Source organism: Poecilia formosa, unplaced genomic scaffold (assembly GCF_000485575.1).
Source record: "Poecilia formosa unplaced genomic scaffold, Poecilia_formosa-5.1.2 Scaffold291, whole genome shotgun sequence".
Taxonomy (NCBI): domain Eukaryota; kingdom Metazoa; phylum Chordata; class Actinopteri; order Cyprinodontiformes; family Poeciliidae; genus Poecilia; species Poecilia formosa.
In genome coordinates this window covers 670,592-741,687 of record NW_006800230.1, presented here as the reverse complement: position 1 = coordinate 741,687, position 71,096 = coordinate 670,592, and the positions used below count along the sequence as shown (strand labels likewise).

General features: G+C 39.7%; 4 protein-coding genes across 7 annotated transcripts in view; 3 read left to right on the top strand and 1 right to left on the bottom strand.

The window, feature by feature from the left end:
- Nucleotides 1-18,402, top strand: part of zfyve16 (zinc finger, FYVE domain containing 16) — a 29,726-nt gene extending 11,324 nt beyond the window's left edge. Inside the window, exons 5-18 of the mRNA XM_007571977.2 lie at nt 3,737-3,913; nt 4,038-4,168; nt 4,670-4,886; nt 5,224-5,346; nt 5,441-5,596; nt 5,676-5,900; nt 6,614-6,696; nt 7,526-7,630; nt 8,504-8,654; nt 8,767-8,847; nt 8,932-9,094; nt 12,698-12,803; nt 12,903-13,079; nt 13,950-18,402. Coding sequence (XP_007572039.1) covers nt 3,737-3,913; nt 4,038-4,168; nt 4,670-4,886; nt 5,224-5,346; nt 5,441-5,596; nt 5,676-5,900; nt 6,614-6,696; nt 7,526-7,630; nt 8,504-8,654; nt 8,767-8,847; nt 8,932-9,094; nt 12,698-12,803; nt 12,903-13,079; nt 13,950-14,111 — 2,057 coding nt within the window. The 3' untranslated portion in view covers nt 14,112-18,402. The remainder of the gene's footprint in view (nt 1-3,736; nt 3,914-4,037; nt 4,169-4,669; nt 4,887-5,223; nt 5,347-5,440; nt 5,597-5,675; nt 5,901-6,613; nt 6,697-7,525; nt 7,631-8,503; nt 8,655-8,766; nt 8,848-8,931; nt 9,095-12,697; nt 12,804-12,902; nt 13,080-13,949) is intronic.
- Nucleotides 18,403-19,801: 1,399 nt separating this feature from the next.
- sec14l7 (SEC14-like lipid binding 7) lies at nt 19,802-31,105 on the top strand. Of its 4 annotated transcripts, none has more exons than XM_007571975.2 (12): nt 19,808-19,942; nt 21,612-21,687; nt 25,754-25,797; nt 26,510-26,572; nt 26,669-26,857; nt 27,916-28,011; nt 28,094-28,154; nt 28,252-28,335; nt 28,958-29,064; nt 29,130-29,269; nt 29,649-29,818; nt 30,020-31,105. In XM_007571975.2, the coding sequence occupies exons 1-12, from the start codon at nt 19,889-19,891 to the stop codon at nt 30,148-30,150; spliced, it is 1,215 nt and encodes a 404-aa protein (XP_007572037.1). In that variant the 5' UTR covers nt 19,808-19,888; the 3' UTR covers nt 30,151-31,105. The 4 variants fall into 4 exon arrangements, with proteins under 4 accessions (XP_016537217.1, XP_007572037.1, XP_016537218.1 ...); XM_016681732.1 differs by lacking the exon at nt 19,808-19,942 and adding an exon at nt 19,949-20,036; XM_007571976.2 differs by lacking the exon at nt 19,808-19,942 and adding an exon at nt 20,131-20,206.
- Nucleotides 31,106-32,134: 1,029 nt separating this feature from the next.
- On the top strand, nt 32,135-60,157 carry LOC103151774 (metal transporter CNNM4). Its single transcript, XM_016681727.1, has 9 exons — nt 32,135-33,647; nt 39,063-39,206; nt 39,422-39,556; nt 40,463-40,632; nt 43,650-43,746; nt 47,130-47,219; nt 50,322-50,497; nt 51,743-52,287; nt 52,318-60,157. The coding sequence occupies exons 1-8, from the start codon at nt 32,150-32,152 to the stop codon at nt 52,277-52,279; spliced, it is 2,847 nt and encodes a 948-aa protein (XP_016537213.1). The 5' UTR covers nt 32,135-32,149; the 3' UTR covers nt 52,280-52,287; nt 52,318-60,157.
- A 2,279-nt stretch (nt 60,158-62,436) lies between these two features.
- On the bottom strand, nt 62,437-64,979 carry LOC103151754 (sialidase-4-like). Its single transcript, XM_007571970.2, has 2 exons — nt 64,415-64,979; nt 62,437-63,789 (listed from the first exon to the last, which is right to left on the bottom strand). The coding sequence occupies exons 1-2, from the start codon at nt 64,637-64,639 to the stop codon at nt 62,845-62,847; spliced, it is 1,170 nt and encodes a 389-aa protein (XP_007572032.1). The 5' UTR covers nt 64,640-64,979; the 3' UTR covers nt 62,437-62,844.
- Nucleotides 64,980-71,096: the final 6,117 nt, after the last annotated feature.

Here is a 71,096-nt window from a genome sequence, read left to right as displayed (position 1 = left end):
TTTCTTCACATAACCTTCTCAAAAAACTGGATTTTAAAAGCTAATATTTAAAGTGCAAATAACATTTTCAAGAACCGTATTTTGTGAACTATAAGTCGCTCTGGAGAAGGCCTGTCGCGATAAACGATAGGTTTAATTTATCGTGCGATTAATTGATCTATCGACCTCATTTTAATTATCGGCTTTATCGTCTCTTCTTGCCTTTTTTTCTTTCTATTGACAACACTGAATGAAAAAAGGCTCAAAAAAGCTCTCCACTGACCCTCCCTTCCTCATTTCCTTAGTGTAATGTCCAGCGCACACTACCTGAGACCACACATTAGCCGACAGGAATCCTAGGTATAACGGTTCGATCGGGTTCGTCGTGCCATGTGGTGTCCAGCCACATGGACACAAAATAATGGCTACAAGTCCAGCTAACTAATTTTAAAACCAGACATTAATCAATGCTTTACTAGAATCTACCTGTGATGCATTTGGCTAGAGTCTGTGTAAAATCCTGACTGAATGAAAATCATTGTAACCTATTTATGTCACGTTAACGAAGAACAGCTGAAAAGTTACCAGGTTTATCAACTGCGGTAGCAATTTGGCTCCAACTCCTCCCCTTGTCATTTCTATATTCTTTGCACGAAATGTTGAATAAATATTAATGTTGTTTCCACATATTATCTCCAATGTCTGCTGGACTTTAGACAATTAATTGCTCTGCAAAATTTGTTATCGTGACAGGCCTACTCTGGAGTATAAGACACAAATAAAAGTATGCGTCAGGGACAGAAAATAACTCATGTAAGACACAGAACCATCCAGACTATGAAAAAAAGTGACTTATAGTCCAGAAAATACAGTTTCTTCTTAAAATGGCAAATCAAATCATGTCAAAGTGTAAAAGAAGCATAACTTTGGTCACCCAAGTTAACGCAAACTGTTTACACAGTACAGGCAAATCCTGCAGAACAGGAAACCGACACTTTCAAAGGTCTAAAAATCAGCCACTGTCCCCTGGACTGACTGACAGACTCTCCCACCAGGTCACTACTGCAACATTGTCGCTACATTTAGTGGCTTTTCAAACAACAACAAAAAAGTCATTATTGGCCAAAATTGGTTAGGCATTTTAAAGATTTGTGATCTGCCAGAAAATTGCAGTCAGTGCACCCCTAGGTATTAAATATTTCATTTGTAATACAAAGTAATTCAAATGTTTCCTTCTAAATATTGAAGCAATTCTATAAAGAAATGTTTGTATGTGTAAAACTATAATAAAGTCGATGCTTGGCTGAAGTATAAAGGAATCCTTTTGTGTTTCATGCCTGCAGCAGGACAGGAGGGAGGTGATGGATGGAGGAAGGAGAATTAGAGCAGGACTCTGTTTTTGTCCTTCATTTTTATGGGTGTGTGTGTTCTTGTGACTGGTCCTGGACCAGCTTAACGCAGCAGACATGTGATGCTCACACGCTGCCTGAATAAAAAAAAAAATAAAAAAACCCAACAAGGTTGATCCACTTTCACGGCTTGTATTTGCTGCTGTGGTGCAGTGGGTTGTGGTCTCCTCTCCTCCCTTCTTACGTCAACATGTAAAGGCTTGCTGCGCGCACACACGCTCTCACAGCAGCCTGCGGCTAACAGCCTATTAATGCTAACAGCACACTCCTGGAAATCGACTTTTGTGAAAAGCTGTGCTGGCTGTGTCTGAGGTCAGCCTGAGGAATAGGCTGGGGATGATTTGGGCTGATTGAGTTTTAACAGACGAGACGATGAGGAGGTAAGATGTGGATCACTCAGAACTTTGTTCTGCTTTTTTGCTTTAGATATGTGCAAAAGCCTTTTTGGAGTATGTGTGAGGATGGACCCTGTATCACTGATGACTATTAACTAGTGTTATAAATACCCTGCATGTCAAAGTAGAAGTATTTATTTCTTGTGTATTTTCATTTATGTATATATATGTGTGTGTGTATATATATATATGTATGTATGTAAAATAGTCGTATCAGTTGTAAATCACATGCTTCAAAAGCCATTTCCATTTCAAATGTGTGCAAAACCTTGAAGATGCTCCTCTAATGACGAAAAAAAAATCTAAATTTTGTGATTGTGGTGCTTTGGTTATATGCGATAAGTCTTTAGAAAACATGCTTGCGCCATCATCCCCCTTTCACTTCCTGTCATCTTATTCTTCATAGTTTCCGCCAGTAGCTGTTTATCATGCAACTCGTGTAATGCAAAAAAAATTGTTTCCATTGCAGTTTTGCAAATTACACAAATTTCAATAACCAAATCCTTCTAGTGCCAAAACGTTTCATTGAACTATTGAACAGTTGCTATTGTGTGGCTGTTTTTGATTTTCTTATCTCGCCTGTTGTCAATTACACATTATCGATGAAACTTTGAGGCTTAATCAATATTATGTAGCTAAATGCTTTGTCAACGTTTTTCTCCTAGCATAACCAAAAGGCACTGAGAAAACATCTTAGAGTTTTCCTAAAACTATCAGTTTATCATTCATCAGCATCAGGCACACAGTTGGATCAAACACCTGTTTTCCAGATGAATTGTGTCTCTGTAAGAATGTGGTGCGCTCCATGATCTGGCCAAAGTGACAACTTAATGTTTGGGGATCTTCCAAACTAAAATAAAGCTTTAAATTCATCACATATCCGTCATGCAGACTGATCTCTGTCCTGCTTGTCCGCTAATTGATCTGATGGTTTTTAACCTGAAAAGCTATGACAACGTGGAAAAAGATAAGTCAGGAATAGAGGGGTTTGTTGTAATGCCTGTGGTCAAATCAATGTCCAGCAATTGTATCACAAATGTTTTCCTTTTGTAACCATAGCGACAGACTAAATCTGAAGTGAGTTTGATAAATTCGCAGAATTGTCTGGAGTGGAAGGTTTAAATATTTATGTTACACATTCAGTGTTTCCTCAGAAGGTAAAGCTTTCTGAGGTCAGTTTTTCCTAGAATCTGCTCCTGTTCTACATGGTGTTTAAGGTTAATGGGTCAGTGCTGCAGCCTAGATATTCATTACTGCTCTGAGGTTTTACCTTAACCTTCACTTTACCTACCGCTGTATTACATCAAGATTTTATTTCACTTCCAGTAAACAGACATTTTCTCTTGATTGTTCGTTCGCCACTCCGAATGAACGCATTATGTTTTAGTCTTTGGAAAATGCAGGAAGTGCTTATGTTTGCCTGAAGTGGGTCATCACCTTAAAAAATAAATTTTATTCCTTTTTTGGATTTTCTTATTTATTCTTTGTACATTTGCACCATGTTTGGAGGCTATCAGCACCTCCTCTAAACCCAACTTGGCATATGTCTTTATTAGAGATGCACTCATAATTTCCTTAATTTTGTGAGATCGGTGACCGGCCGATACTTACATGTGAAACCAATCTCATCCACTGATCTTTTCTACCTCAGCAAATGTCTAAAAATCAGCCACTGTCCTCTTCTGTTCTGCCGTGAGAGAGGTTCGACTGTTAGCCCCGCCCACCAGGTCATGTCTGCACATTTGCACTTAACAACAGTCACTCCACTGTTATCAGTTCAGCATTTTTCTTGCTATATTTTGCAACATTTCAGTCAAAACAAACATCAGTATCGGCCAAAATCAGAATCGGCAGGTCAGGCTTCTTAAAGGTCTGTAATCGGCAATCAACCTGAAAACTGCTATCGGTGCAACCCTAATAAAATGCTTTTCTAACAACCTATTTGTGTTTCAGCCCAGGCCCTGGAGCGGATGATGAGTCCCACGGGCCCGAGCCCAAACCCCAATGTCCCGTCTGAGTACTGCAGCACCATTCCCCCTCTGCAGCAGGCTCGCGCGGCAGGAACGCTGAACTCCCCCCCACCCACCGTCATGGTCCCCGTCTCTGTTCTCAAACACCCCAACAATGACGGTACCCATGATGATGCGTGTTTAATGGCTCCTCTTTGATTCTGTTTATAGTCTGTAGTTTGATTTCTGTCTTGTTTCTCTGAAATGTTCACATTGAAGAAATTCCTGTTTCTCTGTCATATCAGCTTGTCCACGTGAGCAAAAACGCGTTTGGTTCGCTGATGGTATCTTGCCCAACGGGGAGGTGGCCGACACGGCCAGGCTGTCAGTGACGAGCTGCAGGAGCTCACAGGAGTTCAGTCCAGACCCGGAAACCGTAAGACAAACATCCATAAAGCTTCACCCCAATTCCTCTCACTCAAACAGTGTTAACTAAGAGCGGGAGATATGAAAAAAATATAATATTGCAAATTTTTGTCTGCAGAAGTCATGATTTTTTTTTTTTTTATGAATCCAAGCTGCTTAAGGCAATTAGAATATTCTGGAGGCTGAGGAGTCAAGTTGCTTTCCTCTGCATGTAGTGAGAACAAAACATGAAGATCCAAAATGCAGCAAAATTAAACACTTTATTCTCTTTAAGGGAAATATATCCTCTTAACTTTCACTAACTTCTGTTTGCATCTGTGTTTGTCGATCCTTTATGTTACATTTGATGGCAAAAAGAAGAAAAGTTTTTAAAACTATGGCAAAATGGTACATTTTTGGTGTTAATTTAATTTAGGTTTTTAACCAAATGTTTTGAACTTTGGCTTGTTAAAATGTTATTTTAAAAAGAAAACATATTGTTGTAGCCTGAGATGATAATCTCTTATTTCAGTCTGGCTCAGCTGGGTTGGACCCTGGAGGTGGGGCCCCATCCGTCCCTGAAGCCCCTGTAGTCGTGCCGGTGGAGCGAGCTCTGGTGTCTGGACCCTGGGATTACGGGTTGCTTTCTGGAATTGGTTCTTCAGTGATGAGGGTTCCCAGTCTGCTACCAGACAGTCAGGATGAGCTGCCTCCTCTGCTCATCACCACCGGAGAAGATGACGGAGAAGGTGTGTGAGTCTGCATGACATTTATGTGACAAATTTAAAGACTTTGAAATTTGAAATAAGACTCTTATTGTGAAAGTTTGCTCTATAGCTTTATAACATGGAAGCATAAACCCTGGTGTTATGAGATAAGCAGACCCTGAGATAAGTTTGATCAGCCTTTAGCAGGTCTAACGACCAGCTGGAGCAGATCTCTACTGCATGCTGCCTCACAGTTTGATTGAGCATTTTCAAGGCAAACCAACTAGTTTGATTAAATCGGACTAAACAGGACTGAACGCGCCCTCTGTCTGGACCTTCTGGAACCGTCAGCTCACACCGTTCTGTGTTTGGTGCTTAGATGTTTTGGTGGAGGAGAGTCCAGCTCCCTGTCAGATCCGACACCTGTTGGAGGAAGGAGGTCCGCGTCCGCTGACCTTCGTTCTGAATGCCAACCTCCTTGTAAATGTCAAACTGGTTACCTGTGAGTAGAATTTTTTGCTTCCGGTATGAATGTTACTCATTATGAAACGGACCGCCTTCCTCCTGCCTTCTTACTCCTTGCTGTTCCCAAACAGACGGCGGCAGGCAGTGCTGGTGTGTCGGCTCTAATGGACTGCTGGCTCTGGGACAGAAAGAGTTGGTGTTTCTGTTGGAATGTTTGTCAGGAGAAAAAACGCTTCCAAGAGACCTCTTCTCACTTTATCTCAGCGTTTACCAGGATGCCCAGAGAGGTAACCGGTTCACACGGGGCCTTACTAGAACATTCAGAAAGCATCTCCAAAAAGCTACAAACCTCGTTGTCTGTTGCAGGGAAGTTTGTGGAGGAGCTGGATAACATTACGTTCACAAGCAGCTTCCTGGACAGCAAAGATCATGCAGGAATGCTGTTCTTCTCCCCCAGCTGTCAGTCTCTGGACGGCCTCACGCTTCCTCCACAGCCATTCCTGTTTGGCCTGCTTGTCCAGAAGCTGGAGGTTCCCTGGGCCAAAGTGTTCCCGCTCAGGCTGCTGCTACGGCTCGGAGCCGAATACGACAGTGTGTGATTTGCTTCTGCTGTTTTTTGTTTTTGTTTTTTTGTTTTTTGTACAACACAGCTAGAATCATGTCCGCTGTTCACTAGGGAAGCACAGATTCCCTTTTTTTCCATACAAATAACTGCGGTTTAATAATTAGCCGATACATAAAAGCAGTGCTGAATTGGCTTAAAACATTTATTATTTTACATAAATGTACACATTTATTTGGTAATTCTGCACCAGTACAGCACACCTAACTACACCAATAACTTCACAATCTTAGTCAAACATGCTAAAGTAACGCATTGTTTTTTCAGTCGGTGCAGTCAGGACTACAACAGCCAATGTGAAATAATTAAGGTATTTACCTTCTGCAACAAACCGGCTTTCAGATGGTTCAGAAAATGCACTTATGGATTCTAAATATAATGTCAAATAAATAAAACATGACATTTCTCAGAGCACAAAGCATAGAATTTGGCTGAATAGATCTTCCCTTTTAGATTGGACACATTGTCGCCGTTGCACAATCTGGACTTTTTTTCAATATCTGGACCAATCCAGATATTTATATCAGATTGGTTAATATCTCTACTGTCCACACACACACACTCAGCTGACTGATGTGCTGTTTCACATCACGTCTTACATTTGGGAAATTGTCCTATTATTGTTCAATAAATGTAATAATTAATAATAATTAACCCTAATTTGATGTGTGTGTGTTTCCAGTGTATCCAACGATGCTCGTAAGTGTTCGTTTTCGGGACTCTGTGTATCGAGAGACGGGACACACCATTATGAATTTACTGGCTGTAAGTACCACAGCAGCAGGTGGTTCCCACCATGGACAGCTGTCAATATTAAATCAATCAGGTTATGTTTGTGATCCAACTGAAGAAGTTAAAAACCTTTAATATTTTAGCGTAATTATTAGTTTCTTACCCAGATCACGCTGCATAATTTCAAGTGTTTTAACTGTGAACCAGAAGGTTTTTTTTTCTTTTTCTTGTTTTTTACCCCAGAAAGACAAATCTTTATTAAAAACTTTATTTTTCAGAACATTTTTTTTAATCTTAGGTTATTTCTCATGTACTTTGAACCTTTGCTATGTTGTGAGTTTAAGTTCGGACATCACTGATACAAAACTGTGAATTTTCAATTAGTTTGAAATATTTTGCACCCCCTAATCTCCGCCTGTAATGAGGCTGTTTTCTGGGGTAGAGTTCTGCTCTGGAGCTGTTCCTGCAGCAGAAACTATAAGATTTTAAAAACAAAAGTTAAATTTCCTGTAGTCAAAATGCACTAGTTTTCACTTTGTAGCTGTGGATGTTATGAAACCCGAATGTGAAGTTCTGAATCTGCATCCCTCTGAGAGGCTTTTAGTCAATTTTGACTTTTCAGATTTTGTTAAGTGTCATTTTTTGGCTCATTTTTCTATAGAAAAGAAGCTGCATATTAATTATTCATAATTAGATATAGGGTGTCAACATTCTTAGGCCACACCTTCTTCATTACACAACACATAACCTGTTATCCAGTTATGATTTTTCAGCTAGAACTTAGAAAATATGTCTAAAAATGATGACAGGCTCCGTGTATGTAAGAACAGATAGTCATAAAGTGTTAATGGTCTTCGTCCAGGACCTGAGGAACTACCAGTACAGCCTGCCAGTGGTGGAAGGCCTGAGGATCCACATGGAGATGGGACACAGCTACATTGAGATCCCCAAGGGTAGCTTTAGCGAGGTAAGCTTTACATTTCCAATTACAGCATGGTATCAACGTTGTCTGATATCTTTTGATTTTTAGTTCTGTAAAAGTTGAGGCTCCCTCCTTACCTGACTTTTCTAAGTCATTACATCTGAAATAATTTTTCAGTAATCTTTTAAGGTTTTAGTCCAGCATACTCAAAACCTTTGAGTATGCATTGTGGACAGTACATTTGGCAGAATGGTTGACTCATGCAACTGACACCATGATGACTTCATTGCACGAGTATGACTGTGATAAGATCTTTATTTTACTTTAAAGAGAAAGCTAAAGGTGAATCAGAGTTTGCTTTTTATGGTCAATTGCGCATTCACACTTTCCCAAACAAACCAGACTTTCCAGGCAAACAAACTAGAGTTCAAAGCAGAATAAACAGGACTGGTGTGAATCAACCAGTCTTTCTAGAAGTGAACTCTGGTGGAGTTCGAATGCATATGTGAACCGGAGACCGCTTCAAAATCAGGAAACGGACTATAGCGCAAGGGGGATTCTGGATAAACACAACCAAAAGAAATGTGCATTTTTATCGCTGAGGGAGAAATGACTCGCGGTCTTTTACCAAAGACAAAAGAAAAATCCTGGCAGAACTAAAATCTGGCCCCACTCCATTTTTGTTTACATTTCATGAAGAAAGAAGTTGCGGCGTCTTCTGAAGACGGAGGTTTTCATGTTGTTTCCTCAAGTGGTTCTGGGTGCAGCACCGCCACAGGCGAGGGGTGGAACAGGTTCCTCAAAGGTTTTAGCTTGTTTGAAGATGTTGTTGATGTGTGAACACGTCCTTAAACAAAACGATATCTGAAAGTGTGCAGCAGTTTACCACAGACAGAAATGGTTTTCTGTGCTCTACAGATGCAGAAGGTGGTGAATTCCTCCAACGAGCATGTCATCAGCATCGGAGCGAGCTTCAGCCAGGAGGCCGACTCTCACCTGGTGTGTTTCCAGAACGAAGAGGGAAACTATCAGACTCAAGCCAACAGCAAGCCAGGGAAGACTCGCACAGGTCTGGCTGCTGCAAACTCATTACTCTTTGTTGGAAAACTGTCAGTGCTACAGCAGCTTGTAAAGCCCCGTACGTTTGTCTGCTGAGGTGACTCCATTGTTTCTTTCTACAGTGACTGGAGCCAGCTTTGTGGTGTTTAATGGAGCGCTGAAAGCCTCGTCGGGTTTTATTGCCAAGTCCAGCATCGTCGAAGGTAAAAGTTACTCACAGTCAGACTTTAGATCTAGTGTATATGCCAGCGTGTGAATAATAGGTAAGATATAAATTTGTTTTTCAGATGGGTTGATGGTTCAGATCCCACCGGAGACCATGGAGTCTTTGCGCTCCGCCCTGAGGGAACAGACAGACTTCCACATCCCCTGTGGGAAGAACGACGGCGGAGAGGTCCGAGAGAACGTCACGGTCCGCTGGGTCGACTGGACATCTCCCGTCAACTCTGGGTAACTTTACTTATAAGCCTGTCCCAACAGGCAATTAATCAATTAATAACATTATTAATTAAAATGAGCTCCATAATTTACAATCTGATGATTCCAATTTTTTGAAAGGCAAATTTGTCCACAGAGTCATCTTAATCCATTGTAATTATGGTTTTGGTGTGTGTGTTTGTTTTTTAATTGTTTTTGGTTGTAGTATTTTATTTTAGATATATAAAATATTTTCCAGTTCCTGTACAAAGTGCTCTTTACAGAAAAGGTAATTGGTATTTAAGAAAGTGAACTTTCATTATAATGAATGAGCAACAGTAATTAAGCCAAAAGTCTATAAAATATATATTTTACATATAATACAAAAACACCTTTGTCTGGGAATATGTTTCACCCAAAACTCCTAGAGTGACAGTTTTAGCTTCTCCTGATCAAATTTACTAAAGAAATGCTACATCACTGGGTTTTACCCAATAAAATATGTATTATTTGTCTTATTTGCATTTTTAATGCATTTCTAATATGGCATTTAAAAAAGTTGTTTCATTTAATTTTCCTTTTATGGATCAATTAAGTATTTTTGAATTTGAAAAAGGTTTAAGTGGTTAAATGAAAAGTCTGTAGGCCGCGGCAAATCTTTTATCCGATTAATCGATTAATTGTCAGAATATTCATTAGTTGCAGCCCTAAACCTGATGGTTTGTTCCTCAGAAGTTAGGATTTGTGGAAGCTTCCACAAAAGCACCAATGTCATTCTAGATCTGTGGTTCAGATGAAATTTCACAAAACTGACTTAATTGCGTATCTGATTTAATTACTGCGACATAAATTTAGCCAGTGGCTTTTATTTATTTAGTACACAGCAAATTCAGAAGTGTCAGATTTCCAGTGTAAGTGTTGTATGTTAAAAATACAGTGTTAATTCAACAACATGAGTGTTAGTTTCCCTAACACTCACTAAAGAGTTCCAAAGAATTAAACAAAAAGAAATCCAGTCCAGTGTTGATTTCTAAATTAACTCCAACAGTCTAACTCAACACTCAGTCTGGTGTTAATTTAGAAATCATCAGACAGTTCCTCCCACAATTGTAACATATTTGTGACTTCACATCAGGGAAGGAGCAAAAGATAAGGTAGGGGTTACACATACCCGCGGCCTGGACCTACAGGGGGCCCACATGGGAGGAAGAATATGCCTTCAGGGATCCAAATTTTCTTTAGAACATCTGATGAGAACTGTAAAGGACAGCCCTCTCCTGTTGAAAACTGTGTACTATACCCCAGTAGATTATATAGCAGGGTGCCCCACTGGTAAGGTTTTTGCTAAAAACCTTACCAGGTTTTTAGCAAAAAAACCTGGTAAGGTTTTTAACCTTACCAGGCTAAAAACCTGGTAAGGTTTTTAGCAACCATTTAGTGACATAGTGGGTGTAAAATATTTAATAAAATGTTGTGCCACATGACTGGCTTTATTTTCACTCTTATATTTAACTTTATGACACACAAACTACAAATGAATCGTCCTTATTGTCTCCAGGTGCATTCTGGGTAAAGCTTGTCACCAACGTCATCATCAGTCATTTGGCAACAAATGGCAAACTAGCTAGAGCATTTCTACGGACTACGTTAACATGTTTTGATTGTGTTGTTTCATCATTAGTGCCTGATGTTTCTGGTTTGTTGTACTTCATGTCAGATGGACTTCAAAATGACATAGTCGCTTTCTATGGTGAAACTTGTTAGCTCCTCTGTTGCAGGCATGTCCATGTTGTAAAGTTAAATTATCATGAGCTTTATTATTTGGGCCCCGTCATTAGCCCTGCCCCCCGGCCAACGCCATCTTGTTCCACTACTGCGTCACATGTTTGCCTGAGGAGCGGAGGCAGCAGTACGGTGTCTTGTCTGGAGCTTATTATAAGAGGGTAAGTTTTATGTTAAAATGATCATGTTTTTGACTATTTTTTATGGAGGCATTCATTTTCCGTTTACACAAGAGTATCGATTCATATACATAGTTCGCTTAACGTACGTTTATTTGTTTGGATATCACGGTATATACGACTATGTATTATCTTAACCGAACATTGAAACTGTCAGGAAAATCTGGAGGCCATTTGAGTTAACATTATTTAGCTGCGAGGTCGTTTTCTTCAAGTTTTTGGCTGTAGACTGCAAAATGGGTCTATAGCCAATGGTCTGCCTGTGCTGGACCATTGGCTGTAGACTGCAAAGCGGGGTCTATGCCACAGGTGTCAAATTCCAGTCCTGGAGGGCCACTGTCCTGCAACATTTAGATATGCCGCTGCTGCACCACCTGAATAGAATAATTAGGTGATTAGCAGGACTCTGGAGAACGTATCTACACAATGAGGAGGCAATTGAGCCATTTGACTCTGGTATTTTGTACCTGTGGCACATCTAAAAACTGCCAAAATGTTTTTTCTTTGTTAGTGTGCCATGTTGGTGACTGAAGCCTGTTATGACTCCAACACATTTCTTCAGACAGGTTGGCACGACTTTTAATGCTGTCCAAATTTTTTTTCTATAAGCTGACTAATTTCTTTAGTAATTATTTCTGACTTTTTTATGCTTTAGCTTGTAAACCAGGTGGGCAGAGTAATTTGAATGAATATGACGGTGACACACACAGATGAGTCTGATTAGTTTTGCTCACACTACTTTTTAAAATATTTATTTATTATCCTAATGTTTCTGCTATATTTCCTGTTTTTCCTTCCAGGCTGGCAGTCTTCCTCCTTCATGTTGGTGAAAACAAGAGCAGCACCAAAGACACTTCACCATCAGTGATCACAAGACCACCCATGGCTGTTTCCAATGAACTTTCAAAGCACACTTCACCTTCCGTGCAAAGTGACATGAATGAATGACCTTTGTTGTATATTGCTGTCAGTGCTGTTTGATGTTTTGAAATAAAAGTAGATTACATACTGCAACTGGTGCTGGTGTTTTNTGCAAAGTACCATGAATGAATGACCTTTGTTGTATATTGCTGTCAGTGCTGTTTGATGTTTTGAAATAAAAGTAGATGACATACTGCAACTGGTGCTGGTGTTTTTATTGCATCTAATGTGGCATCTAATGTCTTTTAAAATTAATTTGGGGATTATTGATGGCCAATAGTTTCTGGGAAAAAAAAGGTTTTAATTGTTCTAGTGGCTTTTATTTGGTCATAAATTGACAAAAAAAATGTGGGTAATGAGAGAAGGGGAAGATTGGGAAGCGAACCCACGACAGCCACATTGAAAACTAGAGCCTCCATTTGTAACCCCTGCGCCACCACAGCACACCCTGCTAGTAGTATTTCAAAACTGATTTCTATGTTAATATATACTTTACACCGTTCTGTGTTAGATTAACACATTCATAGTGTTAACTTTTGACTATACAGTAGTGTTGGGTAGATTAACACTGAAGTGTGTTTGATTTCAACTACTGTGAGTGTTGATTCAGCTCTATCACAAATAACACTTTCAAAAGTGTAACTTCTACACCATCTAGAGTGGACCAATATAGACACTTTCAAAGTGTTGAATTTAACTCTGTAGGAGTTGATGGAACACCTCCAAATTTACTGTGTCATTTTGTGTTGACCAGTAAAACCAGTGGGGTTGATGGGAGGCCTCTGGATGGCGTCCCCAGTGTCAGAATGCAGCAGGATGCAGAGTTTGAGTCCGACAGCCGCTCCATTAGATGCACTGAGGTGAGTTTTTTTTCTTTTTTGTTTTTGCATTTTACTGAGCAGACTGTTTCTTCTGCTGCTGAACTTCTGAAGATGTGTGACATGAGCGGATCTCTGCAGGTCTTCTACCAGCTGAAGGCTCCAGACTGCAGCCTGGCGTCCGTGCTGTCGTCCTGCGGCATGTTTCAGAAGGAGATCGCCATGGCGACTTGCAGCGCTCTGGCTCCTCACCTTTCAGTTCTGACTGCAGGCGGCATCAACTCGCTCTGGCTCCGCATCTCCACTCAGGCTGACATGGTAAAAACTGAACCGCAGCGTTTGGAGGGCTTAGCTAAAATGTTTGACATGAGGAAAATGTCTAAAGATCAAAAACATTGATTTACATTGGAGTTATTTTAATGGCTACAGGTAGTTGGTAGCATTGTTACCCAGCAGCAAGAATCATTGTTGGTCTAGTTTCTAGGGAAATATCTTAGTCCACTTCAAATAAGACAAAACTAACTTACAAGTAACTTTTCAGGCAGATATAGGAACTTGTTTTAAGTAAATAATTTCTTAATATTGATAATAAAACTAATTCTATTTCACTTATTGAATGTATTACATATCATAGTGCTTTTTCCATTAGGAAGAAATTACTAACTTCACAGAAGCTCTTATATCTTTCTGAAAAGTTTCGTTTAAGTTAGTTTTGTCTTATTTCGAGTGTTCTAAGACATGTGTGTTAGCCAAAAATACTATTTAAGATTTTGTGTTTTTTGCATGGTGGGTTCAAACCCCGATACTGTTGGTTTATTATAGGTTTAGGTAATAAAACTCCATCTATTTTGTAATTTTGTGAAGTTAAACAAATGTTTGCAGTTTTTTTTGTCTGGTTTGAGTTTTTTTCTCCTCATGTCGCAGAACACTGGCGCCCCCTTTAGGAAGGCACTTTAAAATCCCTGTCGTACCACAAAATTGACATAATTGTGATGTGGAAAATAAAAAAAAAAAAACGGTCTTTTAAATTTCTTTACAAATAAAAACTATGCCTCCCTAAAGCCCTAATCTGTAGTTGCACTACAAACTATTGCATTACCTGTTTCATGTTTATGTTCTCAAATGCATGCCACACCTTTAAGATTGATGGTAATGTTTTTGCGTGACTGTGTTCGTTTGCCCACCCAGGTGGAGTACCAGGCGGGGTCTGGAGGCCGGCTCCTCCCCCAACGCTACATGAACGAGATGGACAGCGCTCTGATTCCCGTCATTCACGGAGGGAGTGCCAGCGTACCGCAGACTGCCATGGACATGGAGTTGGTCTTCTACATCACACACACTTTCCAGTGAACAAAAACGGAACACCACCCACTCAAAGTATTAAAAAAGAAAATAAACAAACAAAAAAATGTAGACCCCTCAAGAGGATGGATGTATTTTTAGTGGGATGCAAACTTTATAAAAAAAATGGATTTCTGTCGTCACCAAAGCTGCTACGGCAAACACTAAACACAGAAAACAAGAAACATGGCAGCAAACCGCTCCGATAAGCTCTGCCTTCCTGGCTCTCTGGGAGCTCCTCTGTGAATGTCACTACTTCTCAAAAAAAAAAAAAAAAAATCATCTGGATGTATTCATCATTTAAAACGGGCTAACTGAATGAACTGACAGCAGAGAAGCCACAAGGTGCTGATGTTCTTGTGAAGGCATTCTGGAAGGATGAAGAATCTGCTAAAACACAGAAACACAGCTTCTTTGTGTCCACATCAGGACTTTTTTGTCTTGTAGGTCGATTTTTTTCATTTGAAATATTTATTTTTCAGATTTTCTGTTCACACACTTGCTTAGGGTCACTGTTTATTGCCCTCAGCGCAACAGAGAATAATACATTAACATAGTTTGGATTAAAATCTCACTCAATCAAGGCAAAAAAAAAAAAAGCGCCCGTTTCCCAGCAACATACTCGGAGAAACAAATCCAGGAAGAAATGCTACAATTTAATGCAAGTCGCATTTTACCAGCTCAGGTTCAGTTATACTTATGGAGACTTTTTCCTTTTAGTCTATTTATAAACAAATGAGTTTATTCATTTGTTTGGAAACACAAACCATGTATTTTTTTTTTTTAGTAAAAACATGGAATGTTGAGTAGAAAAATTACAGCGCCCCCTGGGAGACATGGGGAATTTTTTTTCTTTTGCGTTCCCTCACTATCACGTATGTTAGTCAGCTCATGCGCTATTTAAAATCCTGAAAGGTTTTCTGGTACAAAATAATTTTGTAAGATTTTTCCAGGCATGTTCATGTCTTTTCAGGTTTCATACCTTTTTCTTGTGAATGCAGGCGCACTACAAACTGATCAAATCCATCCAAACTATTTTGTGTATTTTTGAGTTATTCTCACAGGGTTATATTTGCCATTTGACAGTTTTTTTTTGTTTTTTTTTGGTATAACTGTCTTTCTGTTTGCAGTCATCTCTCCACTGAGACATATTACACCAGCAAACACAAGCATCAAATTTTCTGCACCAAAGAGTTAAGAATGAACACGCTTTCACTGAGACCCTTTGAAGGTAGTTTTAGGTTTTAAGTTGACATTTTTCATTGTTACTGCATACAGAATAGACCAGGATGTTTTCATAAATTTACTTCAAGGTGAGTACCTTGAAGGAACGCAAAAGAAAAAACGACTCCATGTTCCCTAAGACTTTTGGTTTTCTACAAACCAAAAGTCCAACCTGACTGGATATTATGGGAGAATAATGGGATTCAAGTAGCTTGAGACATCAGATTAAACTTATATATTCATCTTTTATTATTTTTATTCTTCTAAAATAGGAGTGTCGAGTCTCAGCAACATTCCTCGTATAAACCGCTTCCACTGGCTTGAATATTTGAAGAAAGCTGACTGTAGTTGTTTATGCCATCTCTCCATTTTATTGTTTTTTTTTATTCTTATAGTGAAAAATGAAATCTTCAAAAGCAGAACATTTGATTAATCAATAAGTAGCTGAGATTTGAAGGAGGCAAAGCTGAGTTTATTGGAACCGTCTTCTCAACATCTTCACTCTGTGTGAATGTTTTATCGTTGAGTCGACACCAAAGATCTTGAATGTATCTGTTTAACGCCCCTCCTGTCAACCCCATAGCAACCAATCACATATAGACCTGCACCGATCAGAATCTTGTAGCCAGTTTCAGATCCCTGGGATTCGGAAAGCTTTTGTCGACTTCAGCTGATTCCACTTTCTCATTTAGGACTTTAAGGAAGATTTACAGAATGGTCATTAATTATTTATGTTATCAGCCAAGATGATGTGGCACCGCCGTGTGAGTAAAACTATTTGAGAAAATGGACAAAGCATGGGTTTTAAGCGGTTTGCACTATGTTGGATCAGCAAGTAGCCTGGCTAGCAGTAATAATCAGCTGGTCCTGGAAATGAAATAATGTCTTTATACCAAATTTGATTTCCAATGTTAATTGATTTAAAAAAAAAATAAATTATGATTGACAGAAAAAAGAAAAAAAAATAACCATTGGAGCATTGGTGAAAAATAAATCTACATTTTTCAAAAATTCCAGAACAAAAAAATTCAGTTAATCCATAAAATGGCTTCATTACCAGCTCTGGCAGGTCTGTGTGTCTTCTTTAGAGAATATAAATTTTATTTTAGGAGAATCATAAAAGATGAGCAACATTTCCAGACCCAGTGTTCCTCATAACAGACGGCGGCTGAATATGATAAAACCATAAATCTTTGCTGTAATTCGCTCAGCTGTTACCTTTCTAAAACAAAGCGTTCTCTTTGTCACAACCTGAACCATCTACAGACGTTTCTTTGTCATTTCTAAACGTTTTTGACGTCTCTGTACTTCTTGACACCACACCACAGGAACAACTTCCACACTGAAGAGTGTTGCTGCTACTCTGTAGCGCTTAGGCTTCGGTAAGGCGCGTTGACTGTTTGGAAAAAGAGCCGACTTTAGCGTTTCAGACCAACATCAATTTCTCTGTTCGCCTCCAGTCATATCGTCACCTTCCTAAAATAATGATGGCTATAGTGTTTTTTTTTCCTTTGCCAAAAGATGATTTGGAAAGAAAAAATATATACATTCATTTTTGGCACAAAAAAAAAAACAACACTCCGGCCGTTATTTTAAGCAGATGACAATATGGAAACTAATCATCTATGCATCCTTAGCTGAGCTGTCATAACTCATTAACTATGCATCTAATTTAAAGATTTTTTTCTTCAATATCTGCTGAGATGGAATATTGGGTGGAGCCTAATCAGGTCAATTGAAGCTGACCAATCAGAGGAGAGCATCCAGTAAGACCCTGATGGCAGAGAGTAGCTTTGTGCGCTCATCAGTATTCTAGCTTCTATTTTTCTAGTTTAGGATAAAAATCAGTGTTTGACTTCTTCTCATCCATATGTATTAAAAAATGTGCAGAGATTATATATGTATAGAAGGAGAAAAAAATAATAATTTTTTTTAATATTGCAGAGATATTTTTGGTATAACTGATAAAAAAAAAAAATCCAGCATATTTAAGACGTTTGGAGCTAATGTGAGGTTAAAAAAAAAAAAAAAAAAAAATGCAAATCTAGTTCAACGTGAATGTTTTAAATCTGCAGCCTTGACCCTCCCTCTGCAGATTGGACTTTAACCATCAGTAAACAGAGCCAGGGGAGTTAGTGTGTGCATGACTTGGGCTATTTGCTGTTTTGTGTCAGTAGGTGATTAATAAAAGAGAGGGGGGGAGATGAAGAATATATAGTTTTAATTGATAAAAATCAGCGTTTAACTGACCGGTAAAGCTTTGCATGTTTTTTTTTTCTAGTTAGGTTTTCTTCAAATGATTCAGAGTTGAATTTTTCGCCCCCACAAGGTTCGATTTTCAGCTAATGACAGGTGGACGTGTGAAAGGAACTGCTGGATGGACACTAAACTTCACTTATTTTAACTTTAACATCTAAGATTTTAGATCTCTTAGCTACATAAATGCAAAATAAAGAATGAAGAAAAAAAAAGAACTCAAGTAGTGTTGATGCATCCGGATCTGGTCCAACGAAATGTCCGCCCGCAGGCAGAATAAGTGCTGACAGCAGCAGAAAATGTAATAAACATAATTTCTTCAGAATTTAGACTTGTTGTTCTGCTCTTAAGTAATCAAAATCTATGCTTTCATTTACTTAAAAGTCAAGTTATTTTTTTGGATTTGTTTGTACGTCAAGATTTCATACAGTTTCTTCCATTAGCGTGGACAGTCTTTTTTTTTTTTTTTTTTTTTTTTTTTTAATCTTGGGTGATGCATGACGTGAATTATCCGACGTCAAACCTTTGGAGTTTGATTTGTATTGATCCTTTCCAAAGTACATATCCGTTTCAGCGCTGAACTCCGGGTCAGAGATGTCCGTTTCCCTCTCCTGTCCAGCAAGGGGAGATGGGAAATACTGTCATGATGAATTATTTCTTCCTCTGTTGATTGGAACAACTGAGTTATGTCAGGATGAGAAGGACCTTCTAGGCTCTCTGATTGTGATTTCTTGTAAATCATCTATTTATTCATGACACCAGCTTTATTTTGGTGGGTCTAAATAGCTTGTGTATTTAAATAATAAAATTACTTTTGTGAAAAAAAAAATGTCTGTGATGTGCTTTTCTTTTCTTCTTTAAAGTAAACCTGACTGGTGGGGATAAATGCAGACTCATTTTGTTTTAGGGATTTTAAAATCTCTTTTGGTTATTTCTGCATTCATTCATTTTCACCGATGCTGGGTTATTTGTCCTTTTTTAATTGGAAGTAATCATTTCCTGTACCTTTTCCATACAGAGTGTTCCAGCTGTAAATATTGAGAGAGCAGCATAAATGAGTGCAAAATTATGAAGTGGAAAGGAAAAAAAAAGACTGGTTTTCAAACAATTCAGTTCAAATTCCGACCTTTACTTTGACACAGCCATATAAAGCCCTGGTTAACCAGCTCCCTCCAGAATTCACTGATCTGCTGAAAATGAGTTGTAGTCCTCAAAAATCTGACTTTCATGGACAAGGAGCGAAAGGAGAGCCAGAAGAAATCCTCTTTGCAGTTTAATGCCAGACTTTAAAGCTGCAGCATGTAACTTTCATTTTAAAAAATTAGCTTTTTGTTGTTTTGTTTTGTTATGAAAGCTCCGTACTGCAGCTGTAAAGTCGACCCAGCACTTATCAGATCAGAACCAAACTGAACTTTTTGGCCTTCATGTCACATTTTGTGCAGTGGAAAAATGACATTACTCTGATGTGGTGGGGGCAGCATCATGCTGTCCTTCAGAAGAAAGAAAAACTGGTCAAGTTGGATGGAGGTAAATTCAGAGCACTGCACTGCTTCATGTTTGTCTCTCAAATTCAAATGAAATACATTTAGATTTGGTTGCAGTGAGATAAGATGAGGTTATAAGTTCTTTCGCCAGGTTCTGCAGTGATCGCTGTAAACTGGTGACCCGATGAAATCTGCTGGGTTTCCTTTTTAAACTGCTTTGTATAATTAATTGAGCATATTGCACCGTTTGATAACTAGGATCAACTGGATGGTATGTGTGATTGAATTAAACTTTTTTTTTTTTTTGCAAAGTGCCTTTAAATGGCATTTGCTATGTAAATAAACTGAACATTCCTAAAAAATAAATCGGATAAGAACCATATTTTATGCGAAACTTTTTCTTTTCTTTTTTTATTGATTATGTAAGTAACAGCAGATTTCAAACACTTGTTACCCAACTGTATTTATGTAATCTGTTGACTTGGATCGATGGTGTCATGCATAACCAGTGTATGCTCTTCTTGTTATGCATGACACCAGAAGAAAATCACTACTTATAAGAGATCATTTAATCAAAATTAGCCTAATATTTTATAAAAGAATCAAATAACTCAAGTTTATTTATTTTGTTTGTTTTTTTAGCTCTCCTGAAGGTTTCAGCAGGTAACCAGTGGGAGCGGGGTGAAAGTCCACCTTCCTTTGTGAGCACATGTGAGAGAAAGTGAGTGGAGGCGTGGCATTTTCACCCGTCTACCTGTCTTTACCTCCTTCAGTTCTCATTCGCAGGCAGCAGCAGCATCGGAGAGACGCTTCAGCCGAGACATGAGCGGACGAGCCGGAGACCTGAGCCCTAAGCAGGCCCAGACCCTCACCGAGGTCAGAGATGATTCCCCAATCTGGAATATCTGCTGGAAATTCTGGGAGGTTTTTTGGAAATGACTTTGAAATGACACGAGGCTGATATCTTTTGGTTTGCATTGATCCAACTTCAGATGCTCTCCCAGTGAAAACTTTGAATATGTTATGTGCTAATGCTCTGTGTTAAAACTTACAAACCCACAACCACATGTAGTTTCTTGAAACTACATTTGTTTTTCTGAATAATTTTTATCACAGGTTGCGGAAAGTTCCTCCTTATGGGTCAGAGTTGTTTGTTCTCCAATAACATTTAAATAACCATGTATTACAATAAATGGTTAATAAATTATTATAATGGTCAATAAGGACCATTTGCTTTTATTTGAACTTAAAAACTAAAAGCAGATGAGCTTGGATTTGAAAACGTGTGTATTTAGGTTTATCCACATAATTTTAGTGAAGCAAAAATGCATTTAGTTTGACAAATGACTTTTTTTAACAATGAGCCAAAATAGCAACTTTTATGGTGCAAATTGTAACCATGTAGCTACAAACAAAGAACTAATATGGACAGGAGGGCTGTTAAAAAGTCCATAAAATGTTTTAGATCATCAGAGAAGGACAACCTGATGATCTGAAACATCTTCATGCATTTCCTGATTTTTGAGGAAATACAAAAATCAGCTTTGAAATGACGGTTTCATTTGAGGGGAAAAGCTTTCCAAACCATCCTGCTTGAAAACTGATCAGTCCCTATAGCCATTAACCTGCTGCTCCACTGCTGGTATCACAAACATCAAGTGTTTGAAGTAATAATGAGTCAATTTACATCCCTGAGGGGATTTTTGATCCAGTCTTCTTTGCAGAATTGTTGTAATTCAGACATATTGGAGAGTTTTAGAGTCTGTTTAAGGTCAAACTACAGCATCTACCTCAGATTGAAGCCCACACTTTGACTGGGCCACTCTGACACTTTCATTTAGGTATTTTTTCATTTTATTTTCTTCCTATTCAAAAGTGGACTTGAGTGGACAAATATAAATACTGTTTTTGAAGAAAATTCACATTTAAAACAGGCTTCTTTAGGATACTACTTTATTAAAGAAGTGAGATTTTTATCACTAAACTAAGCATAATAACTGCATTTAGTCATATTTTTGGATTTACCGATAGTTTTGTTTTAAATTGTTAGTTTTAATGTTTGTTTTGGTACCACTTGGTGCAAGATGTATTACTGTAAGCTCTACAATTTATTTATTTATTTTTTTTTAGTCTCTGTAGCACTTTGAGATTTCTTTGAAATATAAGGTGCGTTACAAATAAAATTTATTATTATTATTATTATTATTTAGCAACGCTCTCGTGAACAAAGTGGAAAAAAGAGTAAAAATAACATTTACGATAACACTGCCAGTTTTGTCTTTTGTTTAATGTGATTAATTGAATTTTATTGAGAAGATCAAATCTAAATTCTTCTAGGAAATTCTTCATGATAACTGATAAACGATAAACAATAAATGCCCACTGCTAGATTGCATGCCAAACAATGCTTTGAGGGTTTTTTTGCATGTTTATCCCAGTTTCTGCGGACAGAACTACTCCAGCAGCCCACAAAGGTTTACTTAAGCTGCTTTTTCTTCTTTTTAACTCTTTGTGACTAAGAACTGCGCCTTGGCTTTTCTTTCAGTTTCGGGAGAGGATTCAAGATGTTCTCCCCAGCCTGCCGGCTCAGCATGACCACTACCTCCTCCGCTGGCTTCGAGGTGAGTCTCAGACATCCAGGTTCACCTGTTCAGTGCTTTCTGGACACTGATTATAGATTTAGGGAACACAGTTTGACCTGTTGGTCTCCGTTTGCAGCCGATCAAGGATAAGTCGACCTATGTTGCTCTGTGATTGAACTGATTGATAATAAAATAAGGTGCAGTTCAGTCTTGTTAATACAGTTTTAAATGTATTTATATAGTTTCAGCAGCATTTTGGAATCAAATTGCTGCCAGTGTTGTGCTGCAGTTGAAGGTTTTACAGTAAAAATTAACACAGGCTCATGAGGTACATAGACTTGATAGATTTAGTTCTTTTTCAGCCATACTGGTCACTCAAAGGTCAGTATGAGGGACACTCAGAAATATTCAGAACTACTGCACTGCTCAGTGGCCAAAAAGCAGCAGCTTTAAGACCAACATGATTGGTGCTTCACTAATATCTGAAAAATAGATTCAAGGATTGACTTTAATATTTTGGGTACACTTTGTTGCCAACGGTTGTCAACGTAGTACGCTTACTCTCATATCCGCCGCTTATTGTGTTTGACCTCTTCGCAACGCAGCTCACGCCTTCTGAAAGGAAAGCAGTTTCCTCTGACTCAAACCAAACAAAGGCAGAGGCCTACAGCCAAACCTGTTCCTAAAGTGACACCGTATCCAATTTCTCTAGAGGTCTGGGGGAAAAATACCAGAGCTAGAGGCTACAGTATTTACACCTGCGGGCTGAAGGAGATTGTTGGTCTTCTTTTCCTTTTCACACCAATATTCACTGTTTGAGTATTTCAGACAGTGGTATTTTTTACAGTTATTTTCACACAAGATTTTCAATCCGTAAGTATCTATTTCTGCATTGTGCCTTACATAAAGTCGTATTGAAAATAATTTATTTCACTAGCTTAGTTCACTAAAATATTACTTAGTTTATTTAGGTACAGACTGATGTTTTTAACCCTTTATTTCTATTAATTATGATGATTTCCCACTTCCAACCGATGACAACCCAACATTTAAGATTAGAATATTACATCGCACTAATGAAAATATACATGAATGTGTGCTTAATGAAATGTAAGTTTAATGCCTGCTTTACATGTTATTTTCTACAGGTACTTTTAATCAGAAGAAATTTTAATTTATTAAATATGATCGTATATTTGCACAGTTTTGGCCTTAGTGGGAAAAAAATACCTCTACTCGCCCCACCCCCTCCATCAGTTGGAGGGTCAGTGGATTGCAGAGAGTGATGCAATAATTGGATTAAATGAACAAAATGAGTCCTTATTCAATTATTATTATACATTAGTTTTATACATTATTTTTTAGCAACCTTTTAAACGTGAGATTTTAATCACCGCAAATTGTGAAATTTTGTGTTTTTTGTTTGTTTTTTTTTTACATTTGTAGAGTATCTAAATAGTTTTGCACTTTTTGTAGTTGGACAAACAGTTCATTAGTCTGGTTCTTTGTTCAAAAACGTTTGTAAACAAAACTGTTTTCAGTCCTGATTAAAAGGACCAACTGTTTCTGCATATCTCAGGTTTTCAGGGAGTTTGTTCCAGAGCTGAGGACCATAAAAACTAGACACTGCCTCATCTTGTTTAGTTCAGTTAGTAGGTCTCTGACAACCTGAGAGGTCTGCATGGCTCATACTTGACAAGCATTTCAGAAATTTATTTCTGATTTTGTTATTATATTTAATCCATCATGTAGTATTTTGATCGTGTCTCTGTTAGAGATATTTAAATCTAATTCAGTCTTGTTCATCTAATTCTTCTTTTCAAAAATGACTGAAGCTTCTAGAAGCTGTCTCTTTTAAAACGCAGAATTAAAATGATATTCAGGTCATCGTGATTGAATGAAAACTTCTGATTACAACATTAACCTTATGTATTTTGGGGAATGTCTCATTAACGGTATTTTGGCAGCAAAGAATTCATCATGTGGTAATTTGAAGAAAAACTGTTTTCTCAATCAGCTCCAGTTGTTCTCTCCCTAAAAAAAAGTCAAAACTGCATAGAAAAAGTAAGTCTATAAAATTATGTTTCAGTAGCTCTGCTACTGTAATTTTATGTTTCTGTCAGAAGCTTCTAGCAGCTGTGGTCTGTCTGGTTAATGGTCCACAGTCAGAGCAGGCTGAGATCGATGACCAGAGGTGCGTGCGTGCGTGCGTGCGTGCGTGCGTGCGTGCGTGCGTGCGTGCGCACTGCCTGTTGACTTTGACCAGTTTCTCTGCTCGCTTAAAAACAAGCTGACAGTTTGAAACTGTGTCAAAGGCACTTATTTCTTAACATCAAGAAACATAGAAGTTATATGAACTGTTGGGAGTATATGCATATTTCTATGTGTAAAATATAAAAAAAAATACTTACAATGAAAGCACCTAATCTCCTCTGCATTAATTTCACTGTTGTTATTTTGAAGACAGCAACTGATGTGAACATTGTTGTTCCTGAAAGGTGAGGTTATTCTCTTCCCACCATCCAGAAACTTCATTTTGTGTCCCCAAAATTATCCATTCCAAATCCATCACACTGTTTCACGTTAAATAAAACTAAAAAAGAAAGTGAATAAACATTCCTTACTTTGGATTAATTTAACACTATTTCTCCTGTGCTTGTTTTGGAGTGAGCCTATGGAAGCTATCTGATCTCATTTATGCTTTAACATAAAACACAGATACTAAAAAGATATCTTGCTCTGCTTCAAGTGATAGGCATTGAATATACATTTAAATGATTTTTGCTCCAGAGAGTGAGCCTGTGTTGAAAACAATTCTGGGCCACAGGTTTTGCCTTGAGGGTGTGTACAGATCGGCCAATGACGGTGTGCGGATATGGGAAAAGCAGTGATTGGTTGAAATCGCTGGCCCACACACTTTCATACACAAACACATGTTATGTCTCTCTACCTTTAAAAGGTCTTCGTATTGACTTCCATTCATTTCTATAGCCTATCCCTGACCCTTAACCATCTCTAGACCATAGCTAACTCACACCTTTGTCCTAAACCTAACCCTTAACTCCAAAGCGACTCTTCTCTTCATGGAGCAGTGGGTCCTCATAACATATGTGTAGGAACATGGTCCTTACAATATACAAATACAAGAACACAGACACACATGCACTCAACTGCATGCAGCAGGAAATGGACTTTAGCACAAGATCTGCCATCGGAGCAGGTGCCACTAGAGAAGAGGTGCACGTTTGTATTTCTACCCATATTTAGGACTTAGTACTGGCTTCTATTCATTTTAGTAACTGCTCTTACCCTCACACCAGTACCTGTATATTCCTAATTCAAACCTTAACCAAAACTTAATTTACACCATACCTTTAAACCTAACCTTTATCCCTGAAAAGGGTGCTCACCCACTTCAGGTCAGGCTTTGGCCCCCATAAGGCGCATTGGTCTTCAGAAGGTTATTGAATGTACTGGAAAAGTTCCTAAATAAGCAGCACGGACCTCTTTAGAGCGTAACTTAGATAAAGACCCAAAAGGAATCAGAAACTGTTGTTAGGGGACATTTTGCTGTGTTAGACCACAAGGAAAGCAGGGCAATGGACCAGCGCTGCACTTTCGTCTTATTAAATGGAATTCATGAATTCAACTCACTGACTCTTCTTGAACCTCCTACATTAAGAACCTAAATTGAGATAATTTCCACAATTTGGAGGCACTGCTGAGATTCGAACCCAGAATCTCCAGTTTACCAAACAATTTTCTAGAAACACATGAATTTTAATTCAATTTCCTTTATCAAATTTGGGGGCTTTCTCTTTCTCCCCTGAAGATATAATAAAATTATTTATTCCCAACAGTTCAAATAACTTCTCTGTTTCTTGTTGTTAAGAAATAAGACCAAACAATGTCTCAAAAAGGTAATCAGTGTGGAATATCATGGAATATTTCCTGGAATATTTCCTGACACCAGTGTCTCCTTCAAACTGGTGTGAAGGAGACATAACTACCAAACCAAAGAATAACTGCATGTGCTCTGTGCTGACTGAAATAAAACGTACATGTTTTCACATGGATGCTCTCTCTTCTGTTTCTCTCTTCCCAGCTCGTAACTTCAATCTTCAGAAATCAGAGAACATGATCAGGAAGGTGAGATTTTTGTGATCTCTCTGCTTTGTACCTGACTCATCTCAAGCCTTTACATTTTTCATACACAGTTTTTAGATTCATGTAGCAAATATTGCTTTTTACTTTATTGATTTTTACCTACAGAGTGCACAAGGAGGTTATATAATATGTAGCATTGTTAATAATTGAACAGGAATTTCTCAACTGTTTTTGTTTTTGGTCTCCATTAGTGAACTTTTGACAGCTGAGCATGTATAAATCTGCAGTGGAGATTATAATCTCTTCTGCCAACATTAGTTGAGGCGGCAGCATCAGAGCTACAGAAGCTCAACAACCTGATAAAGAATGCTGGTTCTGTTCTGTGGAGTGTCTGGAGATGACGATGCACATGGACAATCCATACTTTTCTGGATTACCCATAAAATCCAGAAAAGTCTCAGCAACCCTGCCCGTCTTCTTTATGAAACTTTTGTTCAACAACAGAGGATTTTCAGTCAGAGGGTTTCTCAGATATGCTGTGATACTGACTGCTTGTAGGAGATACTTCACAGCCACCATCATCTACAATAAGTCTTTGAAGAAAATTGTGTTCTATGTCATTTCATTTCTCTCGGGGGTTAAGAAAGAATTTCTGAACTGAATTTGGTTGTGCTGGAGTTTTTCGTCATTAGTTTTACTTCCTGGTTTTTGTGAGACTCATTTCTTCTTCTGCTTCCTTTTCCTCTTCTTACAGCATGTGGAGTTCAGGAAGCAGATGAAAGTGGACACCATCATAGCTGACTGGAAGCCTCCAGAGGTAACTTGCCCCCCCCTGCCCCTCTCCTCCGCTCGTCTTCTCAGGCGTCTGAGACGCACTCTGTTGTCTTGTCGTTTGATGCTTGTCCTTGTCAAGGTTATCGAGAAGTACGTATCCGGTGGGATGTGCGGCTACGACCGAGAGGGGAGTCCCATCTGGTACGACGTGATTGGCCCTCTGGACCCCAAAGGCCTGCTGCTGTCAGCCACCAAACAGGACTTCCTGAAGACGAAGATCAGACACATCGAGATGCTGCAGCGGGAGTGTCGGAGGCAGTCTGAGAAGGTCTGGGACAAGCTCTCCTCTCACGTCTAAACCTAGACTCACTTTTTTCCTTCCCTTTGTACCACATTTTTTTCACCTTCAAACTTTGTTTTTCCCTTTATCTGTTTCTATTCTCTTCCCCTTGTCTCTTAATTTTTTGTGAGAAACAAAATAATGTTTGCTTCTCCTAAAACTGTTTTTCACAAACATGTTTTGTAATTGTACGTGTCGCATTTTGAGCTCACGTCACAGCATAGAATTTGAAATTGCCCCCACAACATTTTAATATATGCAACTTGAAATGAAAATATAAACCTCTTAATGCACTTAAGAGATCTTCTTTGCTCATCCTAATGAGAACTGTGATTCTTGTTTTGTAAATATGACTGGCCAAGACACATAGACATTTTGTAAACTCAAATGCCTACTGAGGCATTTTTGAGTTTACAGATTCTGAAAGTGTTGATTCTAATCTTTGTTTTCTCTTAGCTTGATGTAAATAATTTTTTTAGTTTAGGTGTTATGGATGCAGTTAGTCAGCATGGGGTGCAACGCTCCTCACATCCTTGTCACTGTCATATCACACTCAGGCCAGGGGGACCTCTGCGTGCCAGTGGCGTACTATGTATCATAATGCTATTCTAAAAACAAAAGTTCTGCAACTCACCCCGAGAAACTGAAAAATATCTCTGCAGACATGAATTTCTCTGATCATGTAGTCCAGGTGACGTTTTCTTCCTACCAGTATCTTCAGCTTTTCATTTGAGTGATTCAGTCTTAAGCTATTTATCCATTATTATTTTTAAACGCAATCCTTTGGTAAGGTAACTGTACGTGTCGCACTCTGAGCTCACATCACACCAAATAACAGTTGTTTAAATGCAGTACATTGCGGACCATTAGGGGGCACCTAGAGACCACAGGTTGAGAAAGGCTGACCTAGACTCACTTTTTTTCTTCCCTTTTCTTCACCTTCCTTCCAGGTTCAAACTTTTTTCCCTTCCTCTGTTTCCATTCTCTTCCCCTCATATTTCCTCTCCTCGTCTCTTCCTCTAACATGTCCTCTCTGTCTGTCTCAGCTCGGGAAGAACATAGAGTCCACCACTCTGATTTATGACTGCGAAGGACTTGGACTGAAGCACATTTGGAAACCTGCTATTGAGACTTACGGAGAGGTTTGTCGCTCGCTCTCACATTCATCACACGCTGTTTCTCAAAGCCTTAATCTGTGTCTGAGCTGCTCTTTATCTCCTGCAGGTCCTCACCATGTATGAAGACAACTACCCTGAGGGGCTGAAGAGGGTGCTCCTCATTAAAGGTACCTCACCCGATTTGCGACATGGTCTCGCTATTGTTCAAGTTGTGTTTTCAAGTTGAAGTTGAAGAATTTCTTTATTTTGTTATTTTTGTTGCAGCTCCTAAAATGTTTCCAATGGCCTACAACTTGATCAAACACTTCCTGTGTGAGGAAACGCGACGGAAAATCGTGGTTTTAGGAAGTAAGATGACTCTCCTTCTCTTTAAACTATAACATCTCTGACATTGCTCTGTTTAATGCTAACTTTTATTATTCCTTATATTAAATTATATTGGTTTCTGCTTTTTATTTACAGAATTAATAGTAATTCTGCAATAAATAATAATAGCAGCGATAAATAAATAATCTATTATTTAAGACATTGGACTCAAATTATAAGATTACCACAGGACTATAACGCAAACACGGGGAAACATATGATGGAATATTAGGCTAAGAATTTTTTTATTATTTAGAAAATAAAGTCATAATATTACAAGAATAGAATCATATTAATACAAGCATCAAATTATAATATGTCAATAAAGTGGTAATAATACAAGAGTAAAGTTGTAATAAAATGATGAAAAAAAGTCATAACAATGCGAGATTAAAGTCAAATTACCAGAATAAACTTGTAACAATATGAGAATAGTTGTACTAAAGCAAAAGTAAAGTCATAATTAATGAGAACAAGGTTGTAATAAAACTTTATTATTTGTAACATAATCTGTAATTATGTTACAAATTATGTCCAAATTATTTATTTCCTTCATTCCTATGGTTTTATTGACTTTTTCTCCTAATTGTTTGGCTGTTTGCAGATAACTGGCAGGAAGTCCTGCGCAAGCACATCGACCCTGACCAGCTTCCTGTGGTGTACGGAGGAACCCTGACTGACCCGGACGGAGACCCTCGCTGCAGAACGATGGTGAGAAGAGAAGCCCTCAGACAAGATCCAGTTTGTTTGGAAGGTTCTGACCGTTGCGCTTCTAGATCAACTACGGCGGGATCGTTCCCAAGTCTTACTACGTGCGGGAGTCGCTGAAGGTTCAGTATGACAGCAGCGTCACCATCAGCCGCGGATCAAGCTTGCAGCTGGAGTACGACGTCGCTGCCCCCAGCAGCCTCCTCAGGTATGACAGCAGGTGCAGAAATCTGTTCTGAAACACACTGAGCAATAACACGCATTAAGAAAAACTCTTTTTGATCTCAACAAAAATTTGGGAAAAATGTGTTAAGAACTTTGTAGTTATTGATAGATTCTTGTTTATTTTAGAAAAAAAATACAATACCTTCCCTTAATACTACATTACATTATGTATTTTTAATTAAAACGTACAAACTTGAGTATCTTCTGTCCTTGCAGCTTCACTGTCTCCATCCATTTACGTCTCATTAATGTGTCTTTTTTCTAGTTTCAACACATGTCAGTTATGTTTTAGTACATGTAGGGAATGTGTTTTAAAAAACAAATGTATCAGTAGAATAAGACGCAGTTCTGTTCCCTGCTAGGTGGCAGTTTGCCAGCGACGGAGCAGACATCGGGTTTGGAGTGTACCGGCGCACCAAGGACAGCAGGAGTCAGAAGGTAGCCGAGATGGTGCAGGTTCTTCCCAGTGAGCGGTACAACGCCCACCTGGTCCCAGAAGACAGCTGGCTCACCTGCTCGGAGCCAGGAGTCTGTGAGTAACAGCTCGTTTTCCTCAGGTTTATCTGGATGTTTGTCAAGAAAATTGGTCAAAATGTATGTATCTCTGCATATGTATGTAAGTGTGAATGGGTGAATGTGGCTTTGGTGTAAAGAGTTTTGTGTGGTCAGTGTGTAACAAATGTGTCTGTATTCTCTGCTAGCTGTTGCTAACCGCATCCCTTGTCCCTTGCAGATGTGCTGTGTTTTGACAACAGCTACAGCATCCTCCAGTCCAAGAAGGTTAGCTACAACGTGGAGGTGATTCCTCCTGCGGATGAACAGCTGGAGACTCTGTGCAGCAGAGGGGACGTGGGGCTGCAGTGAGGACACACAAACATTACATCTCACATTTTGGTCACCTCGCTGCCTCACGACAACTGGATTTAACCTCAGCGTCTCTCAGTGCACTGCATGTTAGTTCCTAATTGTTTGGAGCCTTAATTGTAAAGCTGATTAATGTGAGGATGAGAAGCAGTACTGTGAATGCAGTGCACTGAAACCATGCCAAAATGATTCAGAACTGAACCACAGGTCAGTTCAAGCAGTCCAGCTGAGATTCCATAGTTATCAAAGTATGCATTGCATTTACTAGATTATAATAGTTAGATTATAAATACACATGTTAATTAATAATAATTTTTTCAGATAATATTTATTTTTGGATCAATTTCCTGCAAGATTTGCTTGATCATGAACACAACACATTTACACTGCCATCTACAGGCCAGTTTTGGGTGATCCAAAGTCACCAGTAACAGCTGCCTCACACCATCTGGTTGTGTTTTCAACACTTTGCTGAACTTTATTGAGTTCTGCTTTTAAAGTCGATGTGTATAACAGTAGGACCTGTCCTCTTCACCAGCGGTGGAGCTAGAAATTGCCCGTTGCTCACTCAGGAGTGGCCAACAACTGAGCGACGCCGGAGTTCAGAGCACAACATCAGTATTTTCCAAATTCAATTCAAAAATACTGTATTGATTCCACAGGGAATTCCACAGAGAATAAGTGATTATTCATATTTTTAAGTTAAGTAAATATCTAGTTTTAATATTCTTGGTGTGCAATCTGTTAATGAAACCACTTGACTGATCTTTATGTGTTGAGCAGCCAAAAATAAAAGTTAAAAAGCAGGCGGGAGATGCCAATGAAGTATTGACTCTGCAAGCTAGAAACTGTTAGGGCATGTCATAAATATGTAATAATTTATTTTAATTTATGAACGCTTCATTATGTCAAGGTTAATGTTGAAATGTTGCAATAAAAACCTATTGTGTTTAAATATGCCAAATTGCTTTTATTTGTATTGAACTTTATTTTATTTTTTCCACAAATCCCCTTTCCCGTTGGGCCTTTTAAATGTATGAAATTCACTTAATAACTCTGACCGATATTTTCTTGATCAGAATCAACTTGATTCGCCAAGTTTGTGCACACAACAGATTTGATTTCAGTACCGCTGAAATCCGCTTATATTTTATAAATCATGTAAAATTCAGAACTATTAAACCTCAGTTGTCTCGCTCTTTCAACTTCTGTCGAGCTCTGATTGCTAATAATTGCTGCGTCCACCAGGTGGCGCTTCAAGACAAGACATGGGGTTATTGGATGTATTACGTAATAGCTGATCAGTGAATATTAGGATCTAACTAATGATAAAAACAGTACAACTAGCAAGTATCAAAACGACTCTGAGGGCGGATTAACATCGAGACGAATAATTTTTAAATTTTAAATTAAATTTACAGATTTGCTTTTTTTTTATTTTATTTTTTTACTTTGTTATAAAATAAAATCCACATTGTTCCACAGAGACGGCCTGGTTATGTAACAGAAATATAATTAATAGTGTAAGCACAAGAGGGACTCCGGCTGTGGAGGGGTGTGTGTGCCTGTGGTGGTTATGTCGGTGCTTCCAGCATCCCGGACCGGGCTCGGTGCCAGGGGGATGCGGGATGATGCTGGAGGCGGGAGGGAGGAGGGGGTTGGTACATATGCCCTGTGAGTTTTACATAACATCAGCTGGCTCACACATCAAATGAGTGACAAACCGCTGGCCGCAGCACAACAGACAGCGTCCCTCCTGCCGCGTGCCGCAGTGCCCGGTGTCCAGCAGAGAGGAGGGGAGAGAGCGCGCGCTCCTGGCTCTGCGTCACGTAAAGGATACAGTTGGAGGGGGGCACGTTTGTTTACCAGCCATACCTGTCGTAGTCCGGTTGGCGCTGTTGCCGTTTGTGTATGTGCATGTGTGTGTCTCCGTGAGTAAAGGGAGATGGAGAGAGAGATGGAGGGCCGGAGGGAGGCGGAGCAGCTCGGACATGAGTAAATGACGTCAGCTCCCAGGTCGCCGAGCAGAGAAACAAACATGGCGACAGAATGGAGCGGGCAGCAGGGTTACATTCTCACCGTCATTATCTGCCTGTGGAGTGCGGTCGGCGGCCGGACAGAGACTGCGGCGGCGGCTGGTTCCGCCCGGGTCAGCGGTGCGAGCCAGGTCCTCGGCATGCGGCTCGAGCGAAGCGACAAGCCGTCCAGCACCAATGACGACGGTGTCATCCAGGTGACCGAGGAGAGCACTGTGCAGCTCCGGTTTTACGGGGTGCAGCTCCACTCGGGTGCCTGGACGCAGATCCGCTTCACGGAGCTAGCGGACGGCGGCGACGAGGAGGAGGAGGATGAGCAGGAGGAGGCGGTCGCGGCGGCCAGGGGAGGCAGCGGCATGATGGACACGCCGGATAGGACTTGTGTCGACTTCACGAAGGACATCAAAGTCGGGAGCTACATGAACGTGAGCAACCGGGGGACGTCCGGGGTGCTCAGCGTGCAAGTTAAGCCGCTGCGCAAAAGCGAGCCGCAGAAGGAGTACGCTTTGTGCACGCTGAGCGAGGATGGCACCAGGTGGGTTCTGCTGGGGGAGAGCGACGGCAGGTTCCTGGTGGTGGAGGAGAAGAAGTCGCTGCTGCCCATGTGGCTGCAGGTCATCCTCATCTCCTGCCTGCTGGTGCTGTCCGGAATGTTCAGCGGCTTGAACCTTGGCCTCATGGCGCTGGATCCCATGGAGCTGCGCATCGTCCAGAGCTGCGGCACCGACAAGGAGAAGAAGTACGCCCGGAAGATCGAGCCCATCCGGAGCAAGGGGAACTACCTGCTGTGCTCCCTCCTGCTGGGCAACGTGCTGGTGAACACCACCCTCACCATCCTGCTGGATGACCTGATCGGCTCCGGCCTGGGCGCGGTGGTGGCCTCCACCATCGGCATCGTCATCTTCGGGGAGATCGTCCCCCAGGCGCTGTGCTCTCGCCACGGACTGGCCGTGGGAGCCAACACCATCATGGTCACCAAGTTCTTCATGCTCCTCACATTCCCGCTCTCCTTCCCGATCAGCAAGCTGCTGGACTACCTGCTGGGCCAGGAGATCGGCACCGTGTACAACCGAGAGAAACTGGTGGGGATGCTGAAGGTGACGGAGCCCTACAACGACCTGGACAAGGAGGAGCTGAACATGATCCAGGGAGCGCTGGAGCTCCGGACCAAAACGGTGGAGGACGTGATGACGCCCCTGGCGAACTGCTTCATGATCCAGGCGGACGCCGTGCTGGACTTCAACACCATGTCGGAGATCATGGAGAGCGGCTACACGCGCATCCCGGTGTACGATGAGGAGAGGTCCAACATCGTGGACATCCTGTATGTCAAGGACCTGGCGTTCGTGGATCCGGACGACTGCACCAACCTGAAGACCATCACCAAGTTCTACAACCATCCGGTGCACTTCGTGTTTCACGACACGAAGCTGGACGCCATGCTGGAGGAGTTTAAGAAAGGTGAGTGTTCCAGTGAGGTTGTGTGTGCATGCTGGTGTGTGTGCCCATCATCACATCATCAAACACACAGAGCTGCCTGTCTGCATTGATCAATAACACCAACCTACATTCACAAATGGACTCACAGTGGCATTAAAAGTGGGAATGCACTATATGATGCATAAGGGCACCATGTTAGAGGGGGCGCCAGAAAAAACCCCAACATTTTCTTTATTTAACAGCTGCCTGTGCATTGAAAACCCCTGAGGGTGCATATAATGTATCTGCTTACACCTCATAAAGTACTTTTCTGTGGCCTCATTATTGTCACCAGAACGTTTGCATAGGCTAGACCAGGCCAGTTTGGGGTGCCACAGCTAAGAAAAATGTGATTAATCTGAAATGTATTCAGATTTATCACATTTCTCATCAAGAACTATTGATAGGAGAACACTGAACTGTTGTGGAAAGGAAAACTAAGACCTAATATCTGCCCAAGTGCAACGTTTGCATCTCTGCCAAACTGTCTTGGCAACAACCGTATGGTTAGATTTCTCATATCACGTGACCACTGATCATTTCTGATCAGATTCCGCTTTTCACAATGAAAACATTGAACTTTCACTTTACGATACTTTCCATAAAAAAATACAATGTCACCAACTATTTACATCGAGCTTAGCTTTGTTTTTATGTTATTTTCTCTTTAAAAATGACTCACTCATTGACCAACATGTTACTGTGTGATAGTAACACCTCTGACTGAGTTGTTTCAGCTCTCATTCATGGTCTGGAGTTCAAGTTCACATCTGCACATTGTTGACAAAACAATAACAGCAAATCTGGAGGTAATATTTTCACCTAAAACCCTAAACATTCACTTCATGACCCATTCAAGAAATGCGTGAGCTATTTAGTAGTTTTCGTAACCTTTCATTAGTGTGAAGCCTCTCAAAAATGAATAAGAAAGGTAACTTTTACCTTCTTGTTGCGTAATTTAAAGTAAAATTTGTGATACTTGTAAATTTGTAAATTACAAAATGAATACATTTCGAAATGCTCAATATCAACACTAGTCTGAATGATTATGATGTAACTAGTCACTATTGATCACAATGATATGTTCAAGTGATTCTTTAGCAAAGAAAATAAAAACATTTAAATTATTTATACAGAAAAAGAATGATAACAGAACAGAACTCTGAAACCCTCTGATTTATCAGAACGTTTCATGACTCTGCACTGGCGTCTCCAGGGGGTGGGGCTTAGGGGGCATGAACCCCTCTTAAAAAATACTGTCCACCCCAACAGGTCATGTTCACATGATAGAAAGTCACACAGAGCGATCATCGTCAATAAAGACATAAAGATAAAACCAAATAAATAATTAAATACAAAACAAATAAATATATAATAAATCTCTCTATATAAAATAAGAAATTATTAAATTTTATACATATGAAATTAAAGATTTGGTTTTTGTGCCCCCTGCTCGTAACATTTCTACTGGCCTGGCCTGCTCATCCCTGTGAAAATGTAGTATTTGTTACAAAAATGTAGAGGAAGTGTGCTAACTCTGATTTACATAATCTGGCAGGAGGCTTTTTATTCTCCACACACACCAGAGCAGCAGATTTGTCTGAACGATCATCTTCAGCAGGAGTGAACTCTCCAGCTGTGGGCTGTTTAATGGGATGAAAACCATCACGTTCAGGCGCACAGGATTAGTGCGGGAAATCTGAGCGCCGATAGCTACACCTTGCTAACATAATTATTATCGTGGCACAGAGCAGCTCGTTTAAAACACACACACACACACACACACACACACACATAATCGAAGGTCATGGATGTTGCGTCTTTAGCATTGTCCAGAGTTGTCTGGACTCGACAGAGGACGGAGATCGGCTTCAGATGTCAGTGTGGTCAGCTTTCATCCGCAGCTGAGTCCCATTTTTAGCAGCAGAGCCTGAGTCATGCACACATGCAGCAGAATCCTGGGGAATGCAGCAGTTCTGTCTGATTGCAGCTAAAGAGAGCATGGCGTCAACTCAACTGCTGCACAAGACACTGCAGAGGTTGCTGACCCCTCACTGCCTGAGGGACAGGGGGCGATGATGATGATGATGTTTGAGGGATGAGTCATCACATGAGCGGCTGGCCGACTTCAGCTCTGCTGCAGCTGCAGACTACTCTGTATGACGGCGAGCGATTTCAGGCTGACGTTAAGCGTTTAGAGCCGCTCATGGCAGGATAGATGATTAATTGTAAGCATTTCAGATGATAAAAGTAGCTCCATCAGAGAAGACTGAACAAAATGGGATGAAAAGAAAATATTTAATGGCCATTCTGGATATTTTGTAGTTATTTTAGGGGAAATATTCCTCTGTCTGATCATCCCTACGATGGTGTATTAAGACCTTTTTTTCTCTTTTTTTAGAACTTTCACTTTTATTATTTTTACAGAGCAATTATACAGCCATACATCAGTCGTTCATAACACAAGTGTTGACAATATGAAGTTTCCCATAAAATAAACATCTTAGCATGACATCTTACGACCTCAGCATCACATCTGTAGGCTCATCACCATGCAACCCTAGAATAAGTATACACTTTGGGCAGGACACCTAAACACCTTATGCCAAAAGACAAACTTGTTGGACTTATTTACATCAACAGAGCTTCTGCTGGCCCCCAGCGCATGCTAAAAGTAGTTTTTTGAAGTCTTAATGAGTAGGTTATGAAGGCCATTTTAGATAGAAATAAAAAGGAGGAGTTAATTTCCGCCAAAAACTCAGAAACTGAGAAATTTTGAGGATAATTAGTTGGGCTATCTGTTCTGGTAGCTAGCTTGCTGTCAACTGCTTAACAAGGATCAGCCTGAGAAAACTCTGCTCAGTCTGACACATTATCTGGCTTTTCAGTAGAAATTTGTCAAACTTTCTCCTGATTTAAAACCAAAAAGAAGACATTTAAACATTATTTTCTGTTATAAGGAGCCTGAGGCAAAGATTTGCTGTTTTTTTCATGTGACATTGTTTGTTAATTAGCTCAAAGACTTAATTGCTCAGATGTATTAAGTTTTAGTGAAGACTGAAGTTCCTTCAGATACATCACCAAGTCTGAGCTGCTATGAAATAAGAAGTCACATGGATTCCTACCCTTGTGGTAAAATGATGACCCACCTCAAGAGTTTCATCCTCCAGGGTTTACATTCCCAAGATTCTCAATGAACAACAAGCTTTGACACAAAGAAACAGTAAAACATCTGGAACAACAAGCCTACTGTTAAACTCTAGCCTGGTCATCGGCTTCCTATGCAGTTCCACTCTAATCTCACTTCGGTGCTATGTCTGGGATTTCTCCCATTGATCTGGATTTCTCCTGTAGATTTTCAGCGAACAGAAGGAGAAGTTGTGAGTGAGTGGAGACTTTGATTTTCTGCACTGTTTCAGAATTGTAGTCTGCCTGTAGCTGTAGCGATGGCAGCAGAGGAAGCGAACAAAGTCATTCAGTCAGCGCTGGCCACACTTCCAAATATTGAACGAACATCAGCAGCCGCCTCATTCAGCTCGGCTCTTCTCTCTTCGCAGTGGAAGGCTGTGTGAAATTTCTGGTTAGCTTGACAGTGTCAAACTGACGCATTATAAGCAACACAGCTAAACTTTAAAATCTCAACACAGCAGACGCCTTCAGGAAGCAATCTTTCTCAGCAGATGAGAGCCCAGGCCTCCTGGGCAAAGCACAGCGTAGAACAATATGCTGTTTTTTTTTCTCCTGTCAAATTTCAGCGAACAGAAGGAGAAGTTACTTATCTTACGCAGAAAGTAAAAATAAAAAAATATCTAAAAAGACGCAATCTATTGGTTGATTAGTGGTACAGCTGTGTGACAGAGGAAGCCGTCCAGGCCGGAGCTGCTGGTGTCTGATGTCTATGAGCTGTGACAGGCCTCCATCCCGCTGACCTGATTAGACCGCTTTACTTACCTCCTGCTGGCAGGCGTCAGCGTTCATGATGGACTTAGTATGTCGAGTCGAGTCAAGTTTATTAGCATGGCACGTTTCAGCGAAAAGGCAGTTCAAAGTGCCCAACACCATAAAAACTTCATGCAGCCACCACTTATGAAACAAGCAATAAACATTAGATTTTTTCAAATGCCAAAATCAAAATCAAGTCTAGATTTAAAGGAACTCAGTGTTTCAGGTGTTTTGGAGATTTCTGGATGTTTGTTATAGATTTGTGGTGCATAGAAGCTGAATGCTGCTTCATGTTTGGTTCTGGTTCTGGATGCAGAGCAGAACCAGAAGACCTGAGAGGTCTGGATGGTTGATACAACAGCAGCAGATCTTTAATGTACAGTATAGGGCTGCTAAGCCATTCAGTGATTTATAAACTAATAGCAGTATTTTAAAGTCTATTCTCTCAGTGGAAGGACTGTAGAACTGGGTGATGTTTTCTATCTTTAAGGTTTTAGTGAGAACACCAGCAGCAGCGTTCTGGATCAGCTGCAGCTGGAGGATTGATTTTTTTTTTTGTTAGTTAGACCTGTAGAGACACTGTTGCAGTAATCAAAAATAAACACATGGATGAGTTTCTCTAGACCTTGCTGAGACATTAGTCCTCTAATCCTGGAAATTTGTCTTTATGTGACTCTGAAGGTTCAGGTCTGAGTCCTGATCACTAATCTTCAGCTAACTGAGGCTGAGTGCTGACTCCAGATTGTTCCTCTTTAGGTCCAGAGATAATGGCTTCAGTTTTGTCTCTGCGTCTGTTCAGTGATTGGATGGGTTCAGAGTCACCTGGTGACATCATAATGTAGAGTTGTGTATCATCTCCATAGTTATGGTAACTAATCATATTTCCTGTTATAACCTTGAGCTGGTGGGAGCATATAGATATTAAATGAGGGGTCCGAGGACTGAAACTTGGTGTTCCTCACATCTGACTTCTGTCCCCTTCAATGAGAAGTTACCTATTGATACGACAAAGTCCCTGTTCTTTATGTAAGAGTCAAACCAGTTCAGTGCTGTATCAGAGAACCGCTTTTACTTCTTTCCTCTTTATCTCAGTCTGGCAGCTTTTCCAACTTCTTTCTCTCCCAGGCTCTTATCCCAGTCTGGTCTATATTAAGGTATCTGTCCATCCCTCTGGCAGCCAGGTTAAATCCACTGACAGATCCAACGGCTGTTTGAAAACTGTAAAACAAATTATATAAAAAAAATAGAAGAAAATATATTTTCGTCTAGCCGAGGGGAGAAATCTGTTTGAAGACTGAAGTCTTAGCAGCAGCTCCTGCTGTGAAGCAAACTTTATTCCCTCTCGTCCCATCTGATACCTGTCCCACTTTCACCAGATATTATAAAACAGGAAGTCTTGCATCGTAAAATGTCGATCGACGGAGTCTTGATGCAACCTCTGGTGCCTCTCTGCAGGTAAATCCCACCTGGCCATCGTCCAGAAGGTGAACAACGAGGGTGAGGGCGACCCGTTCTACGAGGTTCTGGGTCTGGTCACCCTGGAGGACGTCATCGAGGAGATCATCAAGTCTGAGATCCTGGACGAGTCCGACCTCTACAGTGAGTCATTGAACCTTTTTGCATTTTGTCATCATAGAAGCTCGAGCTCTGACGCGTTTAGTTGGGCTTTATTGGGAATGCAGGACACTGGGTTTATGAGAGCCGACCTCGATGGGACGGGGAAGGGGCTGAATTCAAACACAAGCTGCACAGATTTGGATTTGTAAACAGTTTGTATTGTATTTTATTGTGTGTCCTCCTTACTTTACTGTCAGCTGACAACAGGAACAAGAAGAAGGTGGATCCTCACAAGAACAAGCCGGACTTCTCCGCCTTCAAGCAGGACGGCGACAGCAAAGTGAAGATCACTCCCCAGCTCATGCTGGCTGCTCATCGTTTCTTAGCCACAGGTGAGCTCTGAGGACGGGTCATGCTCCGGGTCAGGATGAACACGTTACCGTCATTCAAAGGAAAGGAGAGGCCGATTAAATCTCCTTGTTGTAGATTTACTGTTCTGCCTTTAGCTCGTCATGTGTCATAGAGCAGTTTAAGCTAAGCTTTAGCTTGTTTTAGAATACTTTTGCCAAGTCCAAATCATGATCCCTCCACCGCCGTACACTGAGATGGTTATTATGGCCAACACATCACCTGTGTTAAGCAGTAGTTTAGGTCTGGTTCGATTCTAATTTGCTACATTAAGTTGTGCTGTAATTTTCTTTTTAGAGATAAGGTTTTTTTTTGTTCTTTCTTTCTTCTAAACAAGCCATACCTGTTCAGTCTCTGTCGGTACTCTGATGAACGTTGAAAAGGCAAGCCGAGATGTCAAGAGTCTGAAATGTAGCTGAGGGGTTTGATGCAGTGAGAAACGCGTGGTGAACATGTTTGGACTTCAGACCCAGCAAAAATGATTCAAGCTGCGCAGTTTTCCTTTAAAATGGCCAACCTACAGAACTGTTTTAGGTTTTTATCTAAAATGGTTTACACCACAAAAATCAGACCACTTTATCTGTCACTAAAATATCAAATGTGTAGCTTGCTGCTGAGCATATTCAAAAAATAAATAAAGATTCAAAACTTGTTTTCTTTTTTTGGATTTTTAATTAAAAAAGAAATATTAACCACATGTCAGACTTTTTATTTTTCAACTATATATGTACATACATGTAAAGATGTGTTGACTCAAACGGCACTCTTTATGAAAATTGAGTAAAATGGCAGCCTGCATAGCTTTGTTCTCATTAATCCTTAATAAATCAGCCTATTACCCTGCGTGTATCTTGTCATGACGTTGTTGTTTTTTGTTGTGGTCCTCTCAGAGGTCAACTTGTTCAGCCCGTTCCAGATCACAGAGCGGGTGCTGCTGAGGATCCTCAGGCACCCAGAGGTCATCCAGGAGCTCAAGTTCAACGAAAACGACAAACGGTCGCCTCTGTACTTCCTCTACCAGAAGGGAAAACCTGTTGACTACTTTGTACTCATCCTGCAGGTGAACACACACACACACACACACACACACACACACACACACACACACACACACACACACACACACACACACACACACACACTCACACAGACACACAAAAACTGGAGAAACATTCACAGCTGGCTGGTGTGAACGGAACTCCTAAGTTATAAAAGTAGGTTGATGGAAACACATTTTTTGTGTCGGTTCTGACATGTTCACTTCCACTGATGGGTCAGAGCCTCACTAGAGGAACAAAACTGAAACATTTCTGAGTCCAAACCTGCAGCTCAAAGGGAGAACTCTCCATTTTTCTGAGATGTGTGGTCTATACCAGTTTCCAAATTCTGCTTCCTGTTTATTACATCCATCGGCTACCCAGAGTATGAAATTACGCTCTGGGTAGCCTGGTTGATTTGCTCCAGACTAATAGATGACAACATACATAATTCTTTTTTTTTCCTTTTGCAACATTTCAAAAGTTTGCGTAAAATTCCCATTACAATTGGATGGAAACAGCTTCTGGCAAGCTAATATTAGCTGGACTATTGACTTGGTTATCTAGCCTGCAGTCTACTGCTTAACAGTCTGTTAGCATGCTAACTATTTATAGAAAATGTGGAACTTTTTACAATTTTCCTAGATGTGCGGTCTATGCTAGTTTGCAACTTTTACTTCCTGTTCATTACAGCCATGTGCAGCGTCAACATCTGACAAAATCAAACTTTGCGTCTCAGTGTTGATTCACTTCAAACCTGTCAATGGAAACATTGCTCATTTCACATTTTAAAAGTTTGCTAAAAAATTGCATGATAGTTTGATAGAAGCACAACTACTGTCAGCCTTTTATAAATTAAAACTTCTGGACGAAGAGACGAACGGCAGAAAGGAAAAATATCCTGTAAACTTCTGCAGCATTTTTGTGCATTTTAATAAAAACATTTCCAAATCTATATATTAAAATAGTACAGTGTTAATAATAGATTATATTATTTTAGTAGCAATATTAGTTGTATATTAGTTGTATCTTTATGTTATACATTTTTATGTAAAATTTCTGTACAAATGCTATGAGAATATGTTTTTTATTATTATTTTTTTTCTCACACACAGTGAGAATCTTACACCAGTCCTAAATTGTGATACTATCTGCTTTTACCTACTTGTGTTTCAGGGGTTAAAGGTCAACAGAAAGAAAAACATTCAGAAGAACATGTAAAGTTAAAGCTCAGAGGTCGAAGAAGAATAAGGTTGATTTACTAAAAACTGTTCAGAATTTTTGCCCTAAGAGAGACTCGAAGCAGAACAATATTTTACATAAAGGATCAAACCATAAATATTGTCTAAATGCGCTTGATGAGATAGAGGTGTGATTGTGTGTGATTCAATGGCTTGGTTGTTGACACCTAAAGTGTGGATAAAGTGACTGTAGACACTGACTGTGCAACCTGATCACACCTGTTCCTGTTTCACCAATCTGGTAAATTGGCGTGTGTGTGTGTGCGTGTGTGCGTGTGTGTGCATGTGCAAATTTATGTCCATCTTTATGAGAACCAGCTGAAGCTCCAGGTCTTGGAATGTGAGAACTTTTTTTCTGCTCAGATTAAAATGGATGTTCAGGGTCAGGAATGTAGTATTGATGTTCAATAGGTGAAGTAGCACATGATGTTAGTTGACCTCACTAAGATGGCAGCGTATATATTGGAGGTAAATAGACACTGCAGTGGAGAACCTGTGCTGGGATGTAATATTTATAAGTGCCTGTGTTACAAGCTACAGGACTCGACTCGACTCTGGGATTTTAACATGGAAGAGCCTCAGAGCTGGTCTGATACTCAGACACTTTGCTGGGTAACAATAGGAAAGTTAAAAAAGCATGGATATATTTAGATGTCACTGGACAGTTAATAGGCTGCACAGTGGTTCAGTTGGTAGAGCTGTTGCCTTGCAGCAAGAAGGTTCTGGGTTCGATTCCCGGCCCTGGTGTTTCTGCATGGAGTTTGCATGTTCTCCCTGTGCATATGTGGGTTTTCTCCGGGTACTCTGGTTTCCTCCCACCGTCAAAAACATGACTGTCAGGTTAATTGGTGTCTCTAAATTGTCCCTAGGTGTGAGTGTGTGTATGCATGGTTGTGTGTCTCTGTGTTGCCCTGCGACAGACTGGCGACCTGTCCAGGGTGACCCCGCCTCTCGCCCGGAATGTTAGCTGGATAGGCACCAGCACCCCTCCTGACCCCACAAAGGGACAAGGGTGTAAAGAAAATGGATGGATGGACGGTTAATGGAAAAATTCCCAGAAAAGATCCTAAAAAAAATGAATGCATAACTTTTTCAATTTGACTCTGTTTTTTCTTCTTTTTTTTTGTTTTTGTTTTCCATACAGTTGCAGTCGAAACTTACTGTAGACAGGGATGATATGTTTAAGGGTGCACCAATACATCGGCTTTCTGATCCTGTCTTCATTGCCTTAAGTTTAAATGTCTATAAATCCTTAAAAAGTCTGAAATTTGTGTGTCTGAAATTAAGGCCTTTAAAATGTATTAAATTCATAGAAAATAACGTAAGCTGGCTTTAAATACATTAATCACAGCTCTTTGATGTTGTCGTGCCAGAACTATTTATTCTTGTACATTCTGTTGAGTTTTTGTCACAGCTCTTTTCTGTCAGGCAGTTTGAGTCGCGTCTTCTCTAATCCACACTGGTTCAAAATTATACATACAGGCTCATTTTAAGAGCGGCTGCGTTCTAACAATAGAACCCGGCAAAGTTTTTTATAGCACCAAAAGCCTTCAGCTTGGTCACAACAAACCGGGTCAGATAGTCACGTGACCAGGTTCAATGACAAGCCTTTTGCATAAACAGAGACAGACTGGGCAGTCAGAACAGGACAAATGTATATACCTAAGGCGTTTCCGTGATAACGATGAAGGTCTCATCCAGGTCTCATCAAGGATTGTGTTTAATTGTTTTAGAGAATAATGTCTCACATAAATGAGTTAAAAACAACATTAAATCAGATTTCTGTGTGTGTTGATCAGGGACGGGTGGAGGTGGAAGCTGGAAACGAGAACATGAAGTTCGAAACCGGCCCGTTCTCTTACTATGGAGTCATGGCTCTGAGCACGCCAACACTGGGTGAGACAACACACACACACACACACACACACACACACACACACACACACACACACACACACACAGGCTCCCTATAAACATGCACCGGGAGACACAAGCGTGACAATGATGCATTTCTCAGGATGCCTGTGAAGCCTAACGGTCAGAAAAATATTTTTTTAGGCGACTTTGTCACATTTTTACTGACCATACAGTCACATAGAGAAGCACTTCATGTTTGAAACAAACCAAATTATACAAAGTATGATGTTTAGTGAACTTTCTATGGGCATTGTTTTGTTTAACATTTTGTTTTATTGGTGGAAAGAGGGCAGGGAGGAAGGGAGATTAAAAAAATTAACACTTAGTCCTGAAGCCTGGGGGTTAAAACTTCCTTTCAACCATTTGGTCTCGCATTTCACACCAACTGACAGCAAGAGAGTGAAAACAAGGTGACAGGTGGGCTGTAAATGTCCTGCTGAGATAAAAAAAGGCAGATCCCAGCATGTTGTTAGACTGTATAGTAGTGTTAAACTTTTATCATGTTACAACCAAAAACTTTATTGTACTCTATTAGGATTTTATGTGATAAACACAAAAAACATGCATTTGTTTTCAGCTCCCTTTACTTTGATACCCCTAAATAAAATCTAGAGCCACCTTTTGCCTTCAGATGTGACCTCGCTGCTGAACGCCTGAAACAACCGACCTGGCAAGGAGAAAATGAACCAAAGTCACACGGAGGTGGCGGCAAACTCATCAGCCTAACCAGATTATTCCCACAGTGAAACATGGTGGTGCTGGCGTCATGCTGTGTGGATGCCAAAGTCACACCTAAGCTTTTTTTACTTTTGTTTGTTAAAAGTTTTGAAAATTTTGATTTTCCTTCCACATTCAAATGTGGCCTGATGAGGATTTTGACAGGCGGGTTGGTTGGTAGACAAACAACCTACACTGACTGTTGTTTGGTCAATCAACTAAAAAACTAAAAATCCCATTAAAATACACAGACATTTGTGATTGTAACATGAACAAAATGTGGCAAAGTTTTGGCAGTACAAATCCTTTTGTTGCGATTCCTCATGAGGCCAAGTACACAGCCTTGCAGGAAGCCAAGACAAGCAGATCTTACTCACGGTTTGACACTAGGGGGAAAATATTTTCTGGGAGTTTGAAATTACATTTTTTAACATAAAATATAAATCGTAAACTGCATAACTGTCATAATATTTTATTAAAGCACTTGAAAAACTTATGGTGAATCTTTAGTATGCCATTAAATATAAGTATACAGTATATACAAAAAAATGCACAAAACCAGAACAAATCTGCATGTTGTGAAAACAGGCAGTGTGTTTGCTCCATATTGGAAAAGTCTCATGGGGAAAATACATGAAAGTCTATCTGAGTTCTCCTTCACTCGCTGATGCTCTTTGATAAAGTGCAGCGTCATTGAGCTGACAGTAAAGCCATCTGTTTGTACAGAGTGGAAGGAAAGCCAATAGGCTTAGTCCTAATAGGGAAGCACTTAGTTTGTGTCCTTGTTCAAGTCGACAGGCGACCCAAACAAAACTGACCTCAGACTCAACAGATATTGACTGGTTTGTTTTCCTCTCAGACATCAAAAAGGAGCTTTTAATGGACCGGGGCCGGTTGTTGACGGGACGAAGAGGAGGCAAACAGAGCATTGATCTCTCAGCATGAAGATCTATTTAGGCGTTTACCAGTAAAATCATTCAAAGTGACCAAGCTAGACAGAGACACTTTTATTGTGTTTGTTACTGAGTGGTTTGGTTTTGGTTAGCTGAGAGAATTCTGCGTCAGAGTTCAGATAGTTTCCAGTGGGGGCGGCGGGGCTACAGATTAGCTGACTGTTTCCCCTGAGATGGCCTGCCAGGCTCTTGAGAGGATTTGTCTTATTGGTGGTTAAGGGTCATCCAGCAATGCCGCACTGCACCCAAATGAAAGGTGATGGGCAAAAAGAAACCGGGATGTCTGAGCTCACTTATGGTTTCTAGATTTATTTATTTTTTCATATGTAAAATTGGTATTGTCGTTAAGTCTCTGGCTGAACAGTGGGATAATTTTTTAGAACATGTTAGGGATGCACCAGTAAATCAATCCAGATTTCCTTCATTTTAGGTGATCAGCCGATAATTAGATGAGAAACCGATCTTATCAGCCTCCGCAAAGTTCTGAAAATCAGCCACTGTCTTCTTTTGCTCTACCATGACAGGTCTGACTAACACGCCCCGCCCCGCCCACAAGGTCACATAATAACATGCATGGTTAACAATAGTCACCTCACTGTTGCCAACTTAGCAACTTTCTTGTTGTATTTAGCGACTTTTCAGACAAAATTCTTGTAATTGGTCAAAATCAGAATCGGCAGATGGGACTTTCTAAAGACCGGCCAGAAAACGGTCATTGGTGCACCTCTAGGACGTGTCTTTGTCTCACTGGATTGCTTCAAATGATCAAACTAATTTAAAAGTTGAGGAAATACAAAATAGCTATTTTTTAAGCATTATTTCATCTATTAACTAAAAAAAATATTCACGCCAAACTAGCCTTGTGTGAAAAACTACTCATGCCCTAAGCCTAACAACGGTCATTATGCATTTACAATAACTGGTGGACAAATTTGGGCCCACTCTTCCTTGCAGAATTGTTTTAATCCAACCAAAATGAAAATTAAATTGTTTTTTGTTTGTTTGTTTGTTTTTTTAGCATGAAGACCAAAGGACATCTAATCTACATCTGGACTTTGACTAACAAAAACGTATTTAGAACTGGACTCTCTCTCTCTCTCTCTCTCTCTCTCTCTCTGCGGAGTAGTAACTACACCTGGACACACAATCTGTTCACATACTCAGACTGACTAAACACACACACACGGTAGAGGTCAGTGGATGTCACAGCTGGTTTTAAGCTGAAGTTCAGTGCATCATATTGCGGCACAAGTCTGCCCCCTTCTGGTTCACCGTTGCATCTTTCTCTCTCTGTTTTGAGAGTGATCTTTACTTTTGCCTAATGTCTGGAGATGACATGACATGAAAAGTCATTGCCATTTTCTCCCGGTTAAACGTGAATAAAAACACAGACCAGATGGGAAACTGACAGACTGAAACTGTGATGTGCTGAGTGTCCTTCTCTTCTTCCTGTCGCTCTCTTTTCTCTCTGCTGTTTGCTCTTCTCATGAACATTATGCAGCTCTATCAGTTGTTGTCTTAAAACGCATTTAGATATACATCTGATTTTTATAAACAGGTTGGATCAGCTCCTGTCTTTTCCAATAAAAAGAAAACAAACAAATCAACCATATCAATTCTCTTTCTGTGCCTCTTTCCTCCCTTCCTCCCTCTCTTTCTGCCTCTCTCTCTCTCCCCCTCTGTCTCTCTCAGCTGTCACCCCTCCTCTCTCCCCATCAGTGGCGTCCCCCCCTCCACGACGCCTCTCTCTTAAGAGGTTTTCTGTGTTCTCTCGTTTCCCAGGTAAACATTTGCATGGGACGGAGGGTGAGGGGAGGAGGGGTCTGTGTTTATGAACACAATTTTTCTTCACGAGTCTCATTGATTGTTTTTAAGTCATCTTTAGAGTCCACATCCAGCCGGTTTCATGTCAACGCATAATATAAGTACTTTTAACAAAGAATACTTTTTAATGTTTTTCTTTCTGAACGGCTGAAAAGAAAAAAATGTTTCTTGAAGAGCTGTGGTTGTAAAGATGACGGTTTAAAACTGTTTAAGAACTCCAAATTCATAAATCCCATCAAAGACAGCTGACAGCCAACCAACATTGTTGATATTTAACAAAGAAAAACTTAAATTTTGCTTTCAGTCTTTTCCTGGGAATTTCAAATTCTTTTTCAAATATATTTAGAAAAAAATAAGGATTTAATTCAACTTCAGTAAGATAAATTCAGAGTCCGTGTCATTTTAAGAGACCAGAGCAAAATCCTACTAAAGCTAGAAAGCATTTTAAGTAAGTGTGTTTATTGTTTAGAATATTATCACTTATTTTCAGTTTTCCCTTTGTGAAGTAAAATTGTCGACTCCAGTCGTGTATCTATCAGCATTTTTTTGACGCATTGCATTAGAAAAGCTTGACAGGAATGGCAAAAGTTGTAAAAACTCCCTTAATTTTGCAAAAAAGTTTTCACATTCACTAGAAGTGTTTCTTGTTGTTGTTGTTGTTGTTGTTGTTGTTTTTCCAACAAAAAACAGAGTCAATTTGCAAAAAGGGGAGAGGGAAACTCATTTTCTGGCTACGTTTTGGCTTAGCAACCGCTCCCACCCACTAGTGGGTCTGTGCCTTTCGAGAGGCACAAAACTCTGAGCAATTTCTAAATCCAAGTCCTTGGAGATGAGGAACTCTCTCCATCTGACATGTGTGCTCCGTGCTAGCTTGCAGCCTCTACTTCCTGTTTGTTACAGCATTTCTTTTCGCCAACATGTGACAAAACCTGGTTGATTTGCTGGGCTGTGCCTATTTGTCCAGTTTTTAGTTGGACATGCATTGGTTATTATCTAAATTAAAACACAAAAATGATTTTTTGAAACAACAAAATGCTTGCAGATTTCCACAGAACAAAGGTCCCTGTGTGATTGGCAGCTGTCAGTGATCTATGATAATATTCAAATAATCATAGATCTGATCAGCAATGAAGACACGTAAACGTGTTCTGAATTGTCGCTAAAGTGCAGTTCAGTTGTAATGAACGACTTGCTGGATGGGACTCTAGATGATGCGCCCTCTAACTTCCTACCCTAACAAAACCAACACCTTGTTTAACCACTGGGTCCCAGTCAGATGTTCTCCATCACTCCTTCTGCACAGAAGGGTGTGGTGAATCTGACTACACAGCTCTGGTTAACTCAGTAGTTTAACACTTTAACAGATGTGTTTATTTGCTCTCTGTGCCTGAGAATTTATTGACAAGATATTCTTTTGAGAAACGCCATACCTCAATAAGGATATATATAAGTAAATAGTAATATTTATGATACCAAAATGTTTGCTATTTTAAGATAAAGTGTGAAGTAACCAAAGTTGCTGTGTTGTTTGTTCTGATTGACCTGTTGGTCTACACATGTAGTGCTTGTAATCTTTGCCATCTGGTCTAGACCAATCAAAGCTAACCACTGAATAATAACACTCTAACCATAAAACCCCTAAACCAGGTCCAGAAGCAGAGTTCTGGTTGTGTTTTTCCCCAGAAAACCATCAGCTGAAGGGCTTAAAGTGAGGTTTTATCTTTGGCATCTCACTTTGTATGCAGCACATTTTCAACTTTATCAAGACCTCAGGAGTGAACATTGCATTGCATACCACAACCATATTTCATAAATTTGATTGCTTTTGCTGGAAGAGTTCCATTTTGAACTTCTGTTCAGTAACACGATTCAAAACTGTCTCTGTCTGGTGCTTAGTCAGATTTTTTTATTTATTTTTTTTAACATTTGGCCAATTATTTGACAGTTTGGCTCATTCACAGACACCGTTCCTTACAAAAAGTACTCATGTCCCATGGACCTTTTTTATATTTTCTCATATTACAACCACAAGCTTCAATGTATTTATTGGGACTTATGCAAAGTAGTGAATAATCTGGAAGTAGAAAGAAAAGGATGGAAGGTTTTTATCAACTTTTACAAATAAAACTCTTGAAGATTGCATGGCTGCATGTTTGTTACAGAGCAGTAAAAAAGGTTTGCATGTAGCCCAAAAGATTTCATTTGGGTCTCGCCTTCTTCCACATTTGCAGTGGTCCCTAAGTGGATTGTTGCTAACTTTAAATAGGACTTAGGACCCCTAGACTGCTTGTTTTATTAATAATCTTCCTGCCTGGTGTGTCAGATTGTCTTTACAAATAAATAAGGAAAGTGTTTTATGTATTTGCAACTCCTTTATGCACTGCTTTGTATCCAATAAAACTCCTATAAAATACATTGAGATTTTTTGGTTGTGAAAAGGTTCAAGGTGTGAATACTTTTGCTCTCCACTTATGTCGTAAAGTCAGAGTAGCTGTTTCCCACCGCTTCCCATCTGTTCGTTACGGCCTAAGCTAAGGTTATCGTCAGAATACAGCAGCATATGATTTTATTAAGGTGAACTATTCCTTTAAGCCCAGACGTTTTCCTGATCCTCCCCACATAATCTCCACACTCTCAAACTCTTATCATTACATTTGCTGTTTGGCCACTGACCCCAGAACAGCCCCTCCATCACTTGGACCATGAACCAGCCAATGAGAGAAGTCCGTCCATGCGGACAGATCGTCCTGTTGCGGCCATGCAAACTTCAATCTGGGCACTTTCTCTCATCGCATGGCTTGTTTGTTGCATTCTCTGCAAAACAAACAGTCTCATTTCTGCATCAGTTGCTCATCGACAATGCTTTGGATGTTTTTTTTTGTGATGTGTTACTTTGTGTTCATCACTTCTCTCTGCATTCAGTATGCTACACTTTTCCCTGTTTCTTTTGATTCATCCGTTCACGTTGTGTTTTTTCACCATGCAGTCTCCCGTCTTTGCTCCTTTCTGTTTGTTTTCTTGCGATGCCACCGCTGACCTCTCCTTTCTGTTCGTCCCCAGAGTTTCGTTCTCCGTCGCACGCGGGCCACCTGAACCGCTCGGCCTCTCTGAGCTGCACTGAGCGCGCTCACGAGGGCAGCTCCATCGGCGGAAGCAACACTCAGATCCCAGGAACCCCTTTCCAGTACATCCCAGACTTCAGCGTTCGAGCTCTGGCTGATCTTCAGTATGTCAAGGTAACGCAGAATCACTACCACACAATGCTGCCACATAAACAGAAAACAAAGAGTCTTCAGACAGATACAGGCATCTTTTGAAGGTGTTTGCACACCTGATTGTCCGGTAGACTCATTTGTTACATTTTCAGTTGTGTGGTTCACTTTCATGTCGTGCTGTATCAAACAAACAGAACTCTTTGAAAAACTTGTTGTGTCCTCTCGCTTGTGGTGGCGTTGTACCAAGAACCACTGAAGGAAAAAAGAGGAAAACCTCTGAAGAAGACATGAGTGCAACTTCCTTCAAAAAAAACAAATGGAGTGGCATCAAATTTTAGAGTTTTTGGCAAAACCTGCTAGCGCTAGACTTATACATTTGTTTTGATTGTATTTACCCAGAATACCCTGCATTATAGTTTGCTTCCTGATTTTTGTGCGGTCTCTGGTCCGAACTGAGACCTGGGTTTGTAGGTAAATCAGATTTCACTTTTTTTTTTAGTTGATTGCTTCATTCACACCTCCCCAAACTTTCTAGGCAAACGTACCAGAATTGCATTAAAGAAGACTAAACAGGGCTGGTGTGAATGAATCCTAAGTCTCTATCCAGTCAATTCAAATATGAGACAAAGGTGAATCAGTATTATTTTTCCACTCTTGTAAAAGAGAAGGGCCAAGTGGAGGCCTCACCAACATGTACAAATCAAATGTACAGCTTAATATGATGCTACTTCTGCGTCAGCTGAGACTTCAACTTCAATTCAAGATTATTACATGATTTAGTGATTATATGTCAGTGATGCAAGTAGGGATGCACTGATTGCAATTTTTTTGGCCAATCATCAATCTTCAATCTTGTCTGAAAATTCGCTATATGTTGTGAAAAAGTTGTTAAGGTGGCAGCAGTGGGTTGACTATTTGTTAACATGCAGATGTGAATTAGTGGGCGGGTCTGTCAGTCAAGATAACATCGGCTGATTTTCAGACCTTTGCAGAGGTAGATAAGATCAGCCAATCACAGACCTCACAATATTATGGAATTAGGGGCTGATTTATCGGTGCACGTCTTTATTCAAGTAGCAACACTAATTAATACTTCATCTTGTTAAATTGTGACATTTATTAGCACCTCAAATTATTACTTAAGTCACTGTATCGCCCTGTATTAAACCTGTAAGACATATATTCTCATATATATGGTTAAATGTAGAGATGAACTGGTAGTAAAGATGAACTAAAAATTGTTTAGCGTTCCGTTATCCTCCTCAGGTCACCCGCGCTCAGTACCAGAACGCTCTGCTGGCGTCCCGCTTGGACAGCACGCCTCAGTCTCCGGAGGGCAGCCACGTCCGCCTGGACATCTCCATCTCTCTGCCGCCCCTGACGCCCCCGGAAACCAAAACGCCGCTGGCGCTGGCCACGCCTCCTGTGAAACACCCATCATCCAACACCCAGCCCGCCTCCCAGAGTGCTCGCGCCACCTTCACCATAGGCTCCGCCGGCCGCCGGCCCAGCCAGGTGTTACCCCAGGCCACGCCCCCTCCCAGTAACCACATCCCCCTCTCACAAACCCCTCCCTCTTGTGTGAGCACTGTGCAATGTGCTCTGAATCCTGCAGTGAGCTCGTCACTTTCCTCCAAACCGCAGCACCCGCCGCCCTCCGACAGCCCGGACAACGGGCCCGGAGAGACCACCACTCTGCTCAGTGAGCAGCCTAACTGCGTGGGCCCCCGCCGGCCCAGTTACACCCAGCCCTCCCAGCATATTCACACCATCAGTCACGCACACACTGAAAGCACCATTTAACTCCGGTCCTCTTAACTCCGGTCCTCTTAACTCCGGTCCTCTTAGAGAGCCGTCGGTTCAACCTCCTTGCACTACTTCCTTCTCCTGTTGGCCGTTTCGGTCCTAAGCAACATTGTTTCTGTGGAAACCAACAAAGGATCAGCACATCTCTACTCTCTGCCATCTCCTCCTGCATGTTCCCATCCCAACACTGAACCCATTACAGAGTGGGAACCAGAGGAAGGACCAGTCCAACCAAAAAGAATAATCTACCTTTGCATTTCGTTTTATCTGCACAGGTGACGGTATGTCTGCCTCTGCCTGAGTACAATGAAGGTAACTGGAAGAGAGAGTTTACACTGCCCCCCTGTGGTGGCATGTTAGATTGCATTTCTTACATACAGTCATAAATCATGCATCCAGTTGTTTAATTTGAGCCCCGTAGCTTTCTACAAGTAAACACAAAAACCCAGCACCATTCACTAGAGTTTTAAGGTGATAGAGAAGCTTTTAACAAACAGCTTATGAATCAAAAACTACAGGACTGCCTCCTGTGTGGGTTTGTCTTTATCCACTAGGGGGCAGATTATGACTTCATGAAATGAGATCCAAAATGCCACAACTGTTGTAAAGTAGATATTTGTATATAATTTAAATTATTTCAATAATGTTTTAATAATTTATTAAATAAATCATTAAGTGTGAAATAACTGATTAAAATGTATTTAAAGGAACAGTATTATAATTTTATAGGTTAATCAGGTAACTATAATGTAACTACCTTCAGTTTTTAAAATGCTCTAAATATCAAATATGATTTAAAAGAAATTTGACTTTGTTTCTTTAAAAACTCCTGCTTTTTCTGAAACTGCCTTCAGGAAGTCATCACAACATGGCTCCTCTATTAACCCTTTAACTGGAAGAAGTGTAGTTAATTGTTTCCTCGTCCCTGATGTTGCAGCACATAATTAATTTATCATTATTTATTATATCAGGAGGCGGAGCTAACCTTGCTATAAATGAGCTTATTGTTGTGTGGCTGAGCTGGTGTAAAGGTTAGCCAATCAGATGCTAGGACCTATTTAAAGAGCCACAGTGGTGTTAAAGAAGTAAACACTAAATATTTATGTTACTTTAACACTTAATAAATGAAAGTTTTATTTAATTATTTCCACATGATTGCAGTTTCCTGGCCAACTTTAATCTTTGAAGAACCAGACCTGCCAATTCCGATTTTGGGCGATATTGTTTTTTTTTTATTATATTTATTTGTTTTTTGTTTTGGCCTGAAAAGTTGTTAAGTATATTTAAATATTGGCCGATCATCGATCTCCCAAAATTAAGGGAATCGGTGCATTTCTAATTTCAATATATAATTCCATTTTTAGATAAATTATTCACACATTCATGTAGCTATAGATTACTGTTTACGTTAAATGGTCACATATGGAGATGTTTTACAACAAATAAACTATTTGATTTAAAATATTTAGATTTTTGCCTAATGAGATTCAACAGGGTTTAAAATAATCCCAGTTACCTCCACTGTACTTTGGTCGCACACATATATATCTATATTTAATACCCATTGCAGATAAAACTTTTGTTCTTTTTTTTTTTTTTGTAATCATTGCAGACTGACCTTTAACCTATCCACTGGGAGAATACATGACTGCCGTGTCCCTGCCGGAGACGTTTCCAGTTAGTTGCATCTATTTATTTCATTGAATTTTTTTTTTTCCTCTTTGGTCCAAAGATTGAAGCTGCCAAAGTTAAAGGAGTTAACGATGGCGGTTTCATTTACAATATGCATGATTCCAGGTTGGTCTCTTGTCGCAACTCTGTTCATCTCAATTTTCTGGTTTGAATCTGGTCTTAAGTCGTGAAGGAGTTACAAAAACCAATGCCTGTGTCAATTCAGCTACCAGCAAAGTGACCAGATTCACTGTAGCTGACAGCTCCTGCAGCAGGAAGTGAGATCTGAAGCAGCACACATGTTTTAACCCAGAGAAAGTCAAACAGACGCCTGATGAGCATGCACACTGTTGGTTTTATTACTTCTGTTTAAGTATTCAGAAATAATAAGACATTCAGTTTGAAGCTTTTAGTTTGAAAATCACTATTCAAAATGGGGTTAGAGTACACATATTCTAACATATTTTAAAAAATTATAATTTTACATACAATAATGCAACTTTGAAATCTATATTCAACTGTCAAGATTATTATTAAATTCAATCTTAGTAGAAGTATATGTACAATGCCGGCCACATTCATTTGCTACCCCTGGTAAAAATGTGGTAAAAAAGAAACATTTTTCTCGGGGGGAAAAAATGTCAAAAAATAAACAGCCTTTCATTTGGAAAAATGACTGTTATTTTCCAGCAAAGTTCCAGGTGGGGCCTTTCTGGGAACTCCAACTTCTTCAAAGATACAAAAAAAAGACAAAAAACCCCCAGCAAGTCAGTCTAAAATGTCCTTTAGGTTTATGATTCTTTCCCCTTCCAATATCCTGGTAGCCAGTAGAGGGCGTACCTAGCATGTTTACTTCTGGAGCTACATCCTGTGTGGATTATGCTGCAACAGAATATGGAATATGGTAAACTAACTGCTAGCTTAATTTGTAGCTCGAAGCTGCTAGCTTAATATGTTGTTAGGAGCTAAATATTTAGTTTGTAAAATATTTGGCTTGCTAATTAAATATTTAGTTTAGTGTGAAACTGTCACATTCTTAAATAAATGAATAACATTATGAAAATATGGCTTGAAAAATTAACACTCTTTTTTTTAATTTATTTAACAGACTCCTTACTTTATTTACTGTTAATTTTTGACTGTGTAACTTTCCAAATGGCACCCCATTATACACTGCTGCCATAAATAATCATGTTATTTGAAGGATTTTTATTGATCTTCAGCCTGCTGTAAATGTGGCCGGTACTGTACCTACCTGGAAATGTGAAAAATCTTTAAAAGTCTGCCCAGTACTTTTAGACTTCTTTATTCAAACAGGAAGTCATAACAACCAGTGCCTGCCTGGAATCTGCAGTGTGCAATAAAAAGTAAAAGCAGATTATGTTGAAGGGGTTGAAACCTGTAGGAACGGTGGTGAGGTGCCGCATCAACAGAAATGATGTTCTCAATGATTTCCTTTCAGAGAGTTGTATGCAAGTATTTATTTGTGTGATGTTATGTTTCTTCATGAATTTAAAATTTTTTTACATATATTTGAAAGTGGGTTTATTGTTTGCTTTCTAACTGAGGGACAGCTTATTTTACGTCTTCCACTGGAAATCCCTCACTGTGAATGGTTTGGTGGAGCTTTGGTTCCCTCTCAGAGAGGTGGCCAAACCTGAACCAGCCTGTTGCATCTCGTCGTGTTTTAAATGATTTACTGGAACAGTCGCGGTTACAAATTACACTCAGCTTCTGTTTTTATTTATTTCCACCGGGTTAGCTTAGGTTGCAGCTGTTTAATGATCAATAGCTCACCTGAAGACCAAATAAGGGAGGAACTGGCCGTGCTCCCAGTTTTCTGTACGTTCATAGCACAGCTGGCTACTCTGCAGAAACTAAGTGATTCAAACCTGACCAAACTTTTGCCAGAATAAGCTAAACTTGTTTGGTGTCCAACAGAAAAGCTCCTTACCAAATAAACAGGTTTTTATTTGTAACAGCGTGGCATTTTGGGACGTCTCCCCTTCCTTAGTGAGAGTTAATGTGAAGAGTTTTACTGTCATAAAACTGTTGCAGTAGTTTGTCTAAAAAGATGGGAGTCTTTTCTGTTGCAGCTTACAGTTATTTCTTAGAATAACTGATGTTTTGTCATTCATTTTTATGCATTTGTGAAATCAAATAATTTATTCCCTGGTTGTTTGTGGGGATTTTTTTTGTGATTCACATTGTGAAATATCTTTAATTTTATCTTCTGGTGTGTTCCCCTTCTACTCAGTGGTTGTCATTTCTGAGTTTTAAGCAGTAAAAACAAAATAACTGGAGCACCTGAAATCAGAACTTTGTCTTAAATCAACGTAAAAATTCAGCATGGCTGCCATGCTTAGAAAACAATTTTTATAAAGGGTAATTAAGTTGTTTATTTGCACATCTCAGGGTCTGCTCAATCCTTAACGCTGTAATACACATGTAGCGCCAGCAGGTGGCAATAACCTTAACAACTTAAAAATACAAAAGATCATTGACGTCCACACTCCGGTTTGTCAGGTGGCAGTAAATGCACCTTAAATTGCCAACTGCCAATAAAAAAACTAAATAATAGGAAGAAGAAGAAGCGCCCTCACTCTCACAACGTGACTAAACAAGATAAAAACAGATTAGCTAAAAACAATGCCTCGGTGCTTTTTGACGGGTCAAACATTTCTTATTGGAGCCACAAGCTAGTGGTGCGTTGTACTGAAAGTAGGATTTTTGCATCACACTTAACAGTTTTCCAGTTGCAGGTTGGAAAATTAGGGAGATTTGCTAACTGTTGGTTTGCTAAGCGATCTACGGTTAGCAATACAACCAGAAAAGTTTTTCCAACACCTTCACTGGCATACATTAAACTGTACCATTTGTGCAACTGACTAAAAGAGATTTAAACTGACCTAATAAACAGGTTTTAGTGACTGCTGTCATTATGTTTTATATGATTGGCAGCCATATTGGATTCTAAGACTGAGTTTGATTTTCCGAATCAGAATTCTGCTACAATGTATTTTTCTGGCTTGCAACTCAGAAACTCTGACTTCCGAGTACAAATTGAATGCACCACAAATCTCCTAAACTTCAACTTAAGTCCAGTACGTTTTGGCTCCATCCAGGATCTTATCAAACGACAATCTGTGCTCGCTTCTTGGCAGAACGAGGTCCAGATCAGGAATTTTGAAATAGTTTGAATAAATGTGAACAGTCAAATGAAACCCAGCAAATAACTGGCACCAGGTAAAATCAGTACTTGAAAAGGCATTAACAGAACAGATAGAGCTGGAGCTTTACAGAAAATGTATTGTTTAATGCTTGAAAGAGGTTTGATATGTGAACATATGTGTTTTAAAAGAATCTAAAGGTACAGAGGTCAGTGGGGGAGTTGGGATGGAAACACTAGTAAACCAGTTGTAATGTCAACGCACTGTTAAAACCTTGTTTCCACATAACTTTTAGGATTCTGATTGATCTCATATGTTGTTAAAATGGCCACCTTCTGTTGGCCTTGGTCTCCAAATCACTTTGACTAAACTATATGTTTATGAAGCAAGTTTTTCATTTTCCTTTTTTTAACCATAAGATTGGCTTTTATGTGCCTAACTACTGAGTTCCCAAATTTAATAAATTGGCTTTTCTAATAATTCTTCACAAACTGCAACAAGTGGGTAAGAATTTCTGTCTCGCACATTTGGGTCAGTTCCGGAAAAATGGAACATCTGTGTGGAAACAAGCTGGTCATGCTAAGCTAGCATAGTGGCTAACTGGAGTTCAAAAGACAACCCATTCTCACTTTTATCCAACGCAGTAGCAACCATCCCGTTAGAAGCTCCGCCCCTGGCCTCAGAGAACCTTCCAGAACAGGGTTTTACCTCATGCTCCTCACACAGTGGGAAGTACATTTTAACATGTCTGTAAATGATGCTGACTGCTTGTTTTGGAGAATTTAGCTGTGTTCAGATGGACTGAAACAAATGAAGCCACTCAGTCCTCACTGCGTGCGGTCTGAGTGTGTTTCTGAAGCTGCTGGTGTGTATTCAATAGGCTCGGGTCATTTTACCAGTTTGTACTTTAAGAGTTTGGTTGTTTTGTACACTACCTGTTTAGCTAAGAAAAGGAGCCGTTAGCCATGGGTTGCATGGTACCAAACACAAATAGTCGATACCTGCCTCGGGGACTCGCTATGACAGCTGATCATGTAAAGATCTTGTCTTTGATCTATTTTTGTTGTACTTGAAGAAAATTGAGTTTTGAGACTTCAATGCCCCCAGACAGGAGCTAACTTAGAGCTACTTTAGCTTAAAAAAGGGTCAAAATTGATAATACTTCATAGAAATTAAATGGTCCAAGAAGAGATTAGATTCATAACCAATGGTAATAAGATGGAGTGTAAAGCCTTAAGGGAAAAAATACAATTAAATAAAAGTCTACAAGAAATGTAAGCATTTTTGATGATTTATCTCCAGGATTCATCAAAAGTTCTAAACTAACAAATTAACCAAGTTTGATATGCAATGATTAAATGGGTGCAAAGTGGTTAGTTTATGGCAGGGGTGTCCAAAGTGTGGCCCAGGGGCCAGTTGTCATCTACTTACTTTGGTTTCACATGTGTAAAGCTGTTAATTGACTGCAAAGGTAAACTATTTTGTCGATGACAGATTTATTTGAAGAGTTTAAAAGAATTAATTTGATAAAAATACAGTTTTATAAGCTAGCATTGATGTAGAAACTGTACAGTTTAGAGTTTTGTTGCATACATTTAAAAATGGTAACTATTTCAAAGCATTGTTATGTGAAAGAGATTCCAGATGCTGGGTTAGCAGCTAGGCAAACTGGTATCCTGCTCCAGGACCTAATAGGCTCTAGGTTTACTGTGGCTGTTGTCATAAAGCAAAAAGCTGTTTATTTTCTTTATACAAGGCTCTGGCTTCTTAAAGGAAAAGTTCCCCAAAGACCCTGCTGAGGTTGGCAGGTTTTACTGGTCGGATCAGGAAGTGCTTCCTCGTCCAACACAGATTCACACGCAGATTAGAAAAAATCCCATCAGAATTTTTTTTTTTTTTTTTTTTTGACATTTTGAATACTGTTTAGGTAATGCAGAATAGTTTTACCTGCAGACAACAGCCTTCAAGATGGAAGAAGTTGCTTCCACAGAATCTTCTTCATTATAACAAGTTGTCTGTCTAGTCCATTTAACCTTTAAAAACGTTATGTGCTCCAGTTGAAACACAGACCAAGATTGTCTAATTAGTGTAAAGAAATTCAGTCAACATTAAGCAGTATTTAAAGATGGCGCCAGAAGACGCTTCCCAGCACTAAAGCATCATGAAGCTAGCCAGCTCTGATACCTGTCCTTTGACTGGCACACATCACAACTAATACAGAACTAATATCCCATCATACCATGGTGTATACACCACACACCTAGCATGTAAGGAAACACTAGCTGCGTTTCCATTAACTGTATAATTTACCAATTTCGGGGGAAAATAAATCACACTTTTCAATAAATAGTTTTGGTGCTAGGATGAGCTGGGTTATGGCCACATCAAAATCAGTTTATCTCACAAAACTGCAATGGAAACACTTTTTTCACGTTACACGAGTCACATGATCAACAACCAGATGTTTCCACTGGCATAAACCACAAAGAAAACGACAGGAAGAAGGTGGAGGATGATTGCATAGCATGTTTCTTAATGACTTATTTCATGAACAAACTTGTCCATGTGTTATTTGAATTATGTTTCTTACTTAAATGAATCACTGCATTTGCAAAAGTTTCAACGTTTGCAGAATATTGACAAAGTTTTTAATAGAAACACAGTTACTAAGACCGTATATTAAATAGGTCTAATCCTCAACTGAGCAGTATGTACCATTACATCCCTTCCTACACTAATTTAACCTTTAGCCACCCAGTAAACCCATAGCTAGGCATAATAGGGGCTCATTTTAGCCTAGCTGTCTCCTAAATTATGAATCCAGCTCTGGGAAAGCTCTCGTAAAAATCGCATGCGCATTCAATGTCGTGCTAAAATCACAGTGCCATCTAGTGGCCTGTCATGACAGCTACAGCTGACTCGATGTGTCTTGGAGGTGCTGTCTAAACATGGGATTTTTTCCCAATCAGCATCCGAAAATACTGACAATTTCCAGGCAACGGTGTCATGTAAACGGAGCCTGAATTAAAAAAACCCAAAACAAAACAAAACAAAAACACTTGCCATCATTATTCTCCAGCATCCTCCAGACCAGAAGTGTGAAACCTGCACAATAAATGCAACATAATTAGCCTTACTTTGTGTTTTAGGTAGGCCTCTCTGTTGGTTGGTAGCTCTCATGTAGCTGTAGATAGAACTGATTTCTGGTGAAAGTCACTGGTTGGCTGCAGGAGAACCAGTTTGTGTGCTGGGAAATATGAAGACCTCCTTAGTAAAGATGTATTTATTATAAACATGATATTTATTTATTTTATTTTTTTTGTGTGTGATTATGGATCTGTGAAACGGGCTTCCAGCTGTAACCACAGCTTTTATTGGGTTACTTTGCCCAGAAACACTGTGTTCAGTTCCCTCAGTTATGTTTGGGTTATATTAATGTAAATACTATGTATATGAAAAGATGCTGAGAAACATGTAGAAAAAAAAATAGATCTATTTATTCTGAAATGAAGTTTTATTTCCAATGTTGGAAGACATTACATAGCAATAAACATTGCACAGAGTTGACCTCAACTAATGAGTTGCGCCGATCGTCTTTTTTTTTTTTTCTTTAGTCGTACAAAAACTTTCTTCCTCTCCCTATAATCCTTCCTTTTGGTTGCTTTTTTCTTCCCACGCCTCTTCATCAGCCCGTCACCTTGTCCTGACTTTGACCCTTCTCCTGCCGTGCAGAAGGATTGAAATTCTTTCCTCCCTCGCTCCCGCTCTAATCTGAGCCGTTTTCAGAGCCGAGTTTATCAGCAACCCCCTGTTGTGTTTTTTTTACCTTTTTTTTGTGGTCTTGCAGCGGTGTGGTGATTAGACTTCTTGTGAAGGTTAAATATTTTACAGCACAGAGGAATTTTTTCCACATCACAGATGGAACCGTTTGAACTTTCAAAAAATGGATGCAATCCATGCAAAGAGCAAAAGAGTTGTAGATGAAATGAAATATGAAGTGTTTGTCTCACCCAGCTCTGTTAAAATGTCAAGTTTTTGTGGTGTAAAAAAATGAATTATGAATAATCTATTTTGTGTGATATTTGTCCTCCTTCATGCAATTGAAAAAACTAATCTAAAAATGGACATATTCTTGTTGTGGACCACTTTGAACTGACTGATACCTTTATATAATGAGATCCTTTTTTTTTACCCTTTATGACGTCTCTAAAAAAATATGGCATCTGGCAAAAGTCAGAACGGTCCTACTTTATGGACAGTAATTCAGATTATCAGCTATTAAACTGACGTGTGAATTTGAAAAAAGACTAAAACTGGATTAAAGGATTCTTCTGCAAAATGTTTGAGTGTGCATACACTTTTGCAACCTGGTTGTTGCAACTTTTTCCAATTTGGGTTTTTCCTGTTATTAACTTTCCATTGAGCTGTTCAGAATAAATGTCACATTATAGATGGAAAATGTACATTTTTAGTTATTTAACGTGCCATTTTTTTACATCACAAAACCTTGATGTTATACCAGGGATAGGATACATTGAGCTACTGAGGTGTAGTCTTTTATAGTTTGTATGGGAGCAATGCAAATATGAAATAAATTGTGGACAGAGGACTCATAAAAATAAAACCTTATATTCCAGCCTATAATTACTTTTTTCTTTTCTTATTCTCAAGGTGTAGAAATATTTCATAAACTGAGATTAGGAGGAGGTTCATGTGGACAGCTTTACTGAAAGTCTATCTAAATGCTTTTTAAAGATTTGTAGCCACTAGTGGCCTTTATTCAAATTGACTAGACAGAAAATGGGGGAAAACATGCAGCAAAGCTCCCGAGGTTGGTTCTGGAACCTCAGACCAAACACCACAAGCTGCCCTGAATTAAAGAACGATGAAAAAACTGGTTGAAGGAAAAATAACACTTTATTCATTAGTTAAATCTCAATTAAATGCTTGAATACATCATATTTAGATATTTATTTTCACATCAAAGTTTGATCAAAAGCAAAAAGTTCAATAGATGACCAAAAATATACCGTAAAAACCCCAGGAAACCCGACTTCTTTAGAACATAATCAAAGGATTCAGTCCAGCCATTTTTTTTTCTTTTTTCGTTTTAGTTTGTTAGGATTATAGCGTGTTAATCTGTCTGCACCAGCATCTAGTCAGAAATGATTCATTTTTGACTTTAGAATTTGCGTGTTAAACATGGACCCAAAGTTAAATGGGATTATTCCTGGGTTCATTGGGTTCTTTCCAATAGACAAAGAATCAAGACAAATAGCTTCTCAGTTTTAAGAGATCACTACAATCCCGGTGTTTGTTTCTGTCACTTCGTCAACAAAACACCGATAGAGGAAACTCCTTATGCTGAGCGTCTACCAAAGATCAGGTATGATATCAGGGTTAAAACATCACGAGTAAAACACTTGTGTTGTTTTATAATAAGTTATTTCACTAGTAATTGACACATTGATTTATCTGTCTTTGCCTATAGTTGACAAGCAGTTGGAAGTATAGAAAATGTCAGATGAATATCAAACAAAAAAAGATTTTCACCTCCACCAATTAATTGGCAAAGTGCCTAAAAATGCTAGTATGTGTAATCAGAAAGTATTTCTTCATGTCATCAGCAAATGATTTAATGATGGTGCAACTATGCTTATGTTAATCCTATTAAGGAGTAAAAATTAATATTTGCAAACTGTGTTTGCAAGGATCAGTGTTTTAGTTTTCAATACCTTTTTTTACTTGAATGTAGCTGAAGACATTGCATGCTATCTGTTCAATTTCAGATGCTTCTCCACACTCCATCAGACATGCAAACCAGCCATCTTCAAGGTATGCCAGGTCAGAGTAACCACTGGGGCCCTTGTTGAGGATCCAAGGGTTGCTCCATGCACTTGGATCCTGTGGGGATTTGTTCAGATACACCCCTAGGTCCACTCTTTTGGACTGACTGGTCGGATGGGAGTAAAGCAGCCACCGCGGCTCCAGATTTGCACCAGCCACTCCAGGTTGAGCTGGAAAGGAGACCACACTCCCCTGACATCCCCCGCCTGTTTCCACGAGCTTCTCAGCAAAAGGGAGGGTGAGGAAATCCTCTCCCCCGTTGTCACTGACTGCCTCCACACGGTAGCCTCCCTCATTGCGGGCATTACAGTAAACGTACCTGCTGCCTTCGCCATCCGAAACCTCGGCCATTTCGCATTCAACCGATTTGTCGTCGAGCGTGTTGCCCAGCTGCCACGTGGCGCCTTTGTCGTCACTGTAAAAGCAGAACGCGCGCGAGACGGCAAAAAAACACGACACGCAGAAGCACGAGGGGAAGCGAGAGACGTAAGCGTAGGCTGGAACGATCAGTCTACCGCTTTCTGTTTGGAGGCCGTGACCCGGACCAACGGCAAACGTTGCCCACTGTTTGGTCTGAGGAAAATTTACTGTCAAATCAGTGACCGAGCTCCAGGTCTCACCGGCGTCTCTGGTCGTCATGTAGCAGAGACGGGCCTTGTTGACGCCCCAGAACCTCTGCCATGGTTCTGAAACGTTTCCTTCGACACAGATGAAAAACAGAAAGAGTGTCTTGGTTGTCTTTTCGTAGACTGGGCATGGATTCATGGGACGATATCCACCAAGATGGACCTTCTCCACCACGTTTCTGGACACTGACCACTGCAAAAGCATACAACTCTGAGTTAGAGCCATGCTGAAATGAATGGCATAGCAAGAAAACAGTTGGTTTAGACCAGTGTTTCTCAAACATTTTCAGATGGAGGACCACTAAACCCATTTAACAAACACTCACGTACCACCTAACTTGAAATTGCCCCCGAGATAACCCCAACATCTTACTATATGCAACCTGAAATGAAAATATTAATGTTAGTCTTAACTGACTGTTCATCTTAAAGAGAAGGATGATGATGACAAAATTATGAACAAGTCTACTCGAGACATTTTGAGTAAGAGATTCTAAACTGCGTATTCTAAGCCCAACATAAATAATAATTTTATTTTAGGTGCTACAGATGCAGTTAGTCAGCGTGGGGCACAGCACTGCTCAAAAACAAAAGTTCTGCAACTCACCCCAAAAAACTGAAAAATATTCCTGCAGACTGAATGACTCTGGTATCTTCAGCTTTTCCAAAGCTTCTCATCCATTATTAGTTTAAACACAATCCTTTGGTAAGCTAACTGTAGCGTCAGACTTTAAGCTCACATCATGGCAAATAAATGCTCTTTTACCTGCAGCACCTTGCAGACCACAGGCTGAGAGAGACTGGTTTAGAAGATTTACCTTAACACTTATTTCAAGAGTGGCTTCGTCTTTGACCAGCTCTCCTGTTTTCATGACCAGCACCTCCGCACTGGCATCATTTGAGGTTCGCCGCTTCTCTGCAAAGGCCAGCAGAATCTTTTGGTCTTGGTCATAGTGCAGAGCAGGAATCCTGTACACCTCCTCCTTGTTGGAAAGGAAGACGGTACTCTGCTGTCCGGAGGTAAGCAAGGCTTTCTTTTCCATAGTTTCTCATCTGTGGGCAAAACAATCAATCAGTGTTTTATCAGGGGCAGAGCTTTGAGGGAGGAGACTTTATTGCAATGAAGTGGGGGCCATGTCAGTGTGATAATAAGCGTCTTGATTAAAGGTAAACAAGGGTGAAGTACCGTACAGTTAGTTTTATCTGAGGTCATTTGGAATAAAGGTTCCTGCGGAAGGGGTCACATGTAGATAAGGAAGATAAGAGAACAGTTTATTATGTCATTAACAGATAAAGCATACCAACCCAAATAATAAAATGCTAAAAGAGACCAAACAAATCAATACAGTTTATGAATGTCAGCTGTGAGTTTTGTTTTCACAGTTCCTGCAACAACTTAAAGTTCCTGTTGGTGGATTGTTGTCAGCGTTGCACATCAGATAAAACTTTTTGCTCATTCTGTCTTGCTAAATAGTTCAAGTTCATTCAGACTGGACAGAGAGTGTGACTATCATTTTTTTCCCCCACCAAATCTTGCCATAGATCTTCAATCGGATTCAGGTCTGATCTTTGACTGGACCGTTCTAGCGCCTGAATATATTTTGATCTGAACCATCCCGGTATATCTCTGGTTGTGTGTTTGATGTCATTGTCCTTCAGCTTCCTGGTCCTTGTTGAAGAAAAGCATCCCCACTGCATGATGCAGCCACCACCATGCTTTCCTGTGGGAATGTTCAGGTTTTGTCTTCATGGACAGAAAGTTCATCAGACTGGCAGCTGGGTTATAAAAAACATCAAAAATAAGGCATAATGTTCCTCCCACTTCAGCATTAAACCTTACTTTGTAAAAGTTCACCACAGAAAGTCCCAATAAATACATCAAAGTTTGCAGCTGTTTGAGTCAAGGGGTTTGAGTATTTTTAAGAGGCATTGCAGAAAAGTAGATAGATATTGTGGAAAGGGTCAGTATGTTTTCCTGACACTAACGATTTATGATCCAAATGTCAATAGTGGATTTTTAAAGAGATTTTGAGAGTTTAGAGCACAGCTTCTGTGTGTGTGTGTTTTTTTTTTCTTTTGTTTTTTCCCCGAAACTAATATCTGCACTGCTCCTATTAGGGAAGGATGATACATCATAACATGTGACATCATTGGTCCCACTACAAATATACCAATCCTCCTCAAATCAGCTAAACAACACGAGGCTGCAAAATATCAGATGTTCAGAACTAAAAGTTCACCAGCCTGAACAAAGACACTGGAAAATCTTCCAGTTACATGTGATGTGACATGAAAATATTATTTATTTATACTGTCATTTCTTTATTTGTCGAGGTATACATCTGACACTGGAACAATTATTGCAAAATGAATTGTAAAAATAGTAAAAAAAAAAAAAGAAAGAAAAAGAACTCACCAACTGCAGTGAATCACTGCCCAGAGGAATCCTGAAGGATATGATGAATGTAGAAGGGTGGCCCCTTATTATAGTCTGCTGTTTTATTGCTCCATGTTTGTGTTATCATATTTTTCTCNACATATATTTGAAAGTGGGTTTATTGTTTGCTTTCTAACTGAGGGACAGCTTATTTTACGTCTTCCACTGGAAATCCCTCACTGTGAATGGTTTGGTGGAGCTTTGGTTCCCTCTCAGAGAGGTGGCCAAACCTGAACCACCCTGTTGCATCTCGTCGTGTTTTAAATGATTTACTGGAACAGTCGCGGTTACAAATTACACTCAGCTTCTGTTTTTATTTATTTCCACTGGGTTAGCTTAGGTTGCAGCTGTTTAATGATCAATAGCTCACCTGAAGACCAAATAAGGGAGGAACTGGCCGTGCTCCCAGTTTTCTGTACGTTCATAGCACAGCTGGCTACTCTGCAGAAACTAAGTGATTCAAACCTGACCAAACTTTTGCCAGAATAAGCTAAACTTGTTTGGTGTCCAACAGAAAAGCTCCTTACCAAATAAACAGGTTTTTATTTGTAACAGCGTGGCATTTTGGGACGTCTCCCCTTCCTTAGTGAGAGTTAATGTGAAGAGTTTTACTGTCATAAAACTGTTGCAGTAGTTTGTCTAAAAAGATGGGAGTCTTTTCTGTTGCAGCTTACAGTTATTTCTTAGAATAACTGATTTTTTGTCATTCATTTTTATGCATTTGTGAAATCAAATAATTTATTCCCTGGTTGTTTGTGGGGATTTTTTTTGTGATTCACATTGTGAAATATCTTTAATTTTATCTTCTGGTGTGTTCCCCTTCTACTCAGTGGTTGTCATTTCTGAGTTTTAAGCAGTAAAAACAAAATAACTGGAGCACCTGAAATCAGAACTTTGTCTTAAATCAACGTAAAAATTCAGCATGGCTGCCATGCTTAGAAAACAATTTTTAAAAAGTGTAATTAAGTTGTTTATTTGCACATCTCAGGGTCTGCTCAATCCTTAACGCTGTAATACACATGTAGCGCCAGCAGGTGGCAATAACCTTAACAACTTAAAAATACAAAAGATCATTGACGTCCACAGTCCGGTTTGTCAGGTGGCAGTAAACGTACCTTAAATTTCCAACTGCCAATAAAAAAACTAAATAATAGGAAGAAGAAGAAGCGCCCTCGCTCTCACAACGTAACTAAACAAGATAAAAACAGATGAGCTAAAAACAATGCCTCGGTGCTTTTTGACGGGTCAAACATTTCTTATTGGAGCCACAAGCTAGTGGTGCGTTGCACTGAAAGTAGGATTTTTGCCTCACACTTAACAGTTTTCCAGTTGCAGGTTGGAAAATTAGGGAGATTTGCTAACTGTTGGTTTGCTAAGCGATCTACGGTTAGCAATACAACCAGAAAAGTTTTTCCAACACCTTCACTGGCATACATTAAACTGTACCATTTGTGCAACTGACTAAAAGAGATTTAAACTGACCTAATAAACAGGTTTTAGTGACTGCTGTCATTATGTTTTATATGATTGGCAGCCATATTGGATTCTAAGACTGAGTTTGATTTTCCGAATCAGAATTCTGCTACAGTGTATTTTTCTGGCTTGCAACTCAGAAACTCTGACTTCCGAGTACAAATTGAATGCACCACAAATCTCCTAAACTTCAACTTAAGTCCAGTACGTTTTGGCTCCATCCAGGATCTTATCAAACGACAATCTGTGCTCGCTTTTTGGCAGAACGAGGTCCAGATCAGGAATTTTGAAATAGTTTGAATAAATGTGAACAGTCAAATGAAACCCAGCAAATAACTGGCACCAGGTAAAATCAGTACTTGAAAAGGCATTAACAGAACAGATAGAGCTGGAGCTTTACAGAAAATGTATTGTTTAATGCTTGAAAGAGGTTTGATATGTGAACATATGTGTTTTAAAAGAATCTAAAGGTACAGAGGTCAGTGGGGGAGTTGGGATGGAAACACTAGTAAACCAGTTGTAATGTCAACGCACTGTTAAAACCTTGTTTCCACATAACTTTTAGGATTCTGATTGATCTCATATGTTGTTAAAATGGCCACCTTCTGTTGGCCTTGGTCTCCAAATCACTTTGACTAAACTATATGTTTATGAAGCAAGTTTTTCATTTTCCTTTTTTTAACCATAAGATTGGCTTTTATGTGCCTAACTACTGAGTTCCCAAATTTAATAAATTGGCTTTTCTAATAATTCTTCACAAACTGCAACAAGTGGGTAAGAATTTCTGTCTCGCACATTTGGGTCAGTTCCGGAAAAATGGAACATCTGTGTGGAAACAAGCTGGTCATGCTAAGCTAGCATAGTGGCTAACTGGAGTTCAAAAGACAACCCATTCTCACTTTTATCCAACGCAGTAGCAACCATCCCGTTAGAAGCTCCGCCCCTGGCCTCAGAGAACCTTCCAGAACAGGGTTTTACCTCATGCTCCTCACACAGTGGGAAGTACATTTTAACATGTCTGTAAATGATGCTGACTGCTTGTTTTGGAGAATTTAGCTGTGTTCAGATGGACTGAAACAAATGAAGCCACTCAGTCCTCACTGCGTGCGGTCTGAGTGTGTTTCTGAAGCTGCTGGTGTGTATTCAATAGGCTCGGGTCATTTTACCAGTTTGTACTTTAAGAGTTTGGTTGTTTTGTACACTACCTGTTTAGCTAAGAAAAGGAGCCGTTAGCCATGGGTTGCATGGTACCAAACACAAATAGTCGATACCTGCCTCGGGGACTCGCTATGACAGCTGATCATGTAAAGATCTTGTCTTTGATCTATTTTTGTTGTACTTGAAGAAAATTGAGTTTTGAGACTTCAATGCCCCCAGACAGGAGCTAACTTAGAGCTACTTTAGCTTAAAAAAGGGTCAAAATTGATAATACTTCATAGAAATTAAATGGTCCAAGAAGAGATTAGATTCATAACCAATGGTAATAAGATGGAGTGTAAAGCCTTAAGGGAAAAAATACAATTAAATAAAAGTCTACAAGAAATGTAAGCATTTTTGATGATTTATCTCCAGGATTCATCAAAAGTTCTAAACTAACAAATTAACCAAGTTTGATATGCAATGATTAAATGGGTGCAAAGTGGTTAATTTATGGCAGCGGTATCCAAAGTGTGGCCCAGGGGCCAGTTGTCATCTACTTTCTTTGGTTTCACGTGTGTAAAGCTGTTAATTGACTGCAAAGGTAAACTATTTTGTCGATGACAGATTTATTTGAAGAGTTTAAAAGAATTAATTTGATAAAAATACAGTTTTATAAGCTAGCATTGATGTAGAAACTGTACAGTTTAGAGTTTTGTTGCATACATTTAAAAATGGTAACTATTTCAAAGCATTGTTATGTGAAAGAGATTCCAGATGCTGGGTTAGCAGCTAGGCAAACTGGTATCCTGCTCCAGGACCTAATAGGCTCTAGGTTTACTGTGGCTGTTGTCATAAAGCAAAAAGCTGTTTATTTTCTTTATACAAGGCTCTGGCTTCTTAAAGGAAAAGTTCCCCAAAGACCCTGCTGAGGTTGGCAGGTTTTACTGGTCGGATCAGGAAGTGCTTCCTCGTCCAACACAGATTCACACGCAGATTAGAAAAAATCCCATCAGAATTTTTTTTTTTTTTTTTTTTTGACATTTTGAATACTGTTTAGGTAATGCAGAATAGTTTTACCTGCAGACAACAGCCTTCAAGATGGAAGAAGTTGCTTCCACAGAATCTTCTTCATTATAACAAGTTGTCTGTCTAGTCCATTTAACCTTTAAAAACGTTATGTGCTCCAGTTGAAACACAGACCAAGATTGTCTAATTAGTGTAAAGAAATTCAGTCAACATTAAGCAGTATTTAAAGATGGCGCCAGAAGACGCTTCCCAGCACTAAAGCATCATGAAGCTAGCCAGCTCTGATACCTGTCCTTTGACTGGCACACATCACAACTAATACAGAACTAATATCCCATCATACCATGGTGTATACACCACACACCTAGCATGTAAGGAAACACTAGCTGTGTTTCCATTAACTGTATAATTTACCAATTTCGGGGGAAAATAAATCACACTTTTCAATAAATAGTTTTGGTGCTAGGATGAGGTGGGTTATGGCCACATTAAAATCAATTTATCTCACAAAACTGCAACGGAAACACTTTTTTTCACGTTACACGAGTCACAAGATCAACAACCGGATGTTTCCACTGGCGTAAACCACAAAGAAAACGACAGGAAGAAGGTGGAGGATGATTGCATAGCATGTTTCTTAATGACTTATTTCATGAACAAACTTGTCCATGTGTTATTTGAATTATGTTTCTTACTTAAATGAATCACTGCATTTGCAAAAGTTTCAACGTTTGCAGAATATTGACAAAGTTTTTAATAGAAACACAGTTACTAAGACCGTATATTAAATAGGTCTAATCCTCAACTGAGCAGTATGTACCATTACATCCCTTCCTACACTAATTTAACCTTTAGCCACCCAGTAAACCCATAGCTAGGCATAATAGGGGCTCATTTTAGCCTAGCTGTCTCCTAAATTATGAATCCAGCTCTGGGAAAGCTCTCGTAAAAATCGCATGCGCATTCAATGTCGTGCTAAAATCACAGTGCCATCTAGTGGCCTGTCATGACAGCTACAGCTGACTCGATGTGTCTTGGAGGTGCTGTCTAAACATGGGATTTTTTCCCAATCAGCATCCGAAAATACTGACAATTTCCAGGCAACGGTGTCATGTAAACGGAGCCTGAATTAAAAAAACCCAAAACAAAACAAAACAAAAACACTTGCCATCATTATTCTCCAGCATCCTCCAGACCAGAAGTGTGAAACCTGCACAATAAATGCAACATAATTAGCCTTACTTTGTGTTTTAGGTAGGCCTCTCTGTTGGTTGGTAGCTCTCATGTAGCTGTAGATAGAACTGATTTCTGGTGAAAGTCACTGGTTGGCTGCAGGAGAACCAGTTTGTGTGCTGGGAAATATGAAGACCTCCTTAGTAAAGATGTATTTATTATAAACATGATATTTATTTATTTTATTTTTT

Coding starts and splice junctions, on each gene's coding strand:
- LOC103151774 (XM_016681727.1), top strand. CDS start 32,150: ATGACGTCAGCTCCCAGGTCGCCGAGCAGAGAAACAAACATGGCGACA. Junction 39,207..39,421: donor GGACGAGTCCGACCTCTACA/GTGAGTCATTGA, acceptor CTTTACTGTCAG/CTGACAACAGGAACAAGAAG. Junction 43,747..47,129: donor TCTGAGCACGCCAACACTGG/GTGAGACAACAC, acceptor TGTCTCTCTCAG/CTGTCACCCCTCCTCTCTCC.
- LOC103151754 (XM_007571970.2), bottom strand. CDS start 64,639: ATGGAAAAGAAAGCCTTGCTTACCTCCGGACAGCAGAGTACCGTCTTC. Junction 63,790..64,414: donor CTCTTGAAATAAGTGTTAAG/GTAAATCTTCTA, acceptor ATGCTTTTGCAG/TGGTCAGTGTCCAGAAACGT.
- sec14l7 (XM_016681731.1), top strand. CDS start 19,889: ATGAGCGGACGAGCCGGAGACCTGAGCCCTAAGCAGGCCCAGACCCTC. Junction 25,798..26,509: donor CAGAGAACATGATCAGGAAG/GTGAGATTTTTG, acceptor CTCTTCTTACAG/CATGTGGAGTTCAGGAAGCA. Junction 29,270..29,648: donor GCCCCCAGCAGCCTCCTCAG/GTATGACAGCAG, acceptor GTTCCCTGCTAG/GTGGCAGTTTGCCAGCGACG.